The sequence below is a fragment of the Camellia sinensis genome, chromosome 1, assembly GCF_055761805.1.
Source record: "Camellia sinensis isolate YWXY chromosome 1, ASM5576180v1, whole genome shotgun sequence".
Taxonomy (NCBI): domain Eukaryota; kingdom Viridiplantae; phylum Streptophyta; class Magnoliopsida; order Ericales; family Theaceae; genus Camellia; species Camellia sinensis.
In genome coordinates this window covers 142,711,353-142,783,441 of record NC_138961.1, presented here as the reverse complement: position 1 = coordinate 142,783,441, position 72,089 = coordinate 142,711,353, and the positions used below count along the sequence as shown (strand labels likewise).

Sequence of the window (72,089 nt, the reverse complement as noted above, 5' to 3'; positions counted from 1 at the left end):
TTGAACGTCCAGGTTTTCATAATCGAAAACATGCTCGGGATCTCGAAGATATTGTCGAAGCATCGAAACGTGGAACACATTGTAAACGTTGGACAGTTCTAGTCGAAGAGCAAGACGATACCTTATAAGGCCAATCCTTTCCAATATTTCAAATGGTCCGACATAACATGAGTTCAACTTCCCTCGTTTTCCAAATTGAATGACTCTATTTGTTAGTGAGATTTTTAAGAAAACGTGCTCTCCTACTTGAAATTCCAAATCTCATCTCTGTGTATCCGTATAGCTTTTCTGGCGGCTTTAAGCAGTGCGAATTCGCTGTTGGACGAGTTGAATTTTATCACTCATTATTTACATGATTTCAGGGCCTAATAGTTTACTGTCTCCGACTTCTGTCCAACACAGAGATGACCGACATCTCCTTCTATACAATGCTTCGTATGGTGCCATTCCAATGCTTGCTTGGTAGTTGTTGTTATAGGCGAATTCCACTAACGGTAGGTGATCATCCCAATTTCCTTTGAGGTCTAGCATACACACACGTAACATATCTTCCAAAGTCTAGATTGTTCTTTCGGATTGTCCATCAGTTTTGCAGGTGATAAGCAGTGCTAAACTTCAGTGTTATTCCCAAAGCTTCTTGCAATTTTGTTCCAGAAGTGAGATACGAAGCAGGGGTCTCGGTTAGACACGATTGAAACTGGAGTACCATGTAATCGAATGATTTCTTTGATGTACAGAGTGGCAAACTTAGTAAGAGAGTACGTGATTCTGATTAGTAGGAAATGCACCGACTTTGTTAATCAGTCTACTATAACCCATATCACATCATTTTTCGAAACTGGCTGTAGTAGCTCGACCACGAAGTCTATAGTAATGTGCTCTCATTTCCATTCAAGAATAGGGAGTGGTTATAGTGTTCCTGCAGTTCTCTGGTGTTCTGCTTTGACACGTTGACACTGCAGGCATTTGGAGACTTGGCTCGTTATGTCTCTTTTCATTCCTGCACACCAGTAGTGTTCTCTCAGATTGTGATACATCTTGGGGTTGCCAGGGTGGACTGCAAACCTCAAGCTATGAGCCTCCATCAATATCTTCTTCTTGAGCTCTGGTATGCTGGGTACGCAAATTCGATTTTGAAATTTCAGCATCCCATTGCTTATAGTGAAGTCAAGATTTGGCGTACTTCTCTGCTCCTTGTACTTTTTCTTCAAAAGTTTATCTTCACATTGGTGTGCTTTAATTTCTTCAATCAACGTAGGTTCCACAATTATGTTAGCGAGTAGTCCTTTGATTTTACGGGGGACAAGAGTACATGCCAATTTTCTAGTAGCCTTTCGGCTCAACGCGTCTGCTTCCACGTTAGCTTTACCTGGATGGTGATGAATCTCCACATCGTAGTCTTTCGTGAATTATAGCCACCGTCGTTGCCTCATATTCAGTTCTTTCTATGTAAATAGATATTTAAGGCTCTTGTGATCTGTATAAATTTCACAGGTTGCTCCATAGAGATAATGACACCAGATTTTGAGGGCAAAGATTATTGCGATCAATTCCAAATCATGGGTTGGGTAATTCTTCTTGTGAGGCTTTAGTTGACGTGAGGTATAAGCAATGACTTTTCCTTTTTGCATAAGAACGCAACCCAAACCATTGTATGAGGCATCGCTATAAATTACGAATCCATCAGTTCCCATGTGGAGTGCTAGTATAGGAGCTATCACAAGCCTGTTTTTTAACTCCTGGAAGCAACGTTCCTACTTGTCAGTCCATTCAAAGGGTGTGTTCTTCTGAGTTAACTGGGTTAACGATGATACTATCTTTGAGAAATCTTGAACGAAGCATCAGTAATAGCCGACTAGACCCAAGAAGTTTCGAATCTCAAACACGTTAGTAGGTCGTGGTCAATCCATGATTGCTGCAACTTTTTGGAGGTCAACTGAGATGCCATCTTTGTTGATGACATGACCAAGGAAGTATACACTAGTAATCCAGAATTCGCATTTCTTCAATTTGGCATAAAGTTTGTGATCACGTAGTGTTTGTAGCACTACTCATAAGTGTTGCTCATGATCCTCCGGTGATTTGGAGTACACGAGAATATTGTCATTGAAGACGATGACGAACTCATCAAGATATGGTTTGAACACTTGGTTCATGAGGTCTATGGAGGCCGCTAAAGCATTTGTGACTCCAAATGGCATGACAAGAAACTCATAGTACCCGTAACGTGTTCTGAAGGTTGTTTGCTCGATACTTTCCGTTTTGACTTTTAGTTTATGACAGCTGGAATGCAAGTCAATTTTGGAGAATACTTGGGTGCCTTGAAACTGATCAAACAAGTTGTCGATTCTTGGCAAGGGATATCGATTCTTGATGGTGACTTTATTTAGCTCTCGGTAATCGATGCATAACCTCATCGTGCCATCCTTTTTCTTTACGAATAATACTGGAGCTCCCCAGGGTAAGGTACTAGGTCGAATGAAACCTTTGTCCACGAGTTCCTGGAGTTGGGTTTTTAGTTCATTCAATTCCGTCAATGACATGCGGTAAATGGTTTTGGAGATCAGTTGTGTGTTGGATTAAGTGTCAATGGTGAATTCGATTTCTTGATCAATTAAAGTACCAGGTAAGTCTTCAGGAAAAACGTCAAGAAATTCTCAAACGGCAGGTATTGAATTGAGTGGTGGGTCTGTTTGTTGAGTGTTAACCACATAACAAATACAACCACCACAACCTTTTCTCAAAAGTCGCCGGACTATCATGGAGGATATCAAATACGGAGGGGTAGAAACTCTAGTTCCTTTGAAGACCAGCTTAAGTTGGTCGGGTAATCGAAAAAAGACCTTTTTAGTCGTACAATCGATAAAGGCATGGTTGGCTGCAAGCCAATCCATTCCTAAGATTATGTCGAAGCTACTAATGCAGAGTGGAATCAGATCTACATACAAGGTTTCATCTTTTAGAGATATAGCACAAGACTTGTATACCGTCGTACTAAGGGTGGAGACACCAGATAAAAAAGCCACAGATAATGCATATCATAGCGGCTCACGTGCCGATGTTAACTTGGGAACAAAGTGTAGTGCAACAAAAGAATGAGTGGAACTAGAGTCAAAGAGAACATGAGCTAAGTGACCAAAGACAGAAAGTGTACCTATCACAACGTTCTCCGTAGCATTAGAATTTTCGGGTACTAACGCAAAAGCTCTCCCTTGGCGCTTCTATTCCTTCTTTCCTCCTATGGCAGTTCTTGGGTTCTGAACTAGTTCAGAGGTACCCGTCACAGAGTTGGTGAATTTTGGACAATCTTTCACCAAATGACCAACTTGGTCACCTCTATAACATGCTCCTATTGTCCGATAGCACTGTCCCCTATGAGCCTTTCCGCAATTCGAACAATTCGGAATGGTGCTACCCTTGGGAACAGTAAAACTTTGGTTGGCTGAACCAATTGAGCTAGTAGGTCCAATGTTTACTTTCTTTGGTGGGGTTGCCTTTGATCCTCCGACTAGTTCCCAAAAATGCTTCTTTTGACCCATTCCACTTAAACGTGCGGTTTTAATTTCTTTTTCGGCGATGTATGCTCGATCTACCACCTCTGCATAAGTTAGTAATTTCAAAACCTCAAGTCTATCCTTAATTTCAGCATCCAATCCTGCTTCAAATTTCCTTGTTTTTCGAACTTCTATCGGAATAACATACAGTGCAAATCGTGCTAGTCGGGTGAACTTACTTTTGTATTCCGCTACCGACATTGTTCCTTGCCTCAAATGTAGGAACACAGATGCCTTCTATTCTCGTAGTGATTCTGGAAAATACTTTTCATAGAACACCTCTAGGAATGTTGCCCAAGTCACGATCTCTTCCTTTTTTAAGGTGAGAAGCCACCATTCCTACGCATCTTCCTTGAAAGTAATAGTGGCGAAGGATACTTTCTATTCTTCTGTGCAAGGTAGGGCAAGAAAAATCTTCTCCATTTCTTTAAACTAAGCTTCAGCTAGCAACAAGTTTGAGTCTCCTGTGCACGTGGAAGGTTTCAGGCCTTGGAATTATTTAATCATAGTTGTCCCTTCACGATATTCTGGTAACCCATTGTTCTCAAAGACCTGCAAGAAACTAGTAACAGCTCTTTTCACAATCTTTTCCATTGAATCAACTCCATTGGATGATGATCCGGTACCATTTCCATCGTTAGCCATAGCTATAAATTAACAGTAAACGTGGTGAATGATTTCTTACCTATTTTAACACATATTCACATAATTTACAAAACATTGGCAATGTATACATTATTCACAAAACACCGATTTTATTTATATATAATTGTGTTGGTACATTACTTGTAGCTATGTCAATTTAGTGCCCAACCTTTCATGACAAAACGGGTTAGAACTAGGTCATGGTTAGCTCACTTGGACACTAAACAAAAGAAAAAAAGAAAACAAAAAACAACAAAAGAAAGGATTTTGTTATCAGGATCTTAGGTTGAAAACAACCATGGATACTACAGTTGCATATGATTCTCAAACTCCCAACCGCTCAGCTCGATACCAAAACATTGCCATACCACCTCCACTCGGTACATGGGGATGTCTGTCTCGTAACCCCGTAGCTGTCGTCTCGTGATACGCATAGGCACCTCCACATACGTCATAATATCACCAAAGTCAACCGTCTGAGTATCAATTAGGTTTTGAGGGGGAGGGACTCTTGCTTGAATATGATCACTTAAGAAGGCATTTCCTTGTCAAGCCATAAACTTTGAAGGTAAATGTGCCACTAAATAGCGAGGATATCCCTGACTCAGGGCCACGCCCACTACCCGTGTAGGCCTCAAAAAGCTGTCTAAGGTACTCATAGCGTCAACGCTCCACCACTGTGTGTCTACTTTTGTGAGGACAACCCTTAAGTATACTGGTCGGCCAATAAGTCGGTTGAGGGTCGGGTTTGCCTGTCTAACTATTGCCTCCGAATCCCCTATTTCCTCTGGTAAATTTGGAATGTAACTATTATTTTCAAAAATTCCTTCAACGTCCAAGGGATCAGGCCTGTACCAAAAAGAGTCGCCAAAGTTAAATTCTGACATTACCTGCACCACAGAATGCCTAACTTAGCTATAGAACTAAGAAAAGACTATCACTAAAAGAACTAAGGTAAGACTATAACCATAAGAATTACGGTAAGAAATTTTATTATTTTTTATTTATTTTTTTAAATCCTGTTTTTCTAATGGTACGTGTGTCTTCTAACTTATTTTTAATCATTGCTCTAATACCACTTTTGTCACGATCTATCCCGGTGACCAGGGCTAGATTCGCAACTAGCTAATTCTAATTCCAAGTAATTAAATTAAATAATACAGCGGAATAAAATAAAAGGTGTAGATAAATATCCGAAGCATACATAGAAATTATTATTATTGTAATGATATAACATGATTACAAGAAGGACAAAAAAACATGATATTCATATCAAAGTTGAGGTTCTAATCCATGGTGTAAAACCATCATTCCTTAAATTTCTTAATCTAAAAGGGGTTTTAACAACTATAAACACAAGGCAGAGTAAGAAATATTATACTAAGAATATAAGGGTATATAAATCACCATGGATAATTACTTAGGTTAAACAATGAATAGTTTAGCTCGAATCAATTATTTTTAATAATAGACATATAATTCAAAATCATAATCACGGTACAGAACAGAACAGAGAGTCAATGGATCCATGACAGACAGAGGGTCACAGCGTGACTAATCAGAGGGCCAATAGTTATTTAAGTTCCCTAATGCATGGGAATGCCAGAGGGTCACTAAAGTGACAATTCAGAGAGCCAGTAATTATTAAAGTCCCTAAGGCATGGGACCTCCGTGGTGGTACCTATTCAAAACTAATGTTCATAAAATCATTATCAAATAATTTCTAAAATTTAAACAAACATATCCATGGATTTCAATTTAAGCGAATAGAGTTTAGAAAATAGTCCACGTAATTGACACATTAACATAACAATAAAACATAAATTATATAAAATAAATTGTGATAACTCAAAACATTCGTAAAATATATTATGGTGGCTCAAAATATAATATAACTCACCTTATTATTGACTCTTAGCCTTTACTTTCCTATTATTGTTTACTAGTATGTTGCACCTGCTCTGTATCTATGTATCCATTTGTTCCTTTCCGAAGCTCAGCGACTCATTATTTATAGGGGTATATACATAGTCATGTGGCAAGTTTTACCACGTGTCACCCAATCCATTTGCCATCTGCTCCTTCCTTAGGTGACTTATCCAGGTGACTTATCCTAGCTAAATATGCATATTCATAACCTTATGTGTTAGGGTGGTGACAAGCCGTGTATATCCCATTTTTATTTATTTTTTATTTTTTTATTATTTACATTTCACTTTATCAACCATTCAATATTTTATTACACTCCAATTATATATATATATATATATATTCGTGGTATTTAATTAGACATTTAGGGTGTCACACACACTATTCTCAAACATTCTCTCTCTCTCTCTCTCTCTCTCTCTCTCTCTTTCTCTCTCTTCTATTTTCTCTCTCAACTGTTGAAATTTTTTGAATTTATTTGTTAAAATTTTATTCTATCTGTTAAATTTACTAAGCTTATTTTTAATTTATCTGTTCTATTTTTTTATTTTATCTGTTTAAATTTTGATCCTATATATATATTTTTTTTTTGGTTCAATTTTTTGACTTATACGTTCAATTTTTATATCAAACACAATATTATATATATTCTATTTTAGATCAAACACAACATTTTTTTGTCCAAAACACAATAGATAAACACACACACAGAGCTACAGAGATAACCAACAACAACACCAACCACAATAATCAACAACAATCATCAATAACAATCAACAACAAAAATTGTAAAGCACACACACACACACAACATTGATATGTCCATTCAGCTTCAAATTAGAAACCTTTCTACTAACCACATTCTTCACCTTACCGAGTGTGATATGTCCATTTCTTATAAGAAGACACCTTGAGAATAGCTTAAACTACACATTTCAAACAACACCATATTCAGAAACTCAAACCAACACATCAAACACACATGCATATGAATATAAATATATATATATACCGAGAGAGAGAGAGAGAAAATCAAAAAATAAGATCCATTCAACACTGACCTAGAAAACATGTGAGACTCCTCTACCTCAACTCCTTCCCAACCAAACTCTCTCTAACCGCATAGAGATCTGAGAAGAGCCTTTAAATAATGGGATCATCAAGATCAAGATCAAGATCAAGATCATCATCTTATCAACAAGAATCATCAACAAAAAGAAGAAGAGGAAAACAGATTAGACCTCTTTTCTCTCTCACTCTCTCTCTATTCCCTATTTTTCTCACGCGAAGCTCTTTTTCACCGCCAAAAATGGCGATCGAAGCACTGGTGACGTCGGTGTGATAGTGATCTGTGGTGACGGAGTGAGATCGGTAAGATAGTAGAGATCAAATGTTGACGCCGATCTCAGCAATGATACCTCAATAGCGAGATAGATTGGAGCCTCGTTCTTGGAACTAGAACTAGCATCACCGTCAGAGTCATGCTCTGACGGTGACGAACAGTGCTTGGTGCTTCGTGTAACGCTGTAGACGTCCCCGAACGTCCCGGAAAAGTCCTGTTTTGTTCATTGGGCTTACTACAGCTCAGACTCAATGTCACGGTTCTTAATCTGATCTCGCAAAGTGCAATACGAGATTGATAAATCACCAAAGAGTCCAAATCCGGCAAATCGTTTTGAAAAACTGATTTTTAGAAAGAAGTGTCAAACATGGACTGCTTTTCCAGATACAAAGTCGCCACATAAATATTTTATTTTTGGGAAATTTAGGAAACCCTGACTCGTGCCTAAGGCCACGTGTCCGTTATCACCAAAGTTGCCTCGGCTCGGGAACTTGGGTACAATTGGGGAAGGTCATGCAATGAGCACCCCCGCTCGCCCGATCAAAGATCGGCCACTACTAAACATGATATCTTGTTTTTGAAAACATATGTGCTCTTTTTTCGGTTTATTAGCCTAGAATTGCTACGTGATGCGCACTGCATACAAGTATAGACTAGATCGTCTAAGTTGGGACAAAACATCTCATGTTTATTTTTTAAAGCGGTTTGCTACTCGCAAGTAGGCTAAAATGCGGATTTTGCCACCCTCAAGTGGGCTTAGAAAACATGGTGATTTGCCACTCTCAAGTGGGCTTAAAACTTGCAATCGATGAATTGTTCCAATTTAAATAATCCAACCTTCACCCACAGGCATTCAGGAAGGTATATCACATAAGCAGTTAGCCTCATGGCAAGCATGCTATCATGGCAGTCACTCACACACATGCAAGGATGCTAAAGCATAAACACTCACCGAGTACTCCAAGCCAAAATAGAAACTAGTTAGTAATCAATGCATGATCCTAGTTCATGTTAGGATGGCTAATGTAACACAAGCAAAATGCAACTAAGATAGGCTCAGCTATTCTAAGATGGCATATGAGATGCTACAGATAACATGTATTCAACTCGGAATTGAAATACAATGTAGTTAGTATGATGCGCCGAGCCCGGTGCATGCAAGACAGATGAATGAATGCAAACATGCGAAGCATAAGGATGCTAATTGAAACATGCCCTAAAACTAACCATCATAAGCTGGTAAATAAAAGGGAGAAAGATGTGGGGTTGGAAGACATGCAGCACACACACGCACATTTATTACAAAATTCGCCCTCTCGACGGAGGGTCCGAATAAATAATACAAAACTAACTAGCTAACCTAAGCTAATCTAATTAAACTAGTTATTACACAACGAAATGAATAATAAGCTACAGCTAATTATTACACAACATTAACTAAGTAAGCAATCTAAATGAGCATACAAACTAAATGAATGTGGGCCGCCTTAGCTTTGTTTTGAATGACAAAGGACGCATGCATGCTTGAATTGCCTTGTTCAGAAATCCCTCGCGATGCCCCAACTCGCCTTTGTTTGCAATTGATCTCAGAAACTTACGCAAAGCTCCAGAGAGATGAAACTCCACCCTGGGAATCTATGGGAAGGCTGCCGACCAGCTTATAGGCATGGGAGACCAACTACCGACCACCTTTTGTGGTGGAGACCAAAAAAAGTGGTTGGCCGACCAGTTTCCTCTCATGGTCTCTGGTTTTCTACAACAAAGGGAAAGAGAGATGTACGACAAAGTATTTGCAACACATGTGTGCGTGACCACTCTCCCCATCATTGCATAAGCTCAAGGGAGTCTAGTCCTCGACCCTCGGGCCACCAATCACGCATTCCGATGCATGATGGCCGAGGAGCCAAATTGCACGACTCAATGTGAAATGAATGCACATACAAGCACCTAAAGCCAACAACTCCATCATGGGTAGTCAAGAATGCCGGCGACCGGGAATCGAGGCACGCTTCATCACTTTGAGTACGAGACGTCCCTCGTTTCCCTTGTTCGGACTAACTCCTATCCCAAACACAATGTAACAAACATGGCATGCACAAATGCAACTCTAGCATGCAATCCTAATGCAATGCAACTAAGTGGTGCAAACATGCAAAGGATAACATGCAAACATGCAACTAGCATACACAATGCTATAAGCTACATGGCATGCGCAATGCTCATGACACTAGCATACACAATGCACATGGAACTAATATACACAGTGAGATGAACAAGGCATACACAATGCAATGATCAATCATGCGACAACGTGGCATACTCAATGCTATGAACTACAATGGCATACTTGATGCAAAATAGACTTAAACCAAAATGGACGGGCCTCAGCCACACCCAAATCAGTGGCCAAAGATGATGAAAACAAGGCTCCAAAACTCATGCAAACATGCCCAATGCAATGGCCCCAAGCCTAAGGCATAAAACACAACTTTCCAAACGCATTGAAAAGAATGAAATATGGAGTGCAAGGATACATGTTTCAACTCTGAAATGGCATACAAAATGACTCCAAATGATATAAACACCTCACACAATGCATGTTGAATGGCTCAAGCACCGAAACTAGTGAAGTGTATTACACTATAGGCATGCAAGGCAATGCTCAAATGGCCAAACCAACTCCAAACAGACCCTATACAGGCCAGAATATGAGCAAAAGTGAACTAAGATGATGGCTTGAAAGGCACAAAAATGAAGCTCATGCAATGGCTCACAAATGGGATATAATGATGCAACTCTCAAGTACATTGAAAGAGTGACAAACATGAGAATATGGCCAAGAAATAAGCTCTAAAATAACATTCCTCATAATGCCAAAACATGCAAATACCTCAAGTTAAGCATGCAAGGGACCTCAAAAACTCAATGCTATGCAAGGTTATTACACTACAAGCATGCATGACAAGCATCATTCGACCAAGAGGCCTCAAAACAAAGCTAAGGAATCCCAAAATATGAACAAAATCAGTTTGGATCATGGCCAAAATATGATAGAATAGAGGGCCAAAACATCATGCATTTCAAGCTAGTAAACATGATTTACACTACAAGCATATGAAGCATATGAGAGACTACCAAACTAGCCAAAAACAGAATCATGGCATGCCAAATGATGGCCAAAAACGCACTGAGACATGACCAATACATGCAAGAATGAGGTGTTACTTTGATAAGCCATGAAAGGGATTATTCTATACATGCAAGAGGCAAACACAAGGTGACCAAACCAGCCATAGAAAGAGTCTAGGCAAGTTACAAAAGTCACCAAAAAGGGCCTAAACCAAGCCTTGGAAGTATGAAAGTATGTGCTCCTTTGAAAGGCCAAAAATGCAAACAAACAAGGCCAAAAGAGAGAGGGTCTCCCCTATCTGATTTAGGCCCTCAAAACCACATGCCAACAACTGAAAATCCGTTGGATTTCAGTGGCTAAAAGGCCAAGAAAAGATCAATACGAAGGTCTCATGGCATGACATAAAACAAGGCTAAATAGAGCATGCAAGAGGATAGATGACCCTCAACACCAAAAGAGCCTTAAACAAACATGAAAAACACTTAAATATGAAGATTTTTTCAATTGAAAAAAAAGCCTAAATATGCATGCAAGTAAGGCTAGATAAACAAACTACAACAAAGCTTTAAGGAAGCTAAAGGTCTCACCCTTGAAGAACAAAACAACCAACAGCTTCTCTAGGCCAAAACCAACTCTTGAGCTCCCTCAAGACCCTCCAACAACTTAGCTATAAGGTAAGAGAGGTTGTGTGCACAAGTGTGAAGCAAAACCACAATATAAAGAGAGAAAGAGAGAGAGATATGGAGAGATATATGCTCAAGCCTTAGCCTAAATTTTTAGAACCTGTGCAAAGGAGAGGGAGGGCCTCTTTTATAGAGGTTTTGAAGCTAAATCTTCCTCAAGAAGCTAAAAGCTTGGATGCAAATCCTCCATACACATGTATGGAGGATACAGTCTGTGCCTTCCAGCTGGCACAGCTGGCATCCACACAATCTGACAAAATAGGAGGAAACCAGCCGACCAGAAAAGGTGGTCGGCCGACCACTTTCCCTGGTCGGCCGACTAGGGCAAGTGGTCTCCCAGATAAAAAGTCGTTGACTAGGGGGAATGGTGGTCTCCACACTAAAAGCAAGCCAATGGTGGGGTGGGAAACCAGAAAATATGGCCCAAAGACCAAGAAAACCAGTTTCCTGACAAGAAAACTGGCTGGCGGGAAAAAGTGGTCTCCAAGGAGAAAAGGTGGTCTCCTACCCTTGTACCACCTCCCAAACAAAGAAAACAAGGTTCATGCCAAAAATGAACCAACACGGATGCAAAACGAGAGTTCGGGAGGCAAAGCGCACGGCCGAGTGCCTCGAAAACTAGCTGTTGAGCACCGAAAGTGGCGTGCGACTACAAAAGTGGTCTCCCAGGCCACAGTGTCCCTCTAGATAGAGGAAACAAGGTGTGTTCCAAAAAACATGCCAAACGGAGAATGTTAAGCGGTCCCGAACCGAGGCACACGGCCGACGGCTGCGAAAACTGAAAACTAGTCTCCAAACGGGAACAGTGGCCTACGAAAACGAAAAGTAGTCTACGACCACTGAGAGATGGTCTACAAGACCTCTCCCTCCCTCCGGGAAGAGAAAACAAAACTTGGTCCGCGGACTGAGTCAAAGTACAAAGGGTCCCGAGGTCCCGAGGCGAGGCTCTCAGCCAAGAACTCCGAAACCTCGAAACAAGCACAACATGCGCAATCACTGAGCGCTCAATCGATGACGTCTAAGTCTTAAGGTCGGTCAAAAATGAGGTGTCTACAAACACCTCGAAAATAATAATCATTATTCATCCCGCAATATTAATTAAATGACAACATGTACCGAAATAAATATATTCCATTCAGATGATTCAGTTGTTACAAAAGATAGCACATGTAATTATATATTCATAAGCCCTAATACTGAATGTATAGTATGTGTCATTAGCAAAAAATATGAAATAAAATTCCAAAACATATAAATTAACACCCTAATGGCTATAACTTTTCAAGACGGTGCTTGGTTACGACAAAAATGAGTTTAAACTCAATATAAATAAAGCCTCGGGCTTGTACAAAATAGATACAATAAAAACAAAAGAAACTCTTGGTTTCAAGTCCACCCAAGCTACTGCCTTGCCAGAGGCATGTCATCAACACCTGAAATTGATTTTCCACATAGGGTGAGCCAAAGTCCAGTAGAGATACTCTAACACAATGTATGAATTTTAACAAAGCCATAAGGTGAATGCATATGCAATGCTCGTATCAAAACATTTTATATCTCTTTTCAAAACCAGGAAATACAGATTATATCACAATTCATGAAATCATTTCATTTACAATAGAAAACAGGGTAGTGGATACAACATTGAGAATCTCTAGGCACGTGCCTATAAGTAGGCTATATAAACACTACCAATTGTCATTTTAATAGTACTAACCGGAAGGCTCGACATCTAACCACGTGGGTTTCTGAACTTTTATCAAGAACACACAGACCAATAATAATATCACAACCACACCTCCTATCTAGATTCACTAAGGTATTCACCCATTTTTCTTTAAAACAATATACATTTTCAATGTGTGAAGTATGCAACAATGCTCAATGCAAATAGATGAGAAATTAGTTTCAATTCTCCTAATTCTCATGCAATTTCTACAGCAATCATAGCTATCCTCCACTAATAGCTCAAAACAGATATCTCTAAATAGATAGATAATTTCCAACAAATATAAACTTTCCAAAATTTCAAGATGGGAGTGATAATGCATATCTAACTCCACCGTCATCATCATCATCTTTCCAATTTCATAAAACCCAACATCATTTCCATTTCTTTTTTACAAAATCAAACATTCACATTTTAGGGCAAAATCCCATTTTCTATATAAATCAATTTTAAGGATAAAATCCACAATTTTACCACAACTCAACCATATTTACAAACTCACAATCATTTCCAAAAAACCATTTAAAAAACCCCTCTTTTAATTTTAAAGCCAAAACCCTAGGTTTATCCAAAAATCCCCAAATCACAATATTGTTTAGAAAAGCAAATAACTAAGTTAAAAATCGTACAAAAGTATGGAGAAATCCTTACCTCAATGCTAGAAGACAAGGGACAGAGAGAGAGAGAGAGAGAGAGGAAACTTTGATGAAGTCGAAAATCAATTTTGCTCCGATCAAAAGGAAGCTCTAGGCAAGCTCTATTCTTTTTCCCAAAGGACAATGGTGTAGAAATCAACGGATCAAGGTGTGTTTGAGGTTTTAGAGATGGTTTATAGAGATATAATGGAGATCTAGTTTTTGGAATGTTTAGAGAGAGAGAGATGTGAGAGAATGACTCAAAAATGTGTTTCTCAGACTAATATACGCGCAGACCACTTGAGCGTAGAAATGGTCGTTCGAGTGACCAGACACAAATGAAAACACCACTTGAGCGCACAATCTACCCCTCTCAGTAGTTCAGACCTATAAAAGCATCGTTTGAGCTCAAAAAGCGTCGTTTGAGCACAGATATCAAACTCTCAATAGTTTTGCAGACTGTAAAAGTTCGCTCCAGCACAATAAGCTTCGCTCAAGCGAACAAGCAAAATTTTGGGCAAAGACTCATTTGAAAAATGAACTCCCAACCTGTTTCAAACGCAACCACAATACTCACACAACCCAATTCAATAAGGAATAAGATGAACAAAGACATGAACAACCATCAAGACAAATAATCCCAGATCTAAAACAATAACCGGGCTGGGTCTAAACCAGAATCGTTATACTTCGTGCTTGGCTTCAACAGTCGCCGACAATAGTGGCAGCAGCGGCCGTGGCCAATCTGCGTTCTGGTCTATAAAAGGTCGAAGATAAAGAGAGAGAACAAAAGAGAGAAAGAGAAAGAGAATAGAGAAGAGAAAGAGGGTTTGATTTGGTTTCCACCATATAATATATATATATATGGGTAATTTGGTCATTTTACAATAGTTTGTTGTTATGGACAAAGTAATTTAGAGTGTGGATCTTCGAGTAAATAAAATCTAAATTTAGATTTGAAAAATGATTGGTGGCCACAATATACGCGGCTCAAATGGCTCGAATTGACCAAAACGACGTCGTTTTGTGTTGTTTTGTGTTGTTTTGTGTCCAAAACGACGTCGTTTTGGTCAATTCGAGCCATTCGAGCCTGGAAAATTCGGGCCCTCTATCATTGCTGTTTAGATTTATGAACAAGTACCCATAAATCAATAAGTTAACTTTTTTTTCTAATTGCCAAAATAGGCCGTAATTGTCATGACCCAACCCCAAGAGCTTAGGGTTGGAATCGCAACTTACTAACTTACTCTATTCGTAGCAAATTAAACTGCACAAGTGGAAATAAAAATAATTAAATAGGAAATTACTCCATTTTACTATTTTAATAAGAGAAAATACATCTATAGGGCTTTTATTATTTTATTATTCAGTGACCGGCCCCGAATAAAAACAAAAGAGAGCAAAAATATAAAAAAACAAAAAGAAAAAAAAAAGAAAAGAAAGACAAAATAGTGGTTCAACATCAATTCTCGTGCAGGTTCCATTACGTGAGGTTATGGGTTTCCCCTACATCTCATCACCTGAAAGGGTAACAGCTAAAGCACATAGCAGAGTGAGAAATATTATGCCAAGAGTATAGGGAATACAAAATAACCGTGGATAGTTAGTTAGGCCAAAATATTTACATAACTCAATTTGGTAAATAAATCATTTAAATGACAGAAACTGAAATATAGAAATTATATAAATAAATAATCATAACCACGGTACAGAACAGACACAGAGGTCACAGAAGTGACAATAAGAATAAAGGTCAATGGATCCATGACAAACAGAGGACTACAAAGTGGCCAAACAGAGGCAAATGGTTATTTAAGTCCCTCAAAGCATGAGACTCCCGTGATGGTACTTACAAAACACAATTGTTTATAAGGTCATAGTCAAATATTCTTTAAAATTTAAACAAACATATCTATGGGTTTCATTTTAACAAATAGAGTTCATAAATTAATCCACGTAATTGAAATATTTATGAAACATAACTTGTATTAATATAACTAATAAAATACAACTTGTATAAAATAAATTATGATAAGTTAAAACATACGTAAAATATATTATATTAACTCAATATATAATATAACTCACCTTAAAATTAAGTCTTACTAATTCCTTTATATTTTTGTTGATTTTCGACTCCTCCCTTTTCTATTGACCTCTTTTCTTTCTTTCTTTCCTTTTTTTTTTTTGTGTTTTTCTTTTCCTTCTTTGCTTACACGCTGGCCAGTTTCACCACTTTCTTCTTATTCATAGGCACATGTTGGGTGATGACTCACCCTTTATTAATAACCCTACAGATGACTCACCGCTGCCCCTACATGTAGACATACAAATGGCCCCTCCTTATCTTCTAATCTATATTTGCATATCTTTTTAATTAAAACAAATCTCCGTAATATCTTCCTAATTCATTATTACTTGATTTATTTAACTAAATCCATACATTCTAATCTTTTTACACTAATTAGTGATTAATTTAGCTCTCAAATAAATCTTCTCATCATATATTTGATAACCACAATGACAAATTAATTTACATAGCACGTATAACTTATTTATTTTATTATTTTCATTATTATTATTCTTATTCCATATATTTATTTTATTATTATTGTTATTATTGTTCTTATTATTAAATTATACTTTATTGTATACCAACAGAAAATTAATTATTTATTTTACTACCACACCCACTATTATTATTATTATTATTATTATTATTATTATTATTATTATTATTATTATTATTATTAATCGTGGTTGGTTGCGGTATTAATTAAATATTTAGGGTGTCACAGTAATCACTTACGTCCACCAATTGTTAATAGATAAATTACAAATACTCTCCTGAAGTTTGTTTAAAGTACAGATTGCCCCCGTGGTTTGGAAAATTACAAACACCCCCTTGTTAGAATTTTCTATTTAATAGAATTAACTAAAAAAAATTCATAATTACTCTCCTATACAATAATAAAATTACCTAAATTATTAATTGAATCATATTTATAACATTATTAAAAACTGTTAATTGACTTGATGATTGATTAATAAAATGGACAATTTGTTATGAAATTGGAAACCTCAAGGGGTGGAATGTAATTTCCAAAACCACAGAGAGCGACTCGTATTTTAATCAAATCTCAGGGGTATATTTGTAATTTACCCATTGTTAATTGGATGTTTGGAAACACCTAAAAAACTCACATTTTAAATAAATAAATAAATAAAAATATCTTTAGTAAATTTTTTTATAATCATATCAAAAAAAATAAAAATAAATTATGTCTTGTGTAGATAAATCTAAAAATTTTAAAAATAAAATTAACCCAAAAAATCCTTCTTCTTTTTTTTTTTTTTTTTTTTTTTGTCTTTTCTAAACTTTTTTTAAAAAAGGATAAATTACACTGACACCTCCTGATGTTTGATCCAATTACATTCCACACTCTGAGGTTGTGAAATTACACTCTCACCCCTGTGGTAAATAGTCTCATTTCACAAATCATCTACTTATATAAAATGTAACAACTTCTGGTAAAAAAAAATAGAGAAAATTACATTGGAAAAAAAAAGTATAGCAAAGAAAATAAATAAATAAATAAGAAAAAGTAAAGCAAAGTAAAAAGAGAGAGAGTATATGAATTCAATATTTTTTTGATATCAACGTTAATTCCGTCTAAATAATTACAATAATAGGGGAGTCAGTGTAATTTTTCAAACGTCAGGAGTGATATATATTAAACTCAAATCTCATGAGGTAAGTGTAATTTACCCTTTTAAAAAAAAACAAACATTTCTGGTTCGTCTCATGGAACTAAATCTAAAAGTCTAAAAAAAAAAAAAAATTAAAAATTCATTAAAAATGAAAATAAATTAAAAAAAATAATCATCAAATAAACAAATTCTAAAGAGTGATTTGTTTATTTCTTTCATGTGTGTGACCCTTTACCCCATGTTTTCACATTAGTCTCTTCATCTTTGAAATAAAAAATTTAAATAAACAAAAATTGCCAAAATTCCCTCAAATAAGTTGCATCTTTTGAAAAATCCAGATTAAAAGATTTTATGTATAAGGTTATTGGAAAAACCATGAGGTTGATTGACATAGAATCCTTTTTGAGTACTTCATGTCCTGGTTTTGTATTTGCTTATTTTGGCAATACCGTTAAAACTTAATTTTTTAACTTTTTAATTTTTGGATAAATTACACTTACACTCTTGAAGTTTGGATTCAATACGTATCATTTCTGACGTTTGAAAAATTACATTGACCCTCCTGTCATTGTAATTATTCAGACGGAATTAACGTTGGTATCACAAAGATATTGAATTCATTTATTCTCTCTTTTTTTGATTTACTTTACTTCTTCTCTTTTTTTTTTTCTTCTTCTTCTTCTTTCCTTTTCTTTACTTTATTTTTTCTATATAATTTCCAATGTTTTTTTTATTAGAAATTGTTATCTTTTATATAAGCAGGAGGATTTGTGAAATGAAACTATTAACCACAGGAGTAGAAATCTAATTTTCATAATGTTAGGGGATGTGATGTAATCAGACTAAACCTCAGAAGATGTCAGTGTAATTTAATCTTGATTTTTTTAAGTCATATCACCTTTCTATTTTTTTCACATTTAAAAAAAAAACTAAAAAATCAATTTTTAACTTATTTCTCAAAATAGGCCATTATTTGCTTTTTTGAAATGGTAAGGCCTAATATCTTTAAATAAGGTGGTTATTATTATTATTATTTTTTTTTTTTTTTGTGAACTATTTGTTATTATACTTTATTCAACATGATTTATTCCAAAGTTTCACACAAACACTTTTTACTCCTATACTAATGAATCCCTGGTAGTTAGGAGAAGATTGTGTATTCTCCAACAAAATAACTTTTTAGTTTTTAATTTTGTAAATTTAAGTTCTAATCTTTTGATAAAATATATTTTTTTAAAATATTTCTACGTTAAAATAATAAGCAGATAGTTTAGATTAAAAACAAAGATAAAATATATATTTTTAGATAGTTTTACATAACAAAAATAGATAAATAATTTAAATTAAAAATAAAATAAAAGATTAAGGTTTAAATTAACAAAATTCAAAAATTATTTTATTTTAAGACTCATATCTTGAAGTTTTGTTTTGTTTTGTTTTATTACCAAAATTTGGGAAATATTTAACGACAATCATTTAGCTCAAACTAGGGTTCACCCCGTGCTATGCACGGGATAAATATTTTTTGTCCATAAATATTATACTCGTTTTTTTTTTAATCATTTTTTTTCTCTTATATAAAACTTTAGATTTAACTCACTTTTAAAAAAATTAAGTTTTTATTTTTTAGTAAATTTTTTTAACATTTTAAGTAGTTTTTTTTAAATTTTATAGATAGATACACTTAAAAAGTATAATACTTATATAATTTTTTTTTAAATTCACCAAATACAAAGAAAAAAAAATCAAAAATAAGAAAATTCAATACATTTTTGTATTTTGGTGTATTCAATAAATCTTTTAAAGATTTTTCTACAAATTTTATATCTTTTAAGTATATCAAGATTAAGTGGATCTAAAAAATAAAAATAAAATATTTTAAAAATCACTAAAAATATAAAAATACGAATTGAAAACTCAAAAAACTGTTTTTGAAAACTCCAAACCAAATAGAGTATTATTTGTAAATTTAAAAGTTGTGTAAAATTATAAAAAAAAAAATTAAAAAAAAATTATGAGTTTAATGCACAAATAACTTAATACCTGTTATGATTTTTATAATATTCATAAAATTAATTAATTTCCCCTTACTCCACCCAAATTAAATTTAGTTGTATTATGTGTAAAATTATTGATTTTATTTTCATAACATAAAATAAAAATAAAACTAACATGTATTGTTAATATAATGGTAAACTTGCATTACACTACAAATACCTATCAAAATATATTTTTAACCATCTTAAACTTTATTTTTTATTGAATTATTTATCCACTAAAATCATAAACAAAATATAGTATTAAATTTAATAGATTCTTGCAATCTAAGAAATTAAAGAAGTAATGAAAATAATTAAATTTTAATCTTAAATTAAAAACTATAAAGAAAAAAAAAAGAATTGAAATCATGTCTAATATGGTAGAATTTTCATTTCAAAACATAATATTTCCGATTTTTAAACCAAGTATGTACATATAAATTTTGGATTTTGTAAAACAAAATAAAACATGAAAGATTAAATTTTGATTAGAACACTCATAATACCATCCACAGTGGTACCGTTATAAACCATTTCCTACCATATCTCAAAGTAAGACATGTCAAAAAAAAAAAAAAAAAAAAAGAACAATATTGCAACCAAAAGAATTTATATGAACACAATTTAAATTATAATATGCCAAAAATCGAATGTATATGAACACTATTTAAATTCCTAAAGCAAATCAAACCCATACTTTTCTCAATAAATACAAAAATGTGTCTTTGTGCAAGTGTATTCAAGGTATTTCAATAATAAAAGTACACCATTAATGAGAAGAAACATAATGAATCTGCAGAATTGGGCTTGAAAGTTGTTTGAGTTGAAATTTTCTTAAAACTTGAAAGATTTGTGGTTTCAAAATCTGCAACTTCAGCAGCCCATGTGCATGTTATTCTAAGCTTGTAATTTTTGAACCGTAAGTGCAGCTGAATTTCTTAGACTGATCTGCCTATGTCTGCACGTAAAGTTATGGGTAAATTACACTTGCTTTTTCTGCAATCTTTATAATGAAAATACAAAATTACAAATAGTTGGAAAAAAAATTATTAGAGAAAAAGAAAAAGAAAAACAGAGACATGGGCACTACAATTTTCAGAGCATAAGAAAAAGAGAAACAGAGACATGTTTGTTGCCCTCATAAACAATAGCCATGTGCACTTAATTAAGCTCTATGGAGTGGGGCAGAGGGAAAAGATTTGTGTTTATACGATTCTTCAATGGAGATGAGGGAGAGAGATATAGAACCGGAGAGAAGATTGGGTTATATATATCCTATTGAGTCCAATAAAAATTCAAAATTGGTGGAACAAACACTCCAGGAATATCCTCAAGGATACAATATGCTACAAATTATTAGAGCAAAAGAAAATGAAAAACAGAGACATGTACATTACAATTTTCTGCAATCTTTGTAGTCAAAATACAAAATCTCAAATGCTTGGAACAAAAAATAAATTATTAAAGAAAAAGAAAAATAAAAATAAAAAGAAAAACCGAGACTTGCATTCGTTGGCTGGCTGCTGGTGTTCCCTGCTGATGAAGGAATGATGAAGTACATGTATTTGTAGTAGTGGATTGTTAGAAATAATGATTTAAGGGGATATGGATAGATGGGTGTTTTTTTTTTTTTTTTTTATATCTATCTGTTGTGGGATAGTGGGAGAGTGGGACTGAAAGTGTTTGAGGGTAGAAGAGATTTGTTTGAGGTGGGAGAGTAACAACTTTTCATGGATAGGTTTTGATTTTTTTTGTTGACAACTTTTTATGGATAGGAGTTGTGGGTAGTGGAAGAGTAGGAGTTTTTATTGTTATGAAAGTCTTTGAGAGCGAAGGAAAAGAGCTATAAACTCAAAAGAGAGTTGCCACGTATTTTTCAAATTTATGAGAATTTTAGAATGGTGGAACAACACTACATTCTATTATATATATAGTATAGATAACATGAAAAAGTTTTTTAAGTTTTGAACTTCAAACTTGGCAGCATAATCATCCTCATGGATTGGAAATAATTTCAATCTGACATCGGACCGGACGGTGCTCTTCGGTCCGTGGGAACCTATTACGGGTCTCGTTTTGATAATCTGAACCGTTCAATATGTAGAACTCGTCGAATACTATATATGTTAGAAAAATCATATTGATCAGATATCGATAGCTATATGATCAAATCAATTTTGTATTAAAAAAATGGACGGTGAATAAATTAACAGTTGACAAAAAAACTTATCCGATGAGATAGCTATCGATATCTGATTAATGTAATTTTTGACAAGCATATTGTACTCGACAAGTTCTACACATTGAACGGTTTGGATTATCAAAACATGACTCGTGGTGGGCCTTCACAGGTCAAACACCACCGTTCACTCAAATCTCAGACTGAAGGCAAGCTGCTTCCAATTTTTAAACCAGTGAATAGATTCAAGGTTGTTCAAGATATACTCTAATCTAATTATGTTGCGTTTAATAGAAGGATTTGAAAAAAAAAAATTGAAAAAAAAGAAGAAAAAAATATGTAAAGTTAGATGAAGTGTAAGTATAATGTGTTATATGGGGTGTTGGGGGTGATCACCTTTTCCTTTCCCTTAGATTATGCTAGTATAATTTCTAATGGGTAACAAATATATATATATATATATATGAATCCATATTCTGCTAGCATAATTGTTTAATGAGGAAATAGGTATGCTTTTTATTTGAGTAAATTACAAATACACCCCTTGAGGTTTATTTAAATTACAAATTATTCCCTGTGATTCTAAAAATTACATTATGTCTCCTAAGATTTCTAATTTCATAACAAATATGTTTTTTATTAATAAATCATTAAGTTAATTAACAACTTTTAATAATGTTAAAAATTTATTTCAATTAATAATTTAGATAATTTTATTATTACATAGGTGAACAGTTAAAAATTTTACTTTTTAATTAATTCTGTTAAATGAAAAATTCTAAAAAAAAGATATTTATAATTTTCTAAATCACAAGAAATAATTTATATCTTAAGCAAAGGTTATAAGGTATATTTATAATTTATCCTTTTTAGTTAGAAGTTTTTTTTCTATTGAAGAATATTATTGGGTCTTTTCCCAAACTAAGCCTCTTTTGCCTCCTATTTCCCAAACTAGGCCTAGTTTTGACGGATTTCCCAAACTAAGCTAAAGCGCTATTACAAATCGCGCTTTAACTGTTTGGAGGCCAAAATTTGATGAAAAGTGAAGGTGCTATTGTGAATCGCGATTTTACTTAAGAAAACGTTGTTCCGAATAGTGATTTTAACCTCAAATTTTTTTCCCGTATAAAACACTATTCCCAATAGCACTTCATTCCTGAGGAAAACGCTATTCCGAATAGCGACTTCACTGTGAATCGCGTTTGTAAATAAAACGCTATTTCGAATGGCGACTTCACTGTAGCTAAATGAAAACGCTAATTGAAAAAGCGTTTTTAACACTCTTATACAAGACGAAGCCCCCCCTCATTTGCATTCACGTTTTTAACACTTAGGTTTTTCGTCTCTTGGTCGATCTATCTGTCTCAAACAGACTCTCCATCTCTCACTCTCCATCTCCCTCTACTCTCAGACTCACTCGATCTCGCTCTGCCTCAGCTCACTGTCGCTCTCGCTCACCCTTTGCTCTCTGCTCTCACTCTCTGTCTCTGCTCTCTCTCTCTCTCCGTGGTATGACAGTTAACCCTAATTTTATGTATTTATTTTTTGTGTTTATGAAAATGTGAATTTGTTTTAATTTGTTGTGAATGTTAGGGTTTTGTATTTGAATTATTAAATGTGTTATGGTTTTATCAGTGTGGTTATGAAATTAGGGTTTGGAATTTTTTGAAATCAGAAATCAAGGTTTGGAAATCAGAAATCAGAAATGTGAATGCTTTTGAATTTGTGGAATTTTTTATGCTTTTGAATTTTTGGATGTTGCTTGTGAATTGAATATTTGGGTTTGGATTTTTTACGCTTTATCAGTGTGGTTATGAAATTAGGGTTCTAATGATAATTGTTGCTCGATATCAGATTGTTCACACATCCTTTTAGGATGACATTTTAGGGTTCAGATTATTAACGGTTCTAATGCTTGTGAATTTTTATGCTTTTGAATCATAAATCAGGTTTGGAATTTTTTGAATTTTTTGAATTTTTTAAATAAATCATAAATATGAGAATTGAGAATTGAAAATTGGAATTATGAAATTCATAAATCATAAATATGTTAATGTCATATTATGAAATTCATATAATTGAGAATTGAGAATTGAGAATTGAAATTATGAAATGTTTATATTTTGAAATTTGAAATCAGAAATTGGAATTTTGAAATTATGCTTGTGAATCAAAATGTCTATATTTTGAATTTTGAATAAACCAACTTATATTTGTTGAATTGGAATTTTTAATTCCAATTCAACTTATATTTGTTGAAATCAGAAATTGGAATTTTGAAATTATGCTTGTGAATCAAAATGTCTATATTTTTAATTTTTTTGAATTTTTTAAATAAATCATAAATATGAGAATTGAGAATTGAAAATTGGAATTATGAAATTCATAAATTCATAAATCATAAATATGTTAATGTCATATTATGAAATTCATATAATTGAGAATTGAGAATTGAGAATTGAAATTATGAAATGTTTATATTTTGAAATTTGAAATCAGAAATTGGAATTTTGAAATTATGCTTGTGAATCAAAATGTCTATATTTTGAATTTTGAATAAACCAACTTATATTTGTTGAATTGGAAATTTTTTTTTTTTTTGCTTGTTAAGAGGAATTAAAAGGAAATTAGGGTTTGGCATTAGGGTTTTAAAAGTAATTTTTTTTAATTAAGAATCGTGATTAAAAAATCCGAAATTCATATAATTGATAATTGTTAATGTCATATTATGAAATTCGTGTAATTGAGAATTGTTGAATTGAAATTATGAAATGTCTATATTTTGAAATTTGAAATCAGAAATTGGAATTTTGTAATTATGCTTGTGAGTTTTTTTTTTTTTTTTATGCTTGTTAAGAGGAATTAAAAGGAAATTAGGGTTTTAAAAGTAATTTTGTTTAATTAAGAATAAAATTTAAAAAATTGAAATTCATATAATTCATAATTGTTAATGTCATATTACAAAATTCATGTAATTGAGAATTGTTGAATTGGAATTATGAAATGTCTATATTTTGAAATTTGAAATCAGAAATTGGAATTTTGAAATTATACTTGTGAATCAAAATGTCTATATTTTTTGAATCAAATTATGCTTCAGAAATTGTTAATGTCTATATTTTTTTGAATCAAAATGTCTAATTTCTACTAAATGTAATTATTAAACAAAAAATATTTAATTTTGAATGTATTTTATTAAAAAAAATATTTGTATTTACTTCAAAATAATAAATGAAAAGATCATGTTCTCTCAAATAAAAGATCATGTTCTCTGAAATATTTAATTTTGACTCTATTTTATTCAAAAAAAATATTTTTATTGACTTCAAAATAATAAATGAAAATATCATGTTGTCTCAAAATATTTAATTTTGACTCTATTTTATTTAAATAAAAAAATTTTGGTTTAATTTCGTTTGGTTTATTTCACTATATTTGGGGTCAGGCACCCAGAATATGATTAAAAAAGTTAATGAGCTGAATTTGTAATATATATAATAGCATTATAGTACAAATTAAAATTTCCTTTGAAAATTTGAAAAAGTTTTTGAAATGGGTATTGAACGAAGTGACTTATCGCCACGTCCGATTTGTGACTGTCCACCACCATTGAAAGGGAAAATCTAAACATTATGTTTTAATAATTTTTATTTTTATTTGTATAATTAGAAGTCATTATTAGACTAGTTATAATATATGCATGAAAAGAGTCTTAAACTATTTTAATTAATAGTCCATAGCAATTTCGTAGGTAAGAAGGAAAAAAAATAAAATAAAAATGGCACTTTGATGGGTAAGCCTGTGTTTCCTAATACCAAATAATTGGTACGGATGGCCCGATAGATTCACATGGATAACTATCCAAAATTTAGTCCATACATTTAACCACCAACTTCAATTTAATTCTCTCTAATGGGTATTGAACGAAGTGACTTATCACCACTTCCGCTCTGTGACTGTTTATCACCATTGAAAAGGAAAATCTAAACATTATGTTTTAATAATTTTTATTTTTATTTATATAATTAGAAGTCATTATTAGACTAGTTATAATATATGCATGAAAAGAGTCTTAAACTATTTTAATTAATAGTCCATAGCAATTTCGTAGGTAAGAAGGAAAAAAAAATAAAAATGGCACTTTGATGGGTAAGCTTGTGTTTCGTAATACCAAATAATTGATACGGATGGCCCGATAGATTCACATGGATAACTATCCAAAATTTAGTCCATACATTTAACCACCAACTTCAATTTAATTCTCTCTAATGGGTATTGAACGAAGTGACTTATCGCCACTTCCGCTTTGTGACTGTCCACCACCATTGAAAAGGAAAATCTAAACATTATGTTTTAATAATTTTTATTTTTATTTATATAATTAGAAGTCACTATTAGACTAGTTATAATATATGCATGAAAAGAGTCTTAAACTATTTTAATTAATAGTCCATAGCAATTTTGTAGGTAAGAAAAAAAAAATGGCACTTTGATGGGTAAGCCTGTGTTTCCTAATACCAAATAATTGGTACGGATGGCCCGATAGATTCACATGGATAACTATCCAAAATTTAGTCCATACATTTAACCACCAACTTCAATTTAATTCTCTCTAATTTTTGGCCATTATAAATTATCTCTCTAATTATTTTTTTTGTTTTTGTATGTTTAAGAAAAAAAAAAGGAGTAAATAAATTAATTTTTTTTTCTTATTTTTCAGAACGATCCAAAATGAGCTTTTTGTTTTAATTTTATGAGAAAGCGTCTATGACCTCTACAAAGTGGACGAGGGTTACTAGTTCACATAGGAAATAACTTTGTCATTAAGGTCCCTAGGCACAAGTTTGAGCAAATCAAATTAACTTATATTGTCCATGAATCTGAAGAATTGGATCACCAGTTTTAAAAAATTAATAACAATGTTTGCAACCTCTATTTTATATTGTCCAAATCAATCGCGTTCTTTCAACTCAATGGAAGAAATATTTAATTATCTACAAAACTTACACTATGATTTAAAATGTTTGTATGATTTGTCCAATTTTGTCCAGTCTCACTGCATAAGAAAAATACTTGATACAATGAAGTGTTTTTTAAATGTTTGATATATCTGTCTACCTTATGAAAATACTAAAAAATAGATCAAGATTTATGAAAAGAAAACAAAATACGTGTTTTTAAAATTGGTCCCGCTTACATACGTACGATTAAATCATTGCCTAAATTAACGGTTGTGTAGAGTCGGTATTATTATTTATTTATTTATTTATTTTCAGTGAATGCTTTTTACAAATTGATCATATTGAGGGAGGGATCATATGAAGTTATTGCTGCAATGTGATTCAAAATTTATTTTTCGCCACTAATTCAAAAGAATTAAGACAAGAAGTATACTTGTTGTGATGTTTTTTTTAAATTAAGACAAGAGAGCAATGACAACAAAGAACATTCACGTAGAGAAGATAAGAGTCTTCACATAGGAAGTAAATAAAAACTCCACGTAGAGATGAAATCTCAGCTGTTGTTTTATACGAATAAAAATAAGTGAGAAAAATGAGAAAATAAACAGTAATAATCAAATTGAGACACAAATATACAGCTGACAAAATATAAATTGAATTAATGTTTCACCTCTACAGTTCCTTCAACCCTGGAAAATATAAATTGACAAAAAATGAGAGGGTTGATTTTGATAGGAAAATGTCACTTATGATATAAATGTGACTTCTTGAAAATTTATTGTTCGCCTTTTAATGTTTATTTTAGAAGTAGAATTCGATATATGTATATTGTTGATATTTTAATGTTTATTGTTTCATTGAAGCAAGTATATGGCAACTGTTCCAATTATCTTCTACTGGGAGGGAAACATAATTCGGGATCCCGATGAAGGTGTGTCATATGATGCTGAGCCGAAAGTGATATATGGGGTGCAACTTGGCACCACACTTGGCAATTTGGAGGAGATGTTTATGCCCAAGATGGCAAGTTACGGGGAAACAATCCGATTGATCTTCAAATGTAGATATCCTTATCGCCAATGGCAAGCAACCAGCAAATACAAAATATTACCGATAAATGACGATGAGGCGTTGAACACCGTATTAAGTATCGGTGGAAGTTTCCAACCACCAAATTGTTTGGAAGTGTACATTAAGAAAGAGGTTGTACACAATCTTCTGAATATAACATAGATGGATCCTCATCCGTTCACTACATTGCTGACACATGGGATTGATACGACAGCGTTTCAGTCTCCTATGTATGAATCAAATGAATGTTATGCAGCCGGCTATACCACTCCAGTTGAAGTTGCTGGTAATATGGCTGAAACGGTTAATTCTATGCAGTTTGCTGACAGTGACATGTACGGTCCTGATGTCGCCCTAGACAATGATGAGAATGAAATGTGTGATGAAGAAAATTTATTGGGCGGATCAGATGATGATGATGATGATGATGATGAAGATAATGCCGACGCTCCCGTTGATATTCAGAATGCCCTCATTCCACCTAGACCTGAAATCCCTTTCTATGACAACATTCACATGGGTGGTGATTTTGACATTAGTAACCGCGATGCCGTTCCCCGTAACCGAATCTGGAATGCTGAAAATCCAGAGTTGGACAAAGGGATGGTTTTCGTTGATAAGAAGCAACTCGTACATGTTGTGAAATTGTACCATGCAACAAATAATCGAGAGTATAAAGTCGTAACCTCCAAGCGAGACGTTTGGGTGTGTGCTTGTAAGTACGATTGTAGATGGTGGTTACGTGCATCTCTTAGTAGGATACATGGTCTTTTTGAAATAATGCAGTACAGGGGTCCTCACCATTGTTTATACCCACGAATGAACAGGGACCACACAAATATTAGCTCCAGTTACATTGCTTCTCATCTTTTGGGACAAGTTGCGGTGAGTATACAAAATAAATGTTTACAATTATATACATATTTGTTTGTTTAAAGTGTTCACACAAAAATAATCTGACTCATAGGTATTGTCGTATGCAGAATGAACTTGATATGCCCATTAAGAATGTCATCGAAGATATAAAAAAGACCATGTACTATAGTATATCATACAAGAAAACGTGGCATGCAAAGGCAAAGGCAATTAGAATGGTATTCGGGGATTGGGATGAATCATATAGGATGTTGCCTAAATTCATGTATGCATTACAAACATCTCATGGCACCATTGTGCGATGGAAGCATAGATATACCGGAAATACAACCATTATGCCCGTCTTCCACTTTGTTTTCTGGTCTTTCAAACTCGTCATTGATGGATTCAGACATTGTAGGCCTGTTATAACCATAGATGGTACATTCTTATACGGAAAATATACTGGTGTGTTGCTTGTAGCAACGATTGTCACTGCCAATGGCAAAATATTACCGCTTGCATTCGCTGTTGTCGACATGGAGAGTTTGGAGTCTTGGTCGTTCTTCATTTCAAATATCAAGGAACATATTGTCATGGACCGACAGGGAGTGACTTTGATATCTGATCGAGCTGAGAGTATTTTAGCTGCTGTGAGGTGGCATTGGCTGAATCCCTCACTCCAATTTGTTGGATATCATCGGCACTGCCTTCGACATGTTTGTAGTAACTTTAACACTAAGTTCAGAAATAAGGAGCTGAAACAACTTCTATGGAAAGCAGGGAGTGCTCATCAACGACGGAAGTGTAATGGTTACTTACAACAAATACAGGCTATTGACCAAGAAGCCATCAATTGGGTTTACAAGATGAATCTTGAGGAGTGGGCCCTTTCGTATGACGGTGGACATCGGCGGGGGGTATTGACCAGCAATGATGCAGAGTGCTTCAATAGCGTCTTGAAAGGTGCAAGGAACTTGCCTATCTCAGCTATGGTTGAATTTACATTTCGGCGGCTCGTAAAATATTTTGACGAGATGGGAGCCCAAGCTGAAATATATGTACGAAATGAGTTCCAATACCCTAGAGAGATGCAAAAAACTATTGAGGATGGCATCGCAAGGGCAAATACTTTCAGGTTAATATCATGTGACAGGTTAGTTTGTAATATAAACTAAATTGTTGTTATTATGTTGTCAAGTTAAGTACACCTAAAAACATGAACTTGATTAATTTCTATTACAATTTTTTGATAGGCCACGCCGCGTGTTTGAGGTGCAAACATCTTTTCGCCATGGATGAGGTCGCAATACACAAATTGTTCGGATGAATCAACCTACGTGCAGTTGTGGGAAATATGAGATACGACACTATCCATGTTCTCATATGCTCGCTGTAATGTCTGAATGCGGTGACAATCCATTCAAGTACGTTGATCTAGTATATAGGTTTCCTGTATACATGAGGGTTTGGGAAACTAAATTCAATCCAATACCGCATCAAGATTATTGGGCTGATCCGCAGTGGACCTTAATGCCTAATGTACTGCGTCTGCGAGAAGTAAAACAGGTTCGTGCATCTATGTCTCGTATTCCGAATGAGATGGACATATCAGATAGGCGTTTGACCGCTCGTTGCAATGAGTGCCAGCAGACAGGTCATGACAGGCGAACATGTCCGGCGCGACTTGGTTGATGAAGACTATGTAATACTTACATATTGTAATAGATCATTTTTTAATTCTTTATTTGTAATAGATCATTTTCTTTTCTTTTGTAATTCATTATTTGTAAATGGTGTCGTACATTTAAATAGATCATTTTTTATTTGTAATAGATCATTTCTATTTTGTAATTCTTTATATATTGTAATTGTTTGATTTCCTTGACAAAATTTACAACTAACATACTAAACAAATAAATTAAACTAAATGACAATGCAAAAACATTTAACTATACCACATAGGCCTATGTTTTTTATTCTCTACTTGATTGAAAATGTCTATTACAAAATTTTAGTTAAAATCACATAGTTCTTCTACCATTTGAAGATTTTAATATTTCAACTGATGCAAGCATTTTGTACATTTACAATTTCTGAATTAGATGTACGTAATTTACAAATTTGATACTTTATTGGAAAAAAAAAACATTACAAAATCAATAATGAAGTTTTGTCAAATATGCTATAAATGTAATGAAATTTTGTCAAATATGCCAAAATCAATAATGAAGGTTCGGAAAAAAAATTCTCATTCCATTTTTTCGCAAATATTTATGTACGAAAACTATCCACATGTTACTGGTCATTATTAAGCTTATGTAACTGAGACCGTAAAATGATTTTGTAAAAGATTTCTATATTAGTTATAGCATTGATAACGATAGGTTCTGTTGAATTGCTTATCATATTTAATGGCACATAATATGCAAAATTTAGATTTTAGTGAATTGCTTCCATGTTAATGGCACACAAATTGATACTTTTAAAATAATCGACCATACACATTTGATACTTTTTCAAGTCGTCATGTATAGAATAATTTGAGTTTAATTGTTATAGTTAAATTACATGCTCACCAATACAGTTTTTAAAAATGTATTTGTTTTTCAACTGTATAGGTTTCATGGCACAGCTACCTGATAAGGTCCCACTTTTGAGTCATCCACATCAGGCTGACAGTATATGGGAGGACCTGGTATGCAATAACGTTTGTTGGACTTTACGCTTACAATGAAAATACCCTGCATTTTGTTTTATATTACGTGATAATACTATAATTTAAACTACTCATTCTGTTATGCAGGACCAGGCACGCACCGTGGTGGCATGCCGGCGAGGAGATTCCGGCCTGTGGGAGCATCCATTGGACCATAGAGTCTTGCAGTGTCTACTACGTGCGAGATTCTATGGTGTATATCGTATAGGCCATATCAGACTGGACCGCCCACTCATTACTGCTCTCGTCGAGAGGTGGCGCACAGTGACTTATAGATTTCATTTCCCGACCGGTGAGGCCACCGTCACATTGCAGGACGTATCTGTCCTATACGGTCTACGGATTGATGGGCGAGTAGTTATTGGACCTGACCCATCATTGACGAGGGAGCAGTGGATAGCCCTATGTGCTGAGTTATTGGGAGTAGCACCTACACCTGCAGACTTACAAGCAGGTAGAGTGAGGGTGAGGTGGCTGTCCGAGCAGTTTCAGGGCCATCTTTCAGATCATGCTCCAGATGAGTTAGTACATCAGCATGCCTGAGCATATATTCTGTGGCTTATTGGGGGGGTACTTCTCCCTGATAAGTCACAGAACCTGCTCAAGGTGATGTACTTGCCACTATTGAGAGACATTGACATTATCGGCCAGTACAGCTGGGGCGCAGCGTCTTTGGCATGCTTGTATAGGATGCTATGTCGAGCAGCTCAGGTGGGTGCGAATCAGATTGGAGGACCCCTTGTCTTGCTACAGGTTAGTAAGAATTTTATTACATGTCAATTCATATTGTATGGCATATATTAGTATTGTAATTGCGTTCAAACTATTGCAGATTTGGGCGTAGGAGAGATTGATTCGCATTGCCCCGTCTAGGCGGCAACTGGTTGCTCCTGGTGAGGTTCCCATCGACCAGGGAGACATGCAGTTGTCGGCCGGACCTCGAGGTAGCCGGTGGAGGGTTGACATGGGCCACGAGGTCGTATCGACCCACGTAGTCGTCGTGTATAAAGACCAGCTTGACCAGATGATAGACGGCGAGGTATCAAATTTAAATACCTAAATTTTAATTGTCATATGGAGTGTATATGTTCATAAGCGATTTTTGATAGACTTTTCGTTATTGTAGTTTATCTGGCAGCCTTATGCTGAGGTCTTCGATACGCTCCCAGACTATTGCCGACTAGGTGAGGAGATATGGATGGCGAGAGTGCCACTCATTTGTTTTGACGTGGTTGAGTGGTATCTCCCTGATCGTGTCCTCCGACAGTTTGGTCGGGTCCAGTCCGTGCCGGATCGGTATGACACCGAGTGGCGATTGCATGCAACTGATAGACGTGGTCGACCCAGCACTGACTGGAGTGTGCATCATATGCGATACACACAGTTGTGGGATGCTCGTCGCGACACTATTGTACAGGCTGAGTGGAGCGATGGGGTCCTCCCCTCTCCTGACCCTTACATGTTGTGGTATCGGCGACATACACACCTACTTGTCGGTAATCCGAGCCACCTGTCTGAGGTCGGATATCAGGGAGTTGGGCCTTCTCTCAAGGCATTGGTGAGTATCATAGTATGTGTCAGATAATTGTTAATATCATAATTGATTATTTTCAGTCAACTATAGCCTAATATATCTGATTTTTTGTTCAGGTGGTTCGAGTTGGGAGGTCATATCACTTGACTGAGGACACCCTTTTCAGACGTGATGGACAGCTTGGTCTGCAAGCCCTTGTAGAGATCCGAGAGTTATTGTACGAGGGGATCCAGCATGTCCATCGGGTAGATCGTCTGTATTTTGGGGACTACGGTGTACGCAGTGCAGCAGCTGCTCCAGACACATCAGTCCCGTCCATGTCAGTGCCTCCCACTTCAGCGCCAGCCACAGCAGGTCATTGTACTTCAGTCACCCCACCGCATGATACCCCATACATTTCTCCAGATTCCCCACACGTACATCTTACCCAGCATGCTGACCCTGACCCTGATTGGACACCGCCCCGGTTCATGCATGATGTTGTTACCCCACCCACCCAGTTACCACTTGCTTTTCTAGGGAGTACTTCGACCGCGCCCCGGTTCATGCATGATATTGTTACCCCACCCACCCAGTTACCACCTACTTTTCTGGGGACTACTTCGACCGCGCCCATGAGTACACATGATGCAGTTCTCACTGACATCTCCCACGTTGACGATGAGGCCGATATTGAGCCCCCCCCAGAGCGCGAGGAAGAGGCCGAGGTTATGGTCGTGGGGGACGTCGCGGCCGAGGTCGGGGTGCGAGCAGAGGCAGAGGTTGAGGTCCAGCTGCAGATCGTGACACAGTTGCACCAGATGAGGGAGTTTCACAGCTCACAACAGTATCCGATCTGCAGGCACAGACAAGATCAGGGGCAGCAGATGCAGGAGAGGGGGGGTCACACTCACAAGCGCCACAGGCAGTCAGTGGAGGGCCACATGCAGGGGAGGGAGTGCTAGATATTTAGAGAGTCTACCGCAGGAGACCGAGGAGGGAGGTCCACGGTCGGGGTTGTGGGACTGGGGGCAGGTTAGGGCATTTAGCGGTTGTGATATGGACTGTTTAGTTTTTTTTTTTTTTGGTAATTGTTATAGTTTTTGTAAATCAAACTTGTACAATTGATGTAAATGTGTCATACTTATTTATTCGCAATTATAATTTCACAATTTTTTATTCTTACTTATATTGATGAATCACACAAATCTTTTTCACATCTCTACCTCTCTCTCATTATCCGTAGTATGTGCATTATTTATAGTAATTTATGATTTTTCCTCAATTTTACAAATTGAGACAACCATTTATAAAATTGAAGTTTAAATAAATTTGAAGAATTAAATTATAAATCCTAAACCCTAAAATAAAAATAAATAAGGTAGCGTTTGGTAACGTTTACGTTTTTGGTTTATGTTTACAAAAAAATTAAAAACTGATTTTTGTTTATTTTTAGAAAAACATAAATTACAAACGCGTTTGGTTTGAACAAAATGTTTAAGCAACCCATAAAAACATAAAATAAAAAATATGTTTGTTCATGCCTAAAAAATGTGTTTGTTCAAGCCTAAAAACAATTGAAATATCTCCCTTCATTGATAAGTCGTGGATAAGCATTACAAATTCATTACAACATAAATGGTTTGGTCATTCATCCAAACAATTTCATTCATTATCATCATCATCTGACATCTCAATATCATATTCATACATAACATCCATGCTCCACGCGTAGTACTGGTGTGCATCATCCATTAACCCATCTTCGGCACGCAACAGTGAATTCACTGATTTACCTTACAGTCAGCATGCCCTTATTTTGTCCGTATATGCAGATGGATTGTCAAGTCATGTGACTTGGTGCACATGCTTTGGTTTTCTCGATTTTCTGCTCGATTTTTTTATTACAGTGACAACTCATCTGTTATTGATATATGTGGGATTCTCAATTCAGAAAGTCACATGGTAACAGTGAATTCACTGATTTACCTTACAGTCAGCATGCTTTTATTTTGTCCGTATATACAGATGGATTGTCAAGTCACGTGACTTCGTACACAGTATTTGCTTTTCTCTGTTTTTTCAGTCTAGTGACACTCATACCTTGTTCATATATGTAGGATTGTGATGCAGACGCATCTTTCTAAAGCTGTTCATAACCAACTATATAAACGACTAAAGGTGAAGACACAACCTTACAACTCATTTCGCTCTACGAAATTATCATTTATTTGTTTTAAAAAATTAGCATGGCTACATGGTTCATGGGAAGGAGTGGGAATCGCAGAGGTGGTAAGAACTTGTAAAGGGGTGACAGTTCACGACGAGGAGGGGGAAGGGGAAGTGGCAATGCTGAAGATGAAACACCATTTCCTTTGTTAGATGCCTCTTGTGCTTATCATGATAGGTTTGGGAAGCGACATTTTGTCATGCCCAAATACTATCGAGATCCATGTGGTTTGGTGGAGGATCCATCAGATAATCAAACAGGATATGGTTTAGCAAGCGCTAGACTTCTGAAGTGGCCCGCACTATTTATAGAGCGAGTGCAAATGGAAAGATTATGTCAGGAAAATAGACTAAAGGTGCCAAAAGCACGTTCTGTTGAGATCCAAAAGGAAGATCCTGATAATGTTGATCGACTATGTGAAAGACTACAACGTGAGATTTCTCAAATGCGCCGTAGGTTAGCCCGCGATATGCAGCTATACATAGTTAAGAAGGATGCCCAGAAGAACAGAACAGAACCAAATGTTGCGGCTATCAACGGTATCATGGAGGACCCTGAGCTTGTCGCTGACGCTGAGCTTTCGGATTATTCAGACTCTGAGCCACCTGCCGATTTAAGCGCGAATTAGGTGTTAATGTCTACACTTCGGCAATATTAGGTCATGCATTAATATGTAATGTCTGTGTTAGAGTAAGTATAACTGTTATATTTATGTTTATGTTTATGTTTATGTATTGTGTCTGTCAAATGTTGCGGCTATTAATATGCAATATTAGGTCATGAATTAGGTGTTTGTCTGCCTAATTGTTATGTTTATGTATTGTGTGCTCAGTTCAGGATGTCCAGGATGTATGTAATGTGTGTTCAGTTCATGGTGTCCAGAATGTATTTTTGTGGGAGAATTATGTCTGTACTACCTATGTAACTGAAAACTATTACATTTGCAACTTCAATTATGTTGTTTTCATGCTTGTATGAGTATTTAGTAAATTAGTGACTTCGTATATTATGTATTAAGATTTACTACAAAAATGTTGACAAAATTTATTTTAGAAGCTCTCGTTGTGGCCTTCGTCTTCTTGGCCTACTCCGCGGTGGTCTTCGCGTCTCACCCTTCGTCGTTGCTCGTCGAGCTGCACAGTGTGTGGGTGTGCTTCGGACTGTAGAGCATGCATGTCACCTTCTAACCCATAACAAAGACGAAACAAAAAAATAATTTTTTTTAATGAAAACGGGTACAAAACGGTTTTACTAAATTGGTTTTTGGAATTATATTCTCACCTTCTAACCCAAAACAAAGACAAACTAATAAATATATATGTATATTTAAATGAAAACGGCTTTCGTAAAGCCAAAATAATTTTCTGAATAACACCTTCTAACTCAAAACAAAGACAAAAGAAAAAAAAAATTTACATGAAAAACGACTTTAGTAAAGCAAAAAAAAAAATTATTAATTACATTATCACCTTCTAACCCAAAACAAACACAAAACAATAAACAAAAAAAATTTATATGAAAACGGCTTTAGTGAAGACCAAAAAATTTTTTGAATTACATTTTCTAAACCAAAACAAAGACAAAAGAAAAAATAAAAAAATTAACATGAGAACGGCTTCAGTAAAGCCAAACAAAATTTATGAATTACATTATCACCGAAACAATGACAACAGAAAAAAATTATTTTCAAAAAAAAATTAAATCTAATTTAAATGAACAGTGAAAGTGTGGTTTCAATCCATGCTTACAATAGTGAACAGTAAAACCATGACTTTTGTAAATGAACATGATTGGCTAAATGAATATGATTTTAAAATTATATATATGAAAAATATTATGTAAAATAAATATATGAAAAGAGGTTTTTCTCATATTATGTAAAATTTCAGAATTACACCTTCTAAACCAAAAAAAAAAAACAAACAAACAAACAAATTTTAACATGACAATGGCTTTAAAGCTAATAAAATTTATAAATCACATTATCACCAAAACAATGACAACAGGAAAAAAAAAATATTAAACAATAATCTGCTTACCAAGAAAGAAATGAACACTGAAAGCGTTCTCAATTGCAATTTAACAGTGTAAACGCTATTCTTCACAAGTAAACTCGCTATTTGCAATAGCGTTTTCTTCACAAGTAAACTCGCTATTTGTAGTAGCGTTTTCTTTACAAAACCAATCCGCAAATAAAGCGCTATTCGGAATAGCGTTTTATACGGGGAAAAAAATTGAGGTTAAAATCACTATTCGGAACAGCGTTTTCTTAAGTAAAATCACGATTCACAATAGCACCTTCACTATTCATCAAATTTTGACCTCCAAACAGTTAAAGCACTATTTGTAATAGCGCTTTAGCTTAGTTTAGAAAATCCGTTAAAACTAGGCCTAATTTGGGAAATAGGAGGCAAAAGAAGCTTAGTTTGGGAAAAGACACAAATATTATTCGCTGATGCTTTTCTTTTTCTTCTTTTCCAATAAATGCTACCATCGTTATTTTGTTACTCAATTGTACTTCTCCAAATGGCTATTTTGACAATTATGCTCTTCATGATAACAATGATAAGCAAGGGATATGTATTTTTTTTTTTTTAACAAGAAAAAAAAATATTTTGAGGTGTCATCACAGCATTCGTGAGCTTAAGTCCCAGAATAACCAATTGCTAGCCTGATTTAATCCAACCCATAGAAAGGAACCAACCACCGAGACACTAGTAGAGCTCATAAACCACCCCCAATGAGACTACAATTCAATCAAAGTACAACGCGAGATCTCAAAAGAGAGCCACTGGAAAATCCAACATTTTGCGCCCCCCAAAAGTTAAAATTGACTCATTGCTGTGAGAAGGCAATGCTTTCACCACTCGACCACCAACACTGGTGGTGGAAGGGATATCTACTGACAAACACCAATCTTGGTTGTATATAATGTCAATTTTTTTGAACTGGTTTGAAGTGAATGGTGCCCTTCTATACATTCTAACTCCAACTAAAAGTGATCAAATTTAAGATTCCCAACAGCCTATTTACAATCCACTTGCAACTAAAGCAAAATCTGATTAGCAATTACCCATAACTAACACGTGATTAACATTTCTTTTTCAATTGTAAAGCATCTTGTCACAGTGTCACTGTTAAATTAAAGGTACATTAGCAACCTGGTCCACAGAGCATGTTCTAAACTGAAATGAAAAAAAAAGGAAAAAAAAAAAAAATTCTTAAACTAGTATATTTTCCCACTATAACAGTACTTCTTAGTGTATATCTGAACCAAAAAAGATCCACATCATTCAGGAAGCTTGAGTTTCTCGTTGTTCTTCCAGCTGAAGACACAATCAGTCAAATTTGTCAGTAAGGATTCAATGCCAAATCAGTTTCTGCTGTTATTTTTGCTTTTTTTAATAATTAAATATAGGCCACTTCATAGAAGAAAAAAGTTCACTATTTAATGGGGTAACAAATATGCAGTGTTAATTATTCTTCGAGGAGAACTTTCTTCTGAAAATCCAGTGGCAGTTGTGTTTCCAAGATTTACTGTTGTTCCATGAAAGAAAGACGTGCATTTTCATTCCTCTATGTTTTTACTCAGGAGATTAAGTTAACACACCATTTGATTTGGTGGAAAATATTTTCTAATGGGGAAATGTTTGGTTGAATGTTTGAAACTAGTGTACTAATAGCTGTATCAGTGAAGGCGGCGGTGGAGGTGATTGTGTTGTGGAAGCGGTGGCGATGGTGATGGGGTCAAGGTGGTGGTGGCGTCAGTGGAGGTGGTGATGGCAGTGTGGTGGTTGAGGTAATGGTGGTAGGTGGCACCATTGGTTGGGTAAGACTAGAGTCCAGAAAACATTTTTCACCTTTCAAAAATGAAAATATTTTCTACCAAAATAGGCTTTTTTTTCCTTTGACCATCGAAAATGTTTTCGTTACTTTCGTTTTTCGTTGTACCAAATGCCAAAAAATATAGAAAATGTTTTTCAAAAAATGTTTTCCACCCAAAGCAATGGAGCGTAAATGGGGAGTATAAATAACAAGAAATTACCTCTTTATATAGTAATAGAAGAAGTCGGCATAAAGAGCAGTCTGAACCAAGCCAGATACCCAAGCTGCATTTGCGATTAAGCAATAATAAGTCTAGACGCTTCAAAAGTTGGGTGGAATGAAAATGAAAACCATTCAAGTAAAGATGGAAAAACTTACGGATCCAGCGGACTTGGTGATTCTCCGTAAAGAAACGATAGATCCAATTGATAATATATAATGCTCGGTAAGCACTACAAGAAAGGCAGAGGAAAGATCAGAGATACTCCTTCATTATATAAAACTCAAGGAAACTAAGTTATGTACAACAAAACAGCATGAAAGCTAGTGCTGCTGGTTATAATTAGACTTCCAAATCAAATAATGATTTTGCATTCTCAAATAACTTCCTAAGTTGCCCTATTTTCTTTTCTGAAAGATTCATTGTAAATATGGGAGGTATCCTACTTGTAAACTTGATTCACAGGGAGAAGAAAAAGAAAAAAATTGGAATATGAAATAAAATAAATCCAACAAATTTAAAATATATTTTTCTTTCACAGTATTAGAAAGGTCCACTCTCAAACATGACTTGATCTAGCTGACACCTTTGTTTGCTGGAGACTTTGTTATGATATCATGTATATTCTTCTTAACCTCACAAGTCGCAACCAAAATATTCATAGGCTATGGCTACACCGAAGTTTGCCCTCCTTCTACCTTTTTTGGCCATTATCTTTTCCCCCTTTTAAAGGCACCTTCTTGCTGGATATTATAAGGATCGTTCCCCCTGATCTCATGCCCATGTTTTGAAACTTCAACCTCTATCATATAATGTTTTGATATGATAAGAGTGTCTCACAGTCAACCAAACACAATTAGCTACTTATGGTTGAGGAAGTAACAATATTAAAAATATTAGCCATAATGTTTCTTATACTGATTTTTTTAATGGGCCACCCACTCTCAATGTTTTGACACAATCAAGTCAGAATCTACTCCGAACAATAAGGCCTAAAAGCCAAAAAGTTACTAAAAAAATCAAAAAGACTATAACCTATACCAAAAAGTCAAAGATTCCATTTTTTCTCGACTTTTTGCATATCTTTTCGTAAAAAACTAAAAAGTTATTCCAAACATACTAGTTTTTTTTACCTCATATTTTAGCTAAAAAGTTACTAAAATATCATGTTCCGAAACGAGGCCTAAATATTGCCCAAAAAAACTCCTCTCTTGCAGTTATTTTCCCTTCCAGATTAAATATACCCAGAGAAAGATCATCAAAGCCTTGTCATAGGGAGTGAAGGGAAAAATGCAAAGTTACCAGACATAGCAAAGGAAACAGGTGAAGGCCATGTGTGATTGCATTTATAAGTCAACTTATTTAGCTTATTTGCTTTTACAAAATTAACTATTTGTGTTAGGTTGCAATTTTAAATTATTAACTTTTTCAGCTTATTTGACCATAAAGAGTGGAATTTTTTTCAGCTACAATTTGTAGCTTTTTTTCAGCAAATTTGAAACCCTTAAATATGTATGGGCAAAAGAACCCCATCTCTGTCATAATTATAACTTTTACAACAAAAAAACTATGTGATTTAACCAAATAGGCTCAATTTTTTTCACGTATTATCAAAAGCTACAACAATCAGATTTGCAACTTAAAGTTTTTTAAGCTAACAATCTAAAAAGCTAACTCATAAGTGATACAAAACAGGCACAAAATATCAGCTTATTTCCTTAAAATTCTCTGAGCATTCCTGGATTCTTGAACCACAACATAAACAACCAGACCAAGAGATATGAAGTAATACAGCTTCAATCAGTAAGAATGGCATACCCAAGAAGAAAAATGTAGTTTCCAGTCAAGTTGTCAATGTTCCTCGAATGTTGCAATAGTACCAACTGTGGCAAGATTGCTACCACTTCAAGATATAATGAAAATGTCCAGAGAACCTATAACAATGTCAGGTATACATCATAGTAGCAGCTGTAATCACAATTCAGTGGATTTTCTAGACATAGAAGCATAATAATAATTCAACCAAAAATGAATAATTATTGATTATGAGGGAGTAAAAAGAAGGAATAAGAAAATGTTTGTGCCACTTTGGTACTTCGGAGACTGGAAAATGTTGACAACATGCATATAAATAAATAAATAAATAATTGCTTCTAATATCAGCCGGTAACAGTGAGTTGTACATTGAGAGAGGAAATAGCAAAAAAAGAGACCTGTCTTTAAAGATTAAACCCAACTTTATATAGGATTTTGTAGAAAAGGTTCTCACTTAACATGGCTGTCGTGGCCTCAAAGGGTCAAGGATCACACTCAATATAGATGAACATTTAAGTAATTCTGTACTCAAATTCGTAACAGCATAAGGATTTCTGTACATCTTCAGTGGTCATTGAACTTTTACTGGATCTTCTTAAATTTAAAATATATTTTTGACAGTGGCTGCTTGCTGACTATAATTTTTTATTTGTAACTTCAGTAAAAAGTACAGATTATAAACTTTTGGAGAGCCTTTCTGAGAACAGACATATATGGTCTCCAAACTGATGCTCACATGAGTTTGATTATGGTGATTCTGTATCTTATTCTAACCAATCAAAAACAAAACAAAAAAAGAAAACTCACAAGTTATTTTTCTGAATTTGTCATTACTAAACAAGGCCCTTATAGCAAACCATGAACAGCATCTCACATATAACAATAAATGTTGCCCAGCAAAGATAAAATATTACTAAAAATACAGTGAGTGATGCAAACAGTGGTGTTAAGACACTGATACCAACTAGGTTTTTTTTTTTCTTCTCTAACTTCTGTTGATAAACTAATTGCATTGCATTCTTTAAGTCTATAAGGATTATATATTTCTCAAAAGAACAACAATGAAACTAGAGGCAAATGAAAGGATGTAAATTTTTGTACCTCCATCACATTGAAAACAGGGTGAATCAACAGAGCCAGCACGAAGCAAGGGAGAACAAGAAAATAATGTCGGAAAGTATCTTGATCGTTGTTGTATGTTTGTTTCACTACTTTATGATGCCTCATGTACCAGACAATAGCAATTGAAGTTCCAATGAAGACCAGCTTCATAACAGTGTTGTAGAATGAGACATACCTCGTAAACAAATCAAGGTAGCGAGTGACAAAGACTATAACATAGAGTTCTTGAGTCTTCAACGAAATTCCTGGAGCAAGTTTAAGGTAGTTTATTTAAGCTGAAGAAATAAAATAACATTCACAAATCTAGCGGTGCACGTGGTAAATTAAGAAAAAGAAAAGAAGAGAAAATCGTACACCTCTTCTTTCCAATATTATTTGGTAGAAAGAAGAGCTGATGCACAATAATATGGGATTTATTTCAAAACTTTACTTTTCCGAATTCAGATTATTGCGAGAGATTCACATTTTTGGCACTGCATGAAGCCCTAACTCTCATGCTCTGGAATAAAACTCCATATTCCCACCTCCCTTGTGACTTATGCAGCCTATCTTTCCCTATCTTATGGTACAAACCTTGTGATTCAGAAGAAACACTCTCCTCCAAAAACTGATGCGTGATTGATATAGAAGGGCACTTAAAGAGGATGTTCATTGCCTATTAATTTTGGGGTTGTGACAATATTGATGAGTACTAGAAGGGCAATTAAGAGGATGTGTGTAAGAATAGGTGGGGTCCTAATAAGATAAGGAAAGATGAGATTTTGGGGTTGTGACAATACTGATGAGTACTAGGGTTGAAAGGAAGGGATGTACTTGTTGTTTTGATAGGACCTTTTAAAGAAAGGGGTTGAAAAAATCTGCTCAAATGTTTTAAACATTAATAAAGAATGAAAAATTGAAACGAAGAAGATCCTATGAATCTCTATTTTATTGCATCTATGGTCAGAATTAGATTACAGTATCTTGATGGAGCTTCAAAGGCTTCTAGAAATTTATTCAAATAAATATTTGTTGAATAGATAGATTATAGTAGATATATACAAGTTGTTGGACTTTTCCTATTAGTACCACAACATGTCTCCACAGTAGGTCCCAAGTGTGACTCAAAACTTATAATGCATGGTCCCAGGTTGGCCTTGCCTTGACATTTATTTAACATATAAGATTCCTCTTCATTGAAGCTACTTCTTCATAAGCTTCTTATAGACTGCATTCTAGTAAGATTTAGACCATTATTACCCAGAATAAACCAATTTTCTATAACTTAAGAACTAACAATCAATAAAATTCAAAAATTTAAACTCCCATGATGTAACGCTAGGGAATAACAAAGCAAACGACTCAGCAAGCAAAATTAATTGATTTTAAAGGATATGGAATTATGAACAGCATGGAAACCAAATAATTAACGCTATTTGTGTATAGAATTGATGAAAATTTAGTCTTCAATTGTTCTAATTTGCCCCATGTGTTGGATAAATTGTATGAAAGAGATGTTTGAGAAGAAATATAGGTATTTGGCTTGTTTTTTAAAAATTGGAAGTACATTGATGTGTCTACTACAGTGATCAAATAGATGTAGTTGGAGATTAATTTGACATTTGTTTGCTACCTACATTTTGGAAATGGTAGGTCTATTTAGAACAAGTTAACAGCCAGGGAATAAAAGAAAATCATCCCTATTTCACATGCTTTGCTTTCTTACACATCTAAACACGATAATGATAAAACACAATCATTTCTTTTATCCTCTCACATAATATATTCCAAACGAACGAAGTTAGAGCTTTCAGTTACAAAAATGAGGTAGGGATTTTTTCTACAGAGCACTATCAAACAGAAGATATCACTCATTCATTGTATATAATCTATAACCGCTACTTTGAAAACTACCGTTTCTTAGACCATTCAAAGAAACTGGGTTTCAATGAAAACCCTAAAAATCAAAATTTCTAAATTAGCAACAGAATTTCATGAATTCGTCCCTCATTTTGTAGAATATGAGTTGTTAATTGATAATCCAAACCCTACAATTACATTCCTATATTAAATCTTGTATCACGCAGTTGCATACATTTTGTAGGAAAATGAAAGACAGAGACATTTGGGGACAGTGATTTGGAACCCAATCAGCTTAGCAACACACAAACATCAAAAAATTGAATAGAAGAAGAGCATCAACACAAACGAATTCATAGAGATAGACATATACATATATATATATACCTGCACAAGATTTCATGGTGCGGATCTTGAGGAGGAGAACTATTATGCTGAGGAGGTGGGTCATGTCCCCAGCTAGTCTGAACGCGTTCATGGTCAGAGATCACTAACTGCTCCTTTTTTTCTTTCTTCAAAATCTCTCTCTCTCTCTCTCTCTCTCTCTCTCTCTCTCTCTGTCTGTGCTTGGCTTGGGACTCTTTAGCAGAGGCGATAGGTTTCAGAATTGCGTATCGCTGCGGCATAAGACATTAACTCACAGTTCAAAGTAGGTGTACATCGCCCGTCGGCCCGTATAACCCGCTCGACAAGTTCGATTTTAAAGTTTGAAAAAGTTGTTTTAGGTATAGGAGTAGTCTGAAATATTAAATTAATTAATTATTTATTTATAATATATTAAAGGGGAATTGACCAGTAAATCTCATTTTGTGGACTTGTAATCCATAAGGTCTTGAATGTTTTCTTAGTGACTGGATGGTCCCTTAATTTGTTTGTTGACAGTTTTGCCACTGCTAGTATTATTGATTGACATTTGGTGTGGGTTTGTATGGGATAAGGTGAATGGGTATTTGTATGTCACGTTGATCGAAAAAGTACACTAATGATTTTTTTAATTTAGTAAGTGTGTAACACTCAAAACATGAGACGTAGGTTGTGACGTGAACACAAGTAATTTGAAACTTTTTTTTTTTTTTTTTGTGACATGGGTTGTGTCACGTTTCGACTTTCCCACAGTTTGACCCTTTGTTTTCCAATTGCCATTTGTGACGTTTGGACGTGAACCTTACCATTGGTTGGGTTCACGACATAACCCAAAAACATGGATCCGAATTACCAAAGCAAGCCCAGGATTGCGAATTCAATGTCGAAACATGTTGCAACGTCGCGTTCTTCAGCGAGTTCCGCACAGGGTGCAGAGCATGCATGCATTGGTTGACATTGAAAACCAGGAAGGAGATTTGAGAGAGAAACAATTTTGGTCAATCCCAATACATAATTCTTTCTCCAATTATGATTATGTAAACAACCTACAAAATCTTCTTTTATATCAGTTATATACATATACATATATATACCACATAAAATATATGAAAACATTATTCACAGAACCCATCAGGTGATCAAGCCATTCAATTAATGAGAAGTTTAGAAAAAGAATCGACAAAAGACATATATATATGCACAAATTTTTAAATTTAGGCAATCAATAATCGATCTGCCCAATTCTGTCATCAACGTCTTGTACTCTGTTTTCGGGTCAATTTGACGATGCGACGTGGTACGCCGACCTGCCGGTTTGACGATCATCTTGTGCCCATTGTTCACGTCGATCTGGGGTTTCTTGATCGAACTCAAACCAATCACGATCGCTTCAGAAGAGGCCCTGTGAAAAACGGATTTAGTACTGTTCACGTCGATCTTGTGTCCAATGTTCACGACGAGCATCTTGTGCCCACTCTTCTTCTTCCCCATCTTCGTCTCCGGTGACCGTCACAGTCTCTTCTTCAGGTGCGTTTCAGAGCATGGGCTTGACAAGTCCCATACGACGTTTCTCGACATCAAACAATCAGAATTCACCTCTCAGTAACAGAGGATTGAAGGGTTCAAGCGGAGGAAATCGCCGATCTTCGGGCGAAAGAAAATTTCTTTCAATGTCCAAAGAAAACACAAAGGAGTGTGTTGCTTACACAGTTCACATCCCTGCAACACCAGATCGGCGAGACATGTCTGAGTCCCAGACTAGCCCCATTGAAGACAGCAAGAAATCAGGGCACCTAATGGGGGGTTCTTACATTAAGGATGCTATTTACACTGGAGGATTCAATTCTGTGACTCGAGCCCATTGTATTCGAGAACTCGGTGGATGAAACCAAGGCAATGAAATCAGAATTGGTTTGTGGAATGAAGGGTTGTTATGAGAAAGCTCAGGATGGTACTTGGAAGGCTCCTTGCGAGTGTGGATTCAAAATTTGCAGAGATATCTCTACTATCACACCCACACCCACCCCCACCCCCACCAAACGTGGGATTACATATAAAAAAATGAAAACATAACAGCCCATAATTGATGTGAGGGCATATTTGTCCCCCACATAATAATGTAATTCAAAAAAGGAGTTATCAGTAAGATATCTCTACTATTATGGATTGCCCAATCAAACAAAATATTCATGGGACCAAATGGAATACAATTTCGCCATATAGGACTTTCCGATAAATATAATTATTAAAATTTACATTTATGATAATGTATTATTAAATTTATTTTAAAAAAAAATTAAGTTATACATAAAATTTTTCAACTTATAATGATATTAATATATTTGTTTAATAAATATAATGTGTGATTAAATTTAATTATAGAATATTTTAATTATTTTTTAACATATAATTTGAATTGGAACTTGAGCAGATATAGAGGTTCAATATTAAGGATAAATTAAGTTTGAAAAATTATAAAACCTCAAATTATGTGGTCGTTTGGCATTAGGTAATATAACCAACTTTTTTAGTCTCGTTTGGTTTTTGTTTTATGACTTTTTTGACTTTTGTGAGAGAAAAAGTAAAATGATTATGAGTAAAAAGTGATATTTTGTCTTATTGACTTATATAGATTATTTTGTTTTTTTGTGCTTTTTTAGTCCCAAAATCTTAGCCAAACGAGCACGTAGTGTCAACTGGATTCAAATCCGGCCAGCTCAATATTTGTCCAACCCTAATTCAAAGACAAGATTGACGATTAGGCACATCCCGTTATGGCGCCTGGTATTATGCTTGCCCCGTCGAGTCTTTGATTGTATGAGATTTTGGGCTTCCGAAACTAGCCGCTGTAATTGGGCTAAGATTAGGACTGCAAATGAACTGAGTCAAGTTGAGTGTTGCTGAGCTCGAGCTCGGCTCGTTTACTTATCAAAATCGTTTATTGAGTTCGAGTTTAGCTCGATAAGAAAGTAGGCTCAAGCTCGGCTCGTTAATATTAATGAAACTCGAGCTCGGCTCGGTTTGGCTTGACAATTTTTTTAAATATTATTTAATATATAAATAATATATTTATTATATAATTTAAATAAAGATAAACGAGGTGAACTTATGTGAGCTCAAGTTCGGCTCGTTTACTAAACGAATCGAGCCGAGCCGAGCCCTTAACGAGTCAAACTGAATTTGTTCACGAACAATTCAGTCCATTTGTAACCCTAGCCAAGATTGGGCCATCTTAAATTGCAAATGCACTCGTATCTCTAAATTTATACAAAAAAAGTATAATGAATTTTTTTTATAAAAATACTACAAAAAAAATCTTAGAATTTGATCATTGAAACAAAATAAATTTTAAATTTTAAATTTTATCAGTTTAAATTTTAATTTTTTAATTTTTCAATCTAAACCATCAACTTATTTATGTTAAATAAACTTGACATGTAAATAATATTTTAGCTATTAAATTCTATGTAAGTGTATATAAAATGTTTAAAATATAATTTTCATTGATTTAATGCCTATAATATATATATATTTTTTTTGTGGATAATGGGAATAAGCAAATGTTTACATTAAACATAAATAAAAAAATTTAGAATTAAATTGAAAAAATTAAAAAACTTATGAGCTATTTTGTTACAAGTATCAAACCTTGTGTTTTTTTTATATAATTTCCCAAAAAAAAATATTGTTGAGTTGTCAGACTTGCTTCGTTGAATATTTTTGACAAGTTATAAATTAGTCTGATTAAAATAAGAGAAATTACTCTTCATAGTTGTTTTTATGAAATTATTACATATTAGTACATATCAGTGAAAAAAAATATGATTTTAATATTTACTATTTTTTGTAAATTTTTTTCCGACATCCACACAATGTAATTTCCCCATTAAAGTAAGCATAAAAAACTATGTAAGACTTAGTTTCTTGAATTTATATTTAACTGCTTAAGTTGGAAAAAAAAAATAAAAAATATTGAAGGTTGAAGTACAATTATTTTAGTATGTGGCTTTAAACTCTAAATTAAGATTGTAAATAAATGAAACCAAACGGACTCAGCCTCCGTTTGGGAAGTGGGTTGACTTTTTGACTATTTTGACTATTTTAACTTGAGCTAAAAAGTTTGATTTGTGAAGAGTTTTTTGACTTTTTGGTTTTTTTGAATTTTTTTTTTAGAGAAGAGTGTAATGATTATGGGTTGGATGTGATGTTTTGTTTGTTGTGGCTAAAATAGCCTCAAACCTCCTTGCCAAACGGAACTGATACGCATTTTTAGAACTGTAGGATGGAACAAATTCTAGAATAATATAAACCGGTTAGTGTAAAATCGGACCAATACAATACATGAACATTTCTATTGTCAATCATGTATTCAAAAAATCACTAGACAATCTGTATTTTAAACTAATCTATAAAAATGTATTTATAATTTACCCAATAAAAAATGAATTTCATTGTTTTCATACGGGTCGGGCTTTTCTTCAATCCGAGATCGGACCAGAGAGTGCTCACGGGTCCTGTTTTGATAATTCGAACCATTCAATATATAAAAATCGTCGAGTATTTTATCCCTATAAAAAAACATGTTAATTGAATATTGGTAGCTACTTGATCGGATCAGATATTTGTCAACGATAAATATAATTTTCAAAATAAATTGTTGACGAAAATATGATTCGATCAAGTAGCTATCGATGTTAGATCAACGTGTTTTTTTGCAGGGATAAAGTACTCAACGAGTTTTATACATTGAATAATTCGGATTATCGAAATATGACCCGTAATGGGCCCTACAAACCCAACAACACTGTCTAGGAGACAAAACTAACCCTTTCCATAAATATACATGTATAAATTAATATTAATGCCACTATATCTAGCGTGATTTTGTTCCGCTGTTTTCATTATACATATATATATATATATATATATTAGATTGGAGTTGTTTTCATTGTATTTATCACCTCTAATTTTGACAACAGTTTCATGATATTTAATTTCAATTATTTTTTTTTTCATTTTATGTGGTCATTTTGAAATTTAGGTTGAGTATTGCAAGAAAATCCACAAATTTTACATCCTTACACTAACTTCCTCACAAATCGTGTATAACACACAACAAATAAAATTAAAATGAATATATATGAAATTATTTTATGTTTTTTTAGTACAACACACAAATCGTATATATATTTTAGTATATATATGGCATTATTTTATCTTTTTTTGCATTCAAGTCAGAGGTCCATTTATGAAACTGTTAAGCCTAAATTTTTTTTTTGGTCAAAATGATGTTATTTGTCCAAAATGATACGGTATCTATTCAAAAGCTTAATTCTTTGTTTATCTGTTTAAATGTCACATATTTGTTCATATACACCTATTTGTATTCGCATCACTTATCTATCCAACTATATGGTCAAATGTGTACATGTGTCACTTATTTATCTATCTATCTAGTCAAATATGTACATGTGTCACTATTCTATCTACCTATTTGGTCAAATACATATACATGTCACTTATCTATGCAGCTATCTATTCAAATGTTGCACTATCTGTACATGTGTCACTTTTTTTTTTCACTTATCTGTTCAATATCACTTATCTATTCAACTAACTGTCACTAGCCGCCGCTTCTAACCACCATCTGCCTCCAGACATCAACTTTTTTGGTCAATTTTCTGATGACTTTTTCGGCATCGATGACTTTTCAACGTGTTTCCTTACCAAATAAGATTAATCCTTTGACCTAATGCCTAATGCACTATTCAACTTAATTAGATTTATCGGCAACTTTTCTTATGTTTTTTATCCTTACAATTAATAAATTACTGATAAAAATATAATTAAGTGTTATGAAATTTATTATTTATTTTTAAAGGGGTTCAATATATTTTATCTAAATTTCAAGAGAGACTAGTGTCTTTATCCTAATTTTAAAAACAATAAAATAAAGGTTCAATAATTTATTTTGCTACATACAGGGATGGAAGTCAGTTGGCAAAATCCCGAACTCTCTCCTAATTTAAAAAATAAAAATAAATTATTGAAGTCATTAGAGCATCTCCAATAGGGCATCATGTCATATATGTATATATGATTTGCTTTTCTCTTAGAAAGTTACATCAGTATGTCTTTTTCATTTATATATAAAGTTCTATACAAATTTAATTTTAATTATAATAATCAATTTTATGTGGACTCTATTTTAGAAATACTTATTTTTCATATATATAATTATAATTTAATTATTATGATATTTGAAAAAAAAATCTCGATATATAAATAAATAAATAAGACAGAATGTGCTTTATTATGTGCATCACACAGATCAAATTAATTTTTTTTTATATTTTATATTTTTTTCTATCTTGTTGATGTCTTAATATTAATTTATATTTAATTTTTAATTTAACATGAAATTATTTATTACAAAATATTTATATTTAATTTAAATTCTATATACCTATATACAATATTTATGAATAATTCAAAAATGATATAAAATAAAAAATTAATACGCTACATAATTAATTTATGTATTCTTTTCTTAATCCAATCATAACATATTTATATTTAATCTTTTAAATAAATTTTGTGTAGTTTTAATTCTACATATTTTTATTATTCAAATAAATATAAATATAAAATTAAATAATTAGAATCACTTTTAGTTTTATATTACTAATTCCCTTTCTAATTAAATTATTATTTTTAATATCAAAATGAGTATGAGTATTTATTTTACTATCTTGTAATTTAATATATTTCATAGAAAATTATTATATATATGATTATACTTTTATAGCACAATCTACTAGTACTATTATAAAAGTGTGAATAACCTACCATGTTTTCTAGTTTTTTTTTTCTTATTTAAAAAAATTCCAATTTTAACATCTCAAATCTACTATGTATTCTAAAAAGTCATAAAGAATCATATATAAACCAACTATCTCTTTATTTTTAAAATTGAACACTCAAAAACAATATATCTGCTTCCAGGAGTCATATGTATATGAATACAGTAACATATATAAATTTACATTTATATATATATATTATATATATATATATATATATGCATTGACATATATAAGATATCACAAAAGTAATATGTGAAATATTTTGTAACAATATAATACAGGTAACAATGAGAAATTAATTATTCATAATTAAATAATTGGTGTAGATGTTTAGTATTATATTTTTGTATGAATGCATCATTTTTTAATTAGATTACTAAATTCACATAAAAATTGAAAGAAATTTGTGAATAATTCCAAGAGTCTTATATAAATATAAAAAAAACTGTCTCCCTACTTTTTACATTGATGATGATTGAAGAACAAATAACAATTATTATTTCTTATTTTTTGTGTTTATTTCTATACTGATATACATAATGTAACGCCTCCAAATTATTAACGTAAGAAAAACTGAAATTTGCTCCATCAACAAGATCTTATTCCAAACTTAATAACTTCCATTGCATATATGTATACGAGATATAATGCATCATCATTAACATCATCATCAAACCTCTAAAATTTATATTCATTATACTCTAGAGATTAACAAAAGTATTCCACATCCAATTATACATTCAACATTTTTTAGAATATGAATCTATAGTATGTGACACTACGAGTCGAATACAATTTGATGCCCTAATGGGCTACAGGTTCCAAAGCTTATGCCCAATTATACAAAATGGTTATCGAAACCCATATATGTAAAGCCCTCAGCTTATCAAAATAATAACAAAAGAGAAAAGCCATGTGCCCTCAAAATACACTCCATGCCTTTAACTTGGCGGAATCATCACATCCTTTCCTGCACAAATCCCCTAGGGTGAGCGCAAAGTATACTGATTCTAGTTTAGACCCAGACTCGTTTATTGTTTTGGATTCGGATTTCTTGTTTTATCTGGTTGTTTATATCCTTGTTTATCTTATCCCTTGTTGAATTGGGTTATTTGAGTATTGTGGTTGTGTTTGAAACAAGTTGGGAGTTCATTTTTCAAAGGAGTCTTTGCCTAGATTTTGGTCAGTGCGCTCGAGCGGTTCTTTGGTCACTCGAGCAGTCTTTGAGAACTTCCAATATATTTGCAGGTCTGCAAAAGTACTGAGAGGGTGGTGTTTTTAGCTAGAGTGACCTTTTTTGCACTCGAGCAGTCTTTGGGAACTCTTAGTACTTTTGCAGGCCTGCAAAAGTACTGGGAGGGTGGTGTTTTTAGTTCGAGCAAACTTTCATGCACTCGAGCGGTCTTAGCTCAAGTAGTTTTTCTTGTGTTCTAGCGATTAGCTGTAGCTTGCTTTTCATGCTCCTTTCGGATACGATTAGCCCTACAGTTTGGACTCTTGTGGTTCTGAATCTGATTTCACAAGTGCAAAGTGAAACAGTAAAAATGCAAAAAGAGTCCAAATCCGGCAATTCTTTTGAAAAATCGATGTTTGAATCAAATGCCAAAAATGGACTGCTTTATCAGATTTTAGAGTTGCCACCTAAATATTTTTGAGAAATTTAGGAATCCCGAGACTCGTGCCAAAGGCCACTTATCTGTTATCACCAAAGTGTTTCGGCTCGGGAACTTAGGTATGAGAGGGGAAGGTCATGAATTGAGCACCCCACTCACCCGATCAAAAATCGGCCTCCACTAATCATGATGTGATTTTTATTTACATTATATGCACTTGTTCCGATTTATTAGGCTATATTACTATGTGACGCACACAATTATAGACTAATTTGCAAAAATTAAAACATTTGATTTTGTGTTTGTTTGAAAATTGTTTTGAATATGTATTATTTGAAAAAGTGAGTTTGTATATTAATCAATTTGTCCCAATTTTAGCACCAAGCCTTTATCCACCGACATTCAAACAAGTATATCATTTAAGCAATTAGCCTCATGGAAAGCATGCTCGACATGGCAACAATCATACACAATGCAAGATGCTAAAGCAATAAACGTTTACCTAGTACTCTAAGGCAGGCCAAACAAAGCAAAATAATTAGAAAATATGCATGCTCCTAAATGATACAATGTGACTAATGCAACGTACACATTTATGCAATTTTTATAGGCTCGGCTATGAGCATGGTGTATGATCCAATTCAAGACATTTGATGAATCATGTTTTCAAGCAATGAAATTGAATTTGACATTGGTTAGTATGATAAGCCGAACCCAAATGTACATGAAACAAGTGTATGTGATGAGAATGCTAAGTAAGTATGATGCTCTATGCTACCATCATAAGCGAATAAATAAAAGGGAGAAAGAAATTGGGGTTGGAAGACATACACCATTATTACATATTTGGCCCTCGTGTAAGAGGGTGCGAATAAATGTCCGAATGTCTGAAATAAACTAACTACTACAAATTCGACTGAATGAATTACATAAGCAACTAACTAAGTTGTTATAACAAGGATCTCTAGAATGAGCAACAAGTTGGTAATCTAAGTTAACTAGCTATGTAACTACAACAATAATGAGAGCATTAATTTACAATTTACAAAGGAAGCACAAGGATGGCATGCACGTAACGGTTTCAAAAGCAGCTCTGCCTGCATTCCTTGGAATTTACCCTATTTCACCTTCAACCACTGCCCTCTGTTTCTACAAAAACACATTGTGTACCAAACATTGAAGGCCGACCAGGCCCAAATAAGGCCGGCCGTGCCCTAATTTTGTGCAAAACTCTGTTTTTGTGCTCTGAGGTGAAAACCGTGCATGCAGAGTTTTTTTTAGTTCTGTTTGTCCTTCTTACACTTTTTTATCATGGAAAGCCTCAAGAGAATGATGAAGTCGTTTCCAAAACCATCAATGAGCAAGTTGCTTGCTTGGTGATTTCGACCTCAATTTGGACAAAAAAAATTAATAAATGCAATGAATAACACTCATCCTTCCCTCTTATCATGGGGTGAACTCAAAAAGGGAAATAGAGACGCTTCAAGGGACGTCAAAACACAATGATTTGATGTGTGATGACTCTTGATACAATAGACTCAGCATAACATCCGGCTGAACCCAAGCAATCTTATTCATCTTTATGTTGGTTGGTCCAATTTTTAGCCAATTTTAATAGTCCTTGCCCTTCCTTAATCCTTTTGTCCAAAATGATGATTAAGTCTACTAAATGAGAAGAACGTCAAGCGAGAGGTACTCCTAAACAAGAAAGAGGGACCATGCCGTTGACGGTGAACCTCTGTAGAGATTAAGCCATTGAGCATAGGTCTTTAGCTCATGCTTTGAATAACCATCAACTGGTTGAAATGACTCTCAAACAAAAGAAGAAAAGAAGAAAAGATGGAGGTTGCAGAAATGAATGATAAATTGATTATTAAAATGAGACCTTTGAAATGAAGAAAGCTATCAACTCAAACAACTCGGTGTCTAAGACCTAAATAACCAAAGCTATGAGGACTCACAATACAACAAGCAAATATTCAAAGCATAAACTAACTTACTAAATTAGGACAGCCCTAAAACATAAAAAAAAAAAAAAAATAGTGGCTAAAATGTGTTAAAAGTACACAAAAAGATAGACAAAAGCAAAGAGACACAAACTAGTAAACAAAGACAAGGAAATGTGGCCAACCCCTCCACTTTTTGAGACCTTAAACTATGTTTTTTAACCCTTTTTAACCTCTGAAAATCAATTTGAGAACTAAAGAAAAGAGTGTAAAAATAAGGGCTTGAGCTATGAAATAAGGTGCAAGAGAAGGTGTTAACCCTCTCTACCCTTTGGTAGCTATCCAAACCCAAGTTTAAACACTTGAAAAGGACTCAAGACAACACAAAAACACAAGAAGTAGCTAACAAGAGATAGCAAAAGAAGTAAGAGAGAAGGTGGTAAGCTTATACCTCTCAAAAGAAGCAAGTTTTTGTTTGTAACACAAACTTGGTTCAAGCACACTCTCAAGCTTGAATTGTGATGCACAAGCCTCAACCAAAGCTCTAAGGTTATGATCTAAGGTGGTATATGGTGTATGGATATTAGTCAAGAGAGATAGGTTTGCTCAAAGGTGACTTGTATAGGAAGAAGGAGCTCTCTTTTGTGTGTATAGGCTCTTATGAAATTGTTCAACCCTCAAAATAGAGATATAACCTTGTTTTTGTAGAATTTGAGCAAAAAAGGTCGAAAATATCTTCAAAAAAAGACAGCTGGTAGACTCTCACCTAGAATAGAGTTTATTGCTAGCAAGGCACGACCGACACTCAATGGGACACGACTGGGCCCTAATGTGCTGCGCTATTCTCCTGTTTCAAACTCAATGTAAGGTGGCACAATGTTAAAAAATGGACCTCTGAGGTAAGAACAAAGAAAGTAGAAAGGTTTTGGGATTATTTCGGGACTCGACCTTGGATTCCTTCGCTGAGAACTCGAATCACATAATGCAGTTTTCATCATCGAGTGCGTTTGTAGATCGCCTGAGAACTCCCGCTCCGCGCGCGAGGGCGCGAATCGTTTGTTCTTAAATACTACAGTTTGGACTCATGTCACAGTTCTGAATCTAATCTCACATAGTGCAATGTGAGATCGATAAATCACCAAAGAGTCCAAATCCGACAAATCGTTTTAGAAAATTGATTTTTATAAAGAAGTGCCAAACATGGACTGCTTTGCCAGATACAGAGTCGCCACCTAAATGTTTTATTTTGGGAAAATTTAGGAAACCCTAACTCGTGCCTAAGGCCACGTGTCCGTCATCACCAAAGTTGCCTCAACTCGGGAACTTGGGTACGAGAGGGGAAGGTTATGCAATGAGCACCCCCGCTCGCCCGATCAAAGATCGGCCTTTACTAACATGATATTTTGTTTTTGAAAACACATGCGTTCTTATTACGGTTATTAACCTAGAATTACTATATGAAGCGCGCAGCATACAAGTATAGACTAGATCGCCTAAGTTGGAACAAAACATTTCATGTTCGTTTGTTTGAAGAACGATTTAGAGGTGCTACTTGCAAGTATGCTAAGTCGTGGATTTTGCCACTCTCAAGTGGGCTTAGAAAATATGATTTTAATGAATTGTTCCAATTCAAGCAATCCAACCTTCACCCACAGGCATTCAAGCAGTTAATCACTTAAGCAGTTAGCCTCATGGCAAGCATGCTAACATGGTAACATACACATCTCATGCAGTATGCTAAAGCATAAACACTCACAGTGTACTCCGAGCCAAAACAGAGAACTAGTTAGAAATCATGCATGATCCTAGTTCATGTTAAGATGGCTAATGCAACACATGCAAAAATGAAACTAAGATAGGCTCGGCTATTCTAAGATGTCATGTGAATGCAACTTGATAACATGCTGTTGAACACGTATTCAAGTAAATGTGTTGAAGTACAATGCAGTTAGTATGATGCACCGAGCACGGTGCATGCAAGACGAATGAATGAATGCATTCATGCAAACATGAGGTATGCTAATCGAAATATGCCCTAAAACTAACCATCAAAAGCGGTTAAGTAAAAGGGAGAAAGAATTGGGGGTTGGAAGACATGCATCACACACTCACGCTTATTACAAAATTCACCCTCTCGACGGAGAGTCCGAATGAATAATACAAACCGACTAATTAACTAACTATCCTACCTAATTAATTATTACAAAACTCTTAACTAATTAAACAAATTAATTAATTTACAAAACCAGCTAAGTAAGAAACTGAAGTAGGCTGCCACAGCTCTGCCTTAGAATGATGAATGATGCATGCTCGGTCGCATCCTCCCGAAAATCCACCACCGTGCCTCGTATTGCCTCTGTTTGCACTGTTTTAGACTTCTGAAAATCATGCCAACCTCCAAAATACTTCTGATCCACCTTATGAACAAACTGAAAGGTGGTCGGCCAAGAGGAATGGCCATCGGCCATGTGTAATAGTCATCGGCCAAATTTCAAGGCTATCGGCCAATTTTTATTGCTGATCGGTAGACTTGATAGCCGATCGGCCACTTCTTACTGCAAACTTCTCCTTTTGTTGCAACAGAGCACTAACAGAGGCAAGGCAGTGTATTTGCAAGAAAATATGTGTGCAACCACACTCCTTATCATGTTCAAAGCCCAAAGGAGTGTAGTGCTCGACTCTCGAGCCATCAATCACGCATCTTAATGCATGATGGCCAAAGAGGTCAAGTTTCACAAGTCAATGTCGAATGAATGCACAAAAAAACACATAAATGCCTTAACCTCTATCATGCTTGATCAAGAGGGTCGGCGACCGAGAAATGAGGCACGTTTCATCACTTCAAGTGAGAAACATCCCTCGTTTCCCGTGTTTGGACTAACTCCTAATCCAAACAAATGCAATGCAACTCAAGCATGAAAACATGCGATGCAACTCAAGCATGCAAACATGAATAACCTATTAATGCTAATGGTATGCAAACTTGAGGCAATACAACAACCATGTAAACTCAATGTAATGCAACAAGCATGTAACAACATTCAAACTACATGCCCAATGGACTTAGACCGAATATGGACAGACCTCAATCATGCCCAAAACAGTGGCCATTAGTGCTGAAATGATGGCATGAAAAGCATGAAAATGCATGCACATGCATTGGCCCATCAACTAGGCCTAAGAGCACAACTCTCAAAAGTGCTCAAGGAGTGAGAAATGTAAGAATATAGCCACACTATATGCTCTGAAGTTAAGTATGAAATGATGCCAAATCATTCAATCAACAAAAGCATGGCATGCTAGAAGGCTCAAAGCTTAAAGCTAGCATAGACACTTGCACTATAGTTATGCAATACATGAAGCATATGGCAAATACAACCCAAAATAGTCCTAGAGCATGTCAAAATGATGCTAAAACATGTATGGAAGGAAGCCAAAATAAGCTAGCATGGTGAGCACAAAACATAACGCATACAAGGCCTAAAGGGAGGATTACACTACACCTACCAAGACCAAGCATGAGATGGCTTCGCCAACAAAAATTAGAGTTATATCATGGCAAAAAAACCCTAAAAACATACTGAAATGATAGCTCGCAAGCTTAGGCATGAAGGCATACACAATGACTCATGTTTAAGGCATAAAGCATGAACCTTCCAAAGCATATAAAGAGTGAAAGATGCGAGCGTATGACCACACTACATGCACTGAAATCACACAACAAATGATGCCAAATCATGTAAATAGTCCAAGCAATGCATGCTAGTGGCTTGGAAACTCAAGGCTAGTGAGCTAAAATGCACTATGGCTATACAAAGCATGGCATGCAGGACCAAAACAACACAAATCAGAGCTAGAGCATGCTAAAACATGAACAAAAGCTTCTTAGAGTTGAGCCTAAAGCATGCTAGAATGATGATCAAAAGTATGATACACATTAGGCTAGTAAATGGAAATGCACTACAAGTGCATGGAGCATGCAAGGGGCTATCAAACCAACCCAAAACAGAGTTATGCCATGCTAAAAAAACACCCAAAACAAGCTAAGATGGAGCCAAAACATGCTAGAAAGACATGCTCGTTCATGAAACACACAAAGCTAGTTTGTAAGGATTACAGTACAAGTGTAAATAGCACGCATGGGGTGACAAAACGAAGTCAAAATAGTGGTATGTCATGCTGAAATAAGGCCTAATACATGCTAAGATGGAGCTAAAACAAGCTTGACAAACATGCCACTTTGATGAGCCATCTATACAAGCATACAAAACACAAGGAGAGGGGATGACCCTCTCCTATTTAAGACCTCAAAATAAACTTTCCACCACTGAAATTCCTCTGGAATTCAGTGGTAGAAAGATCATGCAAAGACTAAAACAAAAGCCTAAAGAGGTGGCCCAAAACAAGGCAAAACAAGGCACAAATGGGGGTAGACTACCCCCAACACCAACAAGAGCTTAAACAATCATTTCAAACACATGAAAATGAAGCTTTTTATAGTTGAGAGTTAAGCCAAAATAAGCATGCAAATAAGGCTATGTAAGCAATGAACACAAAGCTTAAAATAGGGTTAGTGACTCACCCTTGTAGAACAACTTCAAAGAGGTAACTCCAGCAACTTTCTGAGCTAAAAACCAAACTTTGAGTTCAGACAAAACCCTCAAGTACTTCAGCAACAAGAGTATGTTGTTTCACTAGGTGCTTTAGTGCAAAAGTGTGAAGAAATTACCCTTTCAAGCACAAACAAGTGCAAATATAGAGAGAGACGAAGAAATACAGAGAGAGAGATATATAACTTGTATCTCAATTTTTCAGAACCTCTGGAAAGGGAGAGGGGCCTCCCTTCTTATAGAAAATGAAGTCCCAAGCTTGTTTAGCAAGCTTGGAGCTTGTTAAAATCCATCCATACACGTGTATGAAGGATACACCAAGTGACCAACAGCTGACACCAGCTAGAAGAAAAATATCTACAAAAGCAGAAAAGGGGTCTCGGCCAAAAAATGGCTGATCGACCAAAAGGAGTGCCGATCGGCTAACACTTATGGCCGATGGCAAGAAGGAGAGGCCGATAGGCACAGGGCCTGGCCGATGGATTGTAGGGATGGCCAACAAGCCACCTTCTTCCCTCAGAAACAAAACCACAAGTCCTTGGTCCACAACCAAGCACAAAACAGACAAGTTGAGAGGTTCTAAGGCAAGGCGCGTGGCTGAGACCTTCAGAAACTCAAAATGAACACGAGCATGGATGATTATCGAGTGTTCAAACGATGACGTCCAAGTCTTGAGGACGGTCAAAAATGAGGTGTCTACAGCGTTGGACCAAGCGCCTAAGTCTTACGGGTGGTCAAAAATAGGGTGTCTACATTAGCCTTTGCAAAACTTCTAGGAGTGTGTCATTGTGCACTCGAGCAGTAACTTTGTTCGTTCGAGCGGTCTCACTTATTGTGTTTGATCGCTCAAGCGGTCTGCGCGTATTTTGGTTCCTAAAAGTCACTTTTTGAGTCACTTTTTCATATATCTCTCTCTCTAAAACTGTAAAACCCTAAATCTAGACCTTTTATCTCTAAAACTTATCTTCAACCTCCAAATACTCTCAATCTATTAGTTTCTACACCCTAGCCCCTTTGATAAAAATGTAGAACTCACCTAGAGCTTCATTTTAATTGACACAAAATTGGTTCTCAGCTTTGTCGAGGTTTCTCCACTCTCTCTCTTGCCTTCTAGCTTCGAGGTAGGGATTTCTCCACACTTTTGTATGGTTTTTAACTTGGTTATTTGCTTTTCTAAACAACAATGCGATTTGGGAATTTTTAGATATACCTAGGGTTTTGGCTTTGAAATCAAAAGAGGGGTTTTCAAAATGGTTTCTTGAAAATGATCATGAGATTGTAAATGTGGTTAAGTTATGATAAAATGATGTATTTTTATCCTTGGAATTGATTTATAAAGAAAAGTGGATTTTTCCCTAAAATGTGAATATTTAATTTTGTAAAGAGGAAATAGAAATGATGTTGGGAATTGTGAAATTGGAATGATGATGGTGGTGGAGTTGGATATGCATTATCACTCTCATCTTGAAATTTTGGAAAGTTTATCTTTATTGGAAATTATCTTTCTGTTTAGAGATATCTATTTTGGGCTATCGGTGGAGGATAGTTATGATTGTTGTAGGAATTGCATGAGAATTGGAACTAATTTCTCATCCATTTACATTGAGCATTGTTGAATATTTAACAGATTGAAAATGTATATTGTTTTGAGAAAAAAAAAAGGGTGAATAGCTTGGTGAATCTGGGTAGGGGGTGTGGTTGTGGTAATATTGTTAGCCTGTGTGTTCTTGGTGAAAATTCAAAAACGACGCAGTTACATGTCGAGCCTTCCGGTTAGTACCGGTAAAAATGGCAATTGGTAGTGCTTGTATAGCCTACTTGCAGACACGTACCTAGAGATTCCCGGTGCTTGTATCCATTGCCCTATTTTTTATTGTAAAGGAAATGCTTTTATGAATTGTGATATAAACCTAGCATTGCATGGTTTTGGAAAGAGATATAAACTGTTTTGCACGAGCATTGCATGTGCATTCACCTTATAACTTTGTTAAAATTCATACACTGTGTTAGAGTATTTCTACTGGGCTTTAGCCCACTCTATATGGAAAATCATTTTCAGGTGCTGATGATATGCCTCCGCCAAGGCCGTAGCTTGGGAGGACTTGGAGCCAAGTGTTTCTTTTTGTTATTGTTATAATTATTTTTGTACAAGCCTAGGGTTTAAACTGTATTGAGTTGAAACTCACTTTTGTTGTAGCCAAGCATCGTCTTGGAAAGTTGTAGCCATTAGGGCATTGATATATCTGTTTAACGTTTATTTCATACCATTAACTTGTGGCACATGCTATAGATTCAGGGTTAGGAATTGTGAATGTATAACTGCATGTGTTACTTTTTGTACAATGGAATCATATGAATAGAAGGACACTATATTCAAAATTGTATTGTTATTTAATAATTGTCATGGGATGAATTATGGTTATCATTTATTCACCATAATACTTTATCAAGCATGAATTTCATAACATCTCAACATTTTTCCTAAAATCTCTAATTTTTAGGGTTTCCACAAAACTAGATTTTTCCCATTTTTTTTCAAAACAACACTTACACTTAACAACATAGCTCATACTCTCAAAATTTTGGGAAAGTATAGAGAAAATCCACTTTTATAGTTCAAGATATAAGGAAAAGGTTTCAAAAAAGCATAGACTTGCAAAAATATATATATGTAACTCTAAGAATGTCCATACCATAAGCTTGAGAGAGAAAGGAGAGGAAGACTCTAAAATATAAAGTCGATGAAATCTTGATTCAATCGGTGAAAACGTAGCCCTCGTCGCCCTCTTCGATTTGGTGTAAGAACCCCTATCAAAATCTTGATAGTTTTTGCTAAATCTTAGAGAAGTTTGAGTATGGATGGGTTTGTAGAGAGATGGAGGAGAAAAGATAAATATATGTATATATATAAAGAGAGAGAGAGAGAGAGAGAGAGAGAGAGAGAGAGAGAGATGAAAAAAGTGAGTACAACACGTTTTTGGCATCAGATTTGAGAAAAATGGCTCAAAATTTTGAGACAAACACACGAAAAATCGCATGAGCGGTTTCAAATTCCACACGAGTGGAAATCTAAATCTGCACGAGCAGATTTACATATCCCTCACAAGCGGTTTGAGACAGAGAAGAACCTAGGATTCCTACCAAATCCACATGAGTGGTTTTCTGCCTAGAAATTCCTAAATTAACTAAGTGATTCCGCACGAGCAGTTTTGCCAACGAAAGCCAAAATTTGATTCCATACCCCGATACAAGTTATAATGCCCAAAACTCAAAATTTTAACCTGGAACCGTTAAGCGGAATTGAAATGTCAATGACTCAATATGATAATCAAAACACCGAAAGTAAAACAAACCATCTAACTACGCAATACCGGTTGAGTCCAGAACCCGGGATATCACACATAATATTTACAATTGTCCATCATGGATCAAATCACTATGAATAATTTTGGTCGATTCTTAAAGTTGTATGCATCCGTTTGAATCTAGACAGAGGAAATCACATGCATTTTTAAAATAGAGATTTGTGCTGCATTTCAAAAATTCACAGGTTATCTTCATATACTTGTTTTTTTGTTTAAATTATATTTTATGAACTGTAGTATTTTACATAGTACTTTAATAACCAATATATGATGTCAAAATTCTAAATAAGAACCACTTTTGTTGGTTTTATTTTTAAAATCTATTTTTCAATTTTTGGTTTTTTATATTTTCTTAATTTTGGTAATTAAAGATAGTAAAATTTCTTCATATTTTATATTTAAATTATACTTTTATATGAAAATTTAATACCTAATAATCTAAATAGAATTTAAACGTACAACATTGTTAAAAAATTTAGGATAAATTACAAATATACCTCCTAAGATTTGATTAAAATATGAATCGCCCTTGTGGTTTTAAAAATTACATTCCATTCCTTGAGGTTTCTAATTTCATAACAAACTGCCCCTTTTATTAATAAATCATCAAGTCAATTAACAGTTTTTAATAATGTTAAAAATATGTTTCAATTAATAATTTTGGTAATTTTATTATTGTATAGGAGAACAATTATGAATTTCATTTTTTTAGTTAATTATGCTAAATAAAAAATTCTAATAAGAGAGTATTTGTAATTTTTCAAACCACAGGAAGCAATCTGTATTTTAAGCAAACCTCAAAGGGTGTATTTGTAATTTACCCAAAAATTTATAAATTCAAACATGTAATATTTTTTATTATTATATTTTTTTGGTTATTATTGTCATTATTATTTAATATTAATAATTTTTTTCCAAAAGAAATACATGACAAATTATTTTCTAAGTGTATTTAGATTAAGTTAATCTAAATCTAAAAGTGAAATTAAAAATTAAAACATAATTAAATTAAGTGAATCTAAAAAAATAAAATAAAAGGGTTATTAAAAAAAACAGTGTCAAAGACAAAAAAAACTTGAAAGTAAAAAAATTCAAAACAAAAGTTTGAAAAAATAAGCCAAACCAAACACTATAAACTTCTCTTTTTTTAAATCTTTTTTCACTAATCTTATAACGATTTCGATTTAGACCCGATCCATTTCTTGCTTTTAAATTCGGGAATCCATATCCTTAACTATTGTTCATTTCATTTTCATGTTATTGCTAGTTGAGTTTGGTTGTTTAGGAGTTATTGTTGTATTTAGAACACGTTGGGAGTTAGTTTTTCAAAGAGTTGATGTCCAGTTTTCTTCTTGTTCGCTCGAGCGATCTTTTTTGCGCTCGAGTGGTCTTTTATAGTTTGCAAAACTTCTGGAAGTAGAGTATCTTCGTTAAAGAGGTATTTCTTGCACTCGAGCGGTCTTTTACAGATCTCAGTTTCTAAGGAGGGGCCATTGTGCTCTTTAGCTATGTTTTTGGTCGCTCGAGCGGTGTTACTTATTGTGTCTGACGCTCGAACAGTGTTTTGGTTGCTCGAGCGGTCTGCGTATATATTAGTTCTGGAAAAGGGCTCTTTGAATCACTTTTCATTTCCTCTCTCCCTCTCTCTAAAATATTTCAAAACCCTAGTTCTTCACTCTCTCTCTAGGTCTTACTTAAAACCTCAAATACACTCTCACCTATTGATTTCTCCACCATACCTCTTTGGAGAAAAATGTAGAGTTCATCTAAATCTTTGTTCTAATCGGAGAGAATTTCGTTTTCAGCTCGCCAAACTTCAAACCTTGCTTTCTCCATCTTTTAAATCTTGACGTAGGAATTTCTTTAAGCTTTGGTATGATTTACCTTAGTTATTTGTCCATTTGAAAGAATCTAGTGATTTGGAGATTTTGGATTAAACATAGGGTTTGATTTTGAAATGTAAAAGAGAGATTTTGAAATGGGTTCTTGAGAAAGGTTGTAAGGATGTGTTTATGGTTGTGAGAGGTTAAAATGGTGGATTTCTCTACTTAAATTTGATTTTTGAAAGTAAATGAGTTTTTGTTCTAAAATCATGGATATTTGGTTTGTGGATGAAAAGAGAAATCATGTTGGGTTTTGTAAGAATCGAACGAATGTGCGTGTTGATGATGATGGTGGAGTTGAATATGTAATATCACTCCCATTTTGAAAATGGTGAGATTATATATTTTGTTGAAAATTATCAGTTGAATAGAAATATCTATTTTGGGTTATCAGTTGAGGATAACTTTGATTGTTGTAGAAATTGCATGAGGATTAGGTGAATTGAAACTAACTACTCATACATCTTACATTGAGTATTGTTTCATACTTAAACATTGAAAATGTATTGTTTTGAGAAAAATGGGTGAATACCTTGGTGAATCTAGTTAGGGGGTGTGGTTGTGGTTATTATGTTGGCCTGTGTATCCTTAGTAGAAGTCCAGAAACCTGCGCGATTAGGTGCCAATCCTTCCGGTTAATACCAATAAAATGGCTTTGGTAGTGCTTGTATAGCCTATTGGCAAACACGTACCTAGGATTCCCAGTGTTTTATATCCACTGCCCTATTTTTTGATACAAAAAGTTATCTTCATGAATTGATATATAATATAGCATTGCATTGTTTTGAGATGGAAATGTGAAACATTTGACAAATGGCATGCGTATGCATTCACCTCATGACTTCGTTAAGTTTCATATATTGTGTTAAAGTATCTCTACTAGGTTTTAACTTACCCTATGTGGAAAATAACTTTCAGGTGTTGATGATATGTGTGACAATCCTACTCTGTGTTATGCTAATTAATCTTAATTATGCTTACAATTATGAGCTTGATATGATTTTGAATGCTAATTATATGATTATATGTGTTTTTGAATTTCTATTTGTTCACCATAAGAAAGTCTATTTGATTTTTTGTTATAAAATTTAAATTGAAGACCGTAGAGACAACATAAATCGAAATTGACTGTGTTATTGCAATTAACTTAATTTTTAGAGCCTGCGGTGAAATTTTATTAAAAATTGATTTGGATCAAAATAATCAGATTAATTCGATTTAATTAAGTTCATTTGATTAGGCCTAAACCTTGATTAATTAATATGATTAGCGAGACATATATATGTGCTAATTGGGGGCTTAGCTCATATCATTGAGCTCATTTCTCACCTCTTGGCTGAGTCTATACACTTTAGAGAAGGAAAACACTTGATTTAGAGAGAGAGAGAGAGAGACCAAATTCTTAGAGAATTGACTTCAAGGTTGAAGAATTGGGAAGCTAGGCTCAAGAATTTGATAAAGTTAGAAGGATTGAAGGCTCCAAGTGAGTATTTGGACTCTAATTCGTAAGTTAAAGTTCACAAATATGTGTATTCTAGAGCAATTGGTGAATTGTTGTAGAATACAAACTTAATATGAAGAATTTGGTGCCAAAGTGCTCATGCATGCATAATTTTGTTAAGCCACATGATTTTGACCATTATTTCTACTATTTGAAATGGTATTAGAGTCTATATTACACATGCATGCATAATCCATGTAGTTATGAAGCTTGGTTGCATGTGTTTTGGAGTTGTCAAGAAGATTATGAAATGATTTAAGAATTGGATCATGGTTTTGGACAATTGGTCTCAAATTACCTATGTTTTCATGCTATATAATGTCTTTCCAAAAACATAAGCTTTGGACCTTTGAACATCAAGTTTGAGCTTCAAATACAGTTTTGGAAACTACAGAATTCGTCATGTCCGCTCGAGCGAGAAAAGTGTCACTCCAGCGTAAAATTCAAGCTCCCAGAAGTTTTGTAGACATTGATGTCCGCTCGAGCGAGAAGAATTGAGCTCGAGCGCCCACTCACATGTTTTGACTCTTGGCTTGAGCGACCAAAGTCATGCTCGAGTGCAAAAATGAGGCAACCAGTACTTTTGCAGACCAAAAGGGTTTGCTCGAGCGAGAAAAGTTGCACTCAAGCGAAGAACCCTGTTTCAGAAATTTTGAAAAGTTATTTTATCATTCGTTTTCCGTTCTCTTTCATTTCTAAGCACTCTTAGGCATGCATTAAACATTGTAAATGAATTAAACGTCATGAAAGAAGCCTAAGAATATTAAGCAAACTAAAGAACATATTGAATGGTATTATGACCCAATGTGTTATGAATTATGTGGGGTCAAGTGCAAGGATGAATCAAGCACTAGAACACTGTGAGTAATATCTTAGCAAAGATATTTTTGTATGTGCATTATTTTCTAAATGATGCCTATATGGTAAGGTTCTAAACTTTTGAAGTGATATTATGAATAAATATTCTAATCACTTAATTCGGAATGGAATATGCGAAGTGATCGACGTATGGGTATGAAATGGGCCTAAGGCCGTTCAGTATATTCAAAAAGGATGTGGATTGGGACTAAGGCCGTTCTGTATAATTGTTAAATGGGCCAAATACCGTTTAGGATAAGGAATTGAATGGACCTAAGGTCATTTTGGATACAAGAATGAATATGTATATGACCATGGATTTACATGTGTGCGCACAATTGTGTATATGGATTAGACCTAAGGTTGTTCTGTGTGCATTGGACCTAAGGTCGTTCTGTGTGTATTGGACCTAAGGTCGTTCTGTGTGTAAATTGGACCTCAGGTCGTTTTGCCCATGATGGGCACAAGGTCCTTCTGCATGCTACATGGACCCAAGGTCATTTCGTGTTTGAGAAATGATAGAAAGGACCTGAGGTCGCTTTGCATTATTATAGTGAATTATGATTGTAAGAGTTTTGTTTATGAACTCCTTTGCTTTGGTATTATTCACTGGGCGTTAGCTCACTCCTTATTTATATGTATGTAGGTGTAGACACCCCATTTTTGACCGCCCTTAAGACTTAGACGCTACTGATGGTTTACTTGGTGATGAAAGATGTGCAGGGCAAATGTTCGATTTCTATGGCAAGAGGAGAGTCAAATCCTATCCTCACACCCCATTTTGGACCAAAGCTATTTTGGATGATTTTTAGACCTTAAAACCCTCTCTTTCAAAATATTTTTGAAATAAAGTGTCACGACCCAAACCCGGCCCTATGGGTTTAGCACCGTAACCGGCCAGTAATCCGAGATTACCGAAGGCCTGCTGAACAGTAATACAGTAAAACAGAGTACAGGGCCTGGCGGAAGCCAAAACAGTAAATAAACAATGCCCAATGAGCTGCGACAGTCTATATGAAAAGATTTTTCATACATTTATACGTAAACAGTACAGAACGGTATGCACAATATTTACAATCATTCAGACTAGGGACTCAACCCTAGGTAACAGTACGGTAAACATTCAGTCTATACAAAACAGTGAAACAATACAAAAGGGGGAGTTGTAAAACACCCCTAAGCCCTAACACGTCAGGCTCGAAACCTCGCAGTGAGGCACAAAGGCTGGCTTGACAAAACTGGAGTAACCCTGACGCCTCTAGCTTCAATCTGGTGCCTGTACACCTACATATATATATGAGCAGTGAGCTAAAGCCCAGTGAATAACATAAAGCGTAAAGGGGTTTAGAATGAATGTCCTTACAGTAATGAAATCAGTTCATTAAACAATACTTCAGTCTTTCAGTCAGAACAGTTATTCAATCATATGTGGTACATCCATTAGCATAGTAGTAAACAGTAGGTCTTAAAGACCGAACAGTAGTGATGGCCATCAATCAGTAAACAGTAGTGGTTCCATGAGGGAACCGACAGAGATCTCTGTAACAGTAACAGTAGTTGCTAAGGATGCCACAATACAGTTCAGAATAGAGGACATACATTCATTCAATTAACAGTAACAGTTCAGAAAGCAGTACAGTTCAATTGTTCAGAAAATAATCATTTTGAACATATCTTTACACAGTTGTTACTCATAGAGTTCAGGCTACAGTATGCTAGAGCGTGCCTCTCCAGTCGCCAACCCTACACAATTAACAGATTGAACACACTAAGCTACACAGCTGGGAAAGATAATAACTTAACCCCTAATGCCTCGGTGTGTTCTACATCTATATCCTCAACAAGATATCTACAACTAGGCCTAAGAATGCCTAGAATGAGATGAGGATGCAAAGATGCACATTTAAAAGCATTTTCAGAAAAACAGAGTTCCGCTCGAGCGCAGGTTTCCCCGCTCGAGCGGTAATGCAACAAAGGTACACGCTCGAGCGTAAACTTTCCCGCTCGAGCGTACTGTAAAAGTACTGGATGGGTGAAATCTCCGCTCGACGCCCGCTCGAGTGTGAGACATGACTCCGCTCGAGCGCCCAATCCTCCGCTTGAGCGGACTGCAAAACAGTGCAGAGAGATGCTGGATGCTCGGATTCCACGCTCGAGCGCCACTTTCCCCGCTCGAGCGTAAGTGCAAAATCTGGGAATTCCAGATTGCACCTCCAAGCTCCAACTCACACTCAAATGCATCAAAACCAATCCTCTTGGGCCCATTTTCTGGAAAACATTTATAAACACATAGTATAACATGGTTCAAAGCTCAATTTTGAGAAATCAAAGCCCAAGGGTGTTTAATTCAAGCTCAATTTCAAATCATTTTCAAGAACAATCTTCAAACATGACATGCATGATCTTTAAATAACTTTCAAGCTTCAAAACATGCTCTAGTGAGCCAATTGATTCACAAACAAGATGAAAACATGGACCATTACAAATTTATGGACATGCATGTGACAATTTGCCATGAATTCAACTCAAAATCCAACAATTCAAACATGCATGCATGAATTATGTTCTATTTCAACATGTATGAACTAAAACAAGACTTAGCTCCTTAATTTGACATGAATCATGCAAGAACAAGCTCAATTCATAAGCAAGAGGGTAATTACTCTACCTTAGGTCTTCAATTAGAAGACTAGGAGCTCAATTTAGCAATCTACACTTCAATTCTCTTCAAATTCTAAGCAATATTGAGATGAACTCAACTCCTCAAGTCTCTCTCTCTCTATGGTCGGCTAAGGGTCTCACAAATAGGCTAAAGAAATGTTTGATTCAATGTATAAGGCTCAAGTGTGTGTGTGAGATAGTGGTCCACTAGGGGTAGTTCGGTAAATAAGGCCAACTCTGCACTTGATCAATATTTAATCTAATTTAATCATACCTAATCAGTTTTCAGATAATTATACCATAAAATCATATTAAATATGACGATCATAATACACTAACCCATTTCCGGTTCGGCCGCCGATAAGGCCTTCAATTAATAGTTTAAACATAAAACACAAACAGATCAAACAAACAGTCAACAGATAAAATGCAATTCAAACAGATGTATTCACTCAATTCAGTTTCAATTTCGGTCAGTCAGTTCAGTACTTTAATCAGTTCAATTCTCAGTCAGTTATCAGTCATTATCAGTTCCGTTTAACAGTAATCGGTGATTATCGGTAATCAATCAGTCATTAATCAGTAAACAGTATGAGGGTTGTTACATAAAGTTCCTACGATGTTCTGAGGCTCGCATTTCGTTAAAAGTTTGCGTTTTTCGGTAAAACGAGCAAGGATAAAGTGCAAATGAATGAAAGAGAGACGAAATCTTTGAAAAATCTTTCAAAACACCTTGTTTAGGGGTTTGGTGTTGAAGAAAAGAGGAGATGAGAGAAGAAACCTAGTTGGGGAGAGGAGTTGGGCATGAATCGTTAAGAGAGAGCCGGGCAACCCTCGCTAAATCGGGCCTACCCACTTGTATACTTGGATTTCAGCTATGAGGCCACCACTGTTGGAAAGCTTACTTCCAGAGCTTCATTTTTTACTTAAGAATCCCCTAAAGCCGAATCCGGATGGGGGAGATATGATTGGTTGAAGTTGGGCATCATTCCGGTTGGACCGAAACTGAGCAGTCTTCACTAAAAGAGGGATATCTCTTAGCACACTTGGAATTTTTAGGTGAGGCTTCAAATTTGGAAAGAAGACTTCTGGGGCTACAGTTTAGGCTCAAGAATGACTTGAAAAGGAGTCTAGATGAAGGAATTAGGCTTGCTTCAAGTCAGGGACCAGGACTGATTTTTTCCATCGGCCTCTATGGGACTGCATCAGCCACAATTGGACCTCATCGGCCATAGGTCGGCCAAAAGTGAACCTTATCGGCCACAAATGTTGGCCGATTGGCGAAAAATGTCCAAAAAGCCCAAAATTGGCAAATATTTCTCCTCCAGCTGTTTCCAGCTTGTGCCACCTGTCCTAGCTCAGATATTTTCGACCAAGCTTGATATTTTGCTATATAATGAAGCCTTATATCTCATATTCAAGGGTGAGAAGATTGGAGGATAGATTAGAACAATTTTGGCAAAAAGATTTGGGAGCCTCTCTCTCTAGAAACGTTTTCTAGATTTCACTCTCTCTAAGGATTTTGTGCTTGAAGGCTTGTATACATCCATCTTCAACCTATCAACCCTTAAGAAGACTTGATCACCATTGGGCTGAGGTCCCTTGGAACTTGTTTTGGGCTGCTAAAGCTTGGTTTTAACTCAGAAATCTTGCTGTTTTGCTGTTTGGCTTCAAGGGTAAGCACTTGTCCCTCTAAAGTTTTGTTTTACATGCTTATCTTGCCTTTTCATGCTCTTCATGCCATCATTTCATCACTAATGGCCACTATTTTGGGCATGATTGAGGTCTGTCCATATTCAGTTTAAGTCCATTGAGCATGTGGTTTGAATGTTGTTGCATGCTTGTTGCATTACATGGAGTTTACATGCTTGTTGCATTTCCTCATGTTTGCATGCTTATATTGTATTGCATTAGGTTTGCATGCCATTAGCATTGATAGGGAGTTCATGTTGCATTGCATTGTGTGTGCATATGTTGCATTGCGTTTAGAATCTTTTGCATGCATTGCATTGTGTTTGGATAGGGTGTTAGTCCAAACACGAGGAACGAGGGACGTTTCGTACTTGAAGTGACGAAACGTACCTCATTTCTCAGTCGCCGACCCTCTTGATCATGCGTAATAGAGGTTAAGGCATTTTTGTGTTTTTGTGCATTCATTCGAAATTGATTTGTGCAACTCGACCTCTTTGGCCATCATGCATCGAGATGCGTGATTGATGGCTCGAGAGCTGAGCACTATACTCCTTTGAGCCTTAGACATGATAAGGAGTGTGGTTGCACATACATTTTCTTGCAAATACACTGTTATGCCTCTGTTAGTGCTCTGTTGCAGCAAAATCAGAAGTTTACAGGAAGAAGTGGCCGATCGGCTATCTAGTGTGCCGATCGTCTATCAAAATTGGCCGATAACCTTGAAATTTGGCCGATGACTATTACACATGGCCGATGGTCATTCCTCTTGGCCGACCACCTCTCAGTTTGTTCCTAAGGTGGATCAGAAGTGTTTTGGAGATTGACACAATTTTCAGAAGTCTAAAATAGTTCAAACAGAGGCAATACGAGGCACGGTGGTGGATTTTCGGGAGAACGCGACCGAGCATGCATCATTCATCATTCCGAGACAGAGCTGTGGCAGCCTACTTCAGTTTCTTACTTAGCTAGTTTTGTAAATTAACTA

The 72,089-nt window shown here is 34.9% G+C and overlaps 1 protein-coding gene across 1 annotated transcript; it reads right to left on the bottom strand.

Annotated features, from left to right (window-relative positions):
* Positions 1–37,994: 37,994 nt before the first annotated feature.
* On the bottom strand, positions 37,995–44,487 carry LOC114315795 (ER lumen protein-retaining receptor). The gene is made up of 6 exons (XM_082885744.1): positions 44,134–44,487; positions 41,887–42,152; positions 40,789–40,904; positions 39,129–39,202; positions 38,971–39,034; positions 37,995–38,251 (listed from the first exon to the last, which is right to left on the bottom strand). Exons 1-6 carry the CDS (start codon positions 44,222–44,224, stop codon positions 38,215–38,217), a joined length of 648 nt encoding a protein of 215 aa, XP_082741870.1. The 5' UTR covers positions 44,225–44,487; the 3' UTR covers positions 37,995–38,214.
* Positions 44,488–72,089: the final 27,602 nt, after the last annotated feature.

What these genes read in the sequence shown, in the direction of transcription:
- LOC114315795 (XM_082885744.1), bottom strand. Translation starts at nt 44,224, where the DNA reads ATGAACGCGTTCAGACTAGCTGGGGACATGACCCACCTCCTCAGCATA. An exon ending in CACCATGAAATCTTGTGCAG is followed by an intron (nt 42,153 to 44,133) that starts GTATATATATAT and finishes AACTTGCTCCAG; the next exon opens with GAATTTCGTTGAAGACTCAA. An exon ending in CTGTTTTCAATGTGATGGAG is followed by an intron (nt 40,905 to 41,886) that starts GTACAAAAATTT and finishes ACATTGTTATAG; the next exon opens with GTTCTCTGGACATTTTCATT.